This window comes from Podarcis melisellensis, assembly GCF_964234715.1.
Source record: "Podarcis melisellensis genome assembly, chromosome: 13".
Taxonomy (NCBI): Eukaryota; Metazoa; Chordata; class Lepidosauria; order Squamata; family Lacertidae; genus Podarcis; species Podarcis melisellensis.
Window position 1 is genome coordinate 21,196,385 of NC_138545.1, and position 65,648 is coordinate 21,262,032.

The 65,648-nt window shown below is 45.3% G+C and overlaps 2 protein-coding genes across 8 annotated transcripts in view; both read left to right on the forward strand.

Annotated features, from left to right (window-relative positions):
* Window positions 1–19,174: 19,174 nt before the first annotated feature.
* Window positions 19,175–51,601, forward strand: ATP2A1 (ATPase sarcoplasmic/endoplasmic reticulum Ca2+ transporting 1). 2 transcript variants are annotated; one of them, XM_081886188.1, is made up of 23 exons: window positions 19,175–19,505; window positions 20,925–20,942; window positions 22,088–22,170; window positions 24,999–25,103; window positions 25,572–25,710; window positions 32,537–32,617; window positions 33,605–33,690; window positions 34,929–35,226; window positions 36,567–36,733; window positions 36,832–36,920; window positions 37,733–37,835; window positions 38,693–38,824; window positions 39,697–39,822; window positions 41,394–41,612; window positions 42,326–42,661; window positions 43,736–43,956; window positions 44,182–44,384; window positions 45,519–45,604; window positions 45,723–45,856; window positions 46,162–46,279; window positions 47,196–47,313; window positions 48,245–48,288; window positions 50,972–51,601. In XM_081886188.1, exons 1-22 carry the CDS (start codon window positions 19,388–19,390, stop codon window positions 48,247–48,249), a joined length of 2,985 nt encoding a protein of 994 aa, XP_081742314.1. In that variant the 5' UTR covers window positions 19,175–19,387; the 3' UTR covers window positions 48,250–48,288; window positions 50,972–51,601. The 2 variants fall into 2 exon arrangements, with proteins under 2 accessions (XP_081742314.1, XP_081742313.1); XM_081886187.1 differs by lacking the exon at window positions 48,245–48,288.
* Window positions 51,602–55,031: 3,430 nt separating this feature from the next.
* The window catches only part of CD19 (CD19 molecule), a 25,145-nt gene continuing 14,528 nt past the window's right edge, over window positions 55,032–65,648 (forward strand). The window contains exons 1-6 of one of the 6 annotated variants that reach the window (XM_081884917.1): window positions 55,032–55,121; window positions 55,475–55,608; window positions 60,073–60,318; window positions 61,371–61,484; window positions 63,503–63,802; window positions 65,071–65,178. In XM_081884917.1, coding sequence (XP_081741043.1) covers window positions 55,599–55,608; window positions 60,073–60,318; window positions 61,371–61,484; window positions 63,503–63,802; window positions 65,071–65,178 — 778 coding nt within the window. In that variant the 5' untranslated portion in view covers window positions 55,032–55,121; window positions 55,475–55,598. Of the gene's footprint in view, window positions 55,122–55,437; window positions 55,609–56,847; window positions 57,080–58,160; window positions 58,786–60,072; window positions 60,319–61,370; window positions 61,485–63,502; window positions 63,803–65,070; window positions 65,179–65,648 lie in introns of those variants that run through there. The other 5 variants (XM_081884918.1, XM_081884919.1, XM_081884916.1 and 2 more) reach the window with 5 other exon arrangements.

Consider the following 65,648-nt stretch of genomic DNA (forward strand, 5'->3'; position numbering starts at 1 on the left):
TGGAGTTACAAATTCTCTGCACAGCTTGTTCTAAAGCAAGAGTGGGGAATGTTTTTTGGGGGAAACCAGGGCCAAAATGTTGCATTCTGGGAAAATTTCCAGGAGCCTGATGGCAGAGGTGGGTAAGGCCAGAGGCTAAAGTGGACAGAACAACACAATGGGAGTTTTACCTTTGTATGGTAGGTGGGCTTCTTCACATTCACACAAACCTCTCTTTCCTCCATCCATCCAGGCAGGCAAGAAGCACCATCGGAATCCTGTGTGCCTATGGTTGGCCTCTGTGAGAACCAGATGCTGGACTAGATGGGGCCATTGGCTTGATCCAGAAAATTCCTCATGTGTTCTTAAGTACGTATCTGCATCTGAGTTACTTCAGAGAAAAGATTCCCAGCAGCCTAATTTGGAAGAAAACACACAGAGAGACAAACTGATGAGGCCAGCCCTATCATTAGGGAAAGCAAGGCAGTCACAATTGATTTGCCATGTCAATAAAAGGCAACAAATAGTGAATTGCTTAATATATTCTAATTGTATTTTTACTGGCGGTTGTGGGAGAGGCATCTCCAAGATTTCTGTGCCTCAGAGGCCAAAGTCACTTGTCCTCTTGACTGACGGGAGGGTATAAGACCCATTTACTGTGGTTTCCAGTGCTGGGTTTTTAATCCACGTTCACACAAAGTAATCCAAAACACATATGTATCCTTTAGGTAAAGGGACCCCTGACCATTAGGTCCAGTCGTGACCGACTCTGGGGTTGCGGTGCTCATCTCGCTTTATTGGCCAAGGGAGCCGGCATACAGCTTCTGGGTCATGTGGCCAGCATAACTAAGCCGCTTCTGGCAAACCAGAGCAGCGCACGGAAATGCCATTTACCTTCCCGCCAGAGCGGTACCTATTTATCTACTTGCACTTTGACGTGCATTCGAACTGCTAGGTGGGCAGGAGCAGGGATCGAGCAACGAGAGCTCACCCCGTCGCGGGGATTCGAACCACCGACCTTCTGATCAGCAAGTCCTAGGCTCTGTGGTTTAACCCACAGCGCCACCCGCATCCCTTGACGGGAGGGTATACCCTACAATAAATTCTGATCCCAATCTACCTTCTGCCCATCCTGATCTGCAAGATATGGAAGTGAGGAAGTCACCCCAAGATGTAACAGAGCGCATGTTTTTAACAGTGTTGGGACCTCACCTAGGATTTCACAGTGAAGGGTGGGATACGTACACTTAATGAAGTATATAATAATACTTTTTTAAAAAATGTCCTAGAGGGGTATGCCAGGCTGCCAGGGACAGTGAGATCTCAGTCCCATCTCTCACAGGCCTTTCTCAGTTGGTTCCACCGTCGCCTAAGGGATTGGCAACTTGGCCTGAGTTAACCCCATCCCTCTCTAGTGAGGCCCTGGGGAAGGTGATAAGTCGAGGATGGGGTGGGGTAACTGACCTCACCAGCTGCAGCTCCTGGCACAGCAAGGTGAAGCAAGGACATGGTGGGGAACCCCAGGCCATGCCCCACACACTCAGAGCCCCATATGCTTGTAGGTGTGTAGCCGTGCACCTGAGGAATGGTCCATTCTGAAGACATATAAAAGTCATTGCACAACCCACTGTGACAGAACTAAGGCCGTTGTAACTTTAAAGTACATTTGGCACACATGTTCCCCCCACCCCCAAATAATTCTAGGCCTCCGTAGTTTGCCCCTCACAAAGTTACAATTCCCAGCAACCCTTAACAAACTGCAGTGCCCAGAATTCTTTGAGGGTGGGGGAATGTGCTTTTGGGGTATAATGTACAGTATATGTGGCCGGATTTGTTATGTTTCCTGGGTGTTTTGTTCAAGTGGCTAGAATGCACTCTCTTCTGCTTCCTAGCCTTGTGCTTGCAACATTCATACAGGAACTTGAGTGACAGAAGTATAAATGTCCTTTTAGTGTCTTGTGTGGAAACATCCAAGAGGGTTTAGCTTTGTGCAGGAGGCCCTGGGTGCTAGAATTTCAGGGTTCTCAAGGAGAAGGGGCATAGATTCTGGAAGCCAGAACTGAGAAAATCTTGCCTCTTCATTTAATCTATTTCCCTCATTTTCTTACTTTCCAGATCTCACCAGCCACCTATTGCTGCCATTGTAGACTGTCATTATTTACCACTCTATATCCCCCTCTCAGTTCTTGGGAATGTCAGCCTGAAGACCACCCCCATGTCAGGGCCCTTCTTTCTTCACCCCTCCCTCCCTCCTCTCCTCCCTCACCCCTTTCCTTTCTCTCTCATGGCCGCTGACTTTGCCAATCCTGAAAGGTTGCAGCAGTAATCGGACCCAGGCGGGATGCAGCTGCTGGGCTCGTTATTGGGCCCAGGGAACTCAACACCCTCTCCTTGCAGCACATAAAATTCACGGGTTTCCCAGGCTGGCTCATTGCATAACTTGACCCTGAGCCCTCTGCACATGGTCTCCCTGCTCGTTCTTGCTCTGAGTGACCCGGCCTCAGAGGCCCCGCCGTGGAGATTAGGCAACACAATGGCCTGCCTCACTTCTGGGAGGGTGGCGGGGTGGGGTTCAGCCCTTGGGGACTGGAGGAAGGAATTCTGGACCACAAGATTAAGTGTGTTGCACCTGAGGCCCCGGAAGTGCTTCAGCCACTAAAGTCCCTCTCTTGTAGCAGGAGCAGAAACCATCAATTTATCTTCCTGCCAACACCTGTAATGGATGAGCCTCCCAAGTGTGCATATTACCAGCTCTCCTGCAATTTCCTTAGGTTTCCTTTCCACCTTCCAAACACAATTCAAAAGCATGTTTTAATCCAGGCTTCCTCAATCTCGGCCCTCCAGATGTTTTGAGACTACAATTCCCATCATTCCTGACCACTGGTCCTGCTAGCTAGGGATCATGGGAGTTGTAGGCCAAAAACATCTGGAGGGCCGAGGTTGAGGAAGCCTGTTTTAATCTGCCAGCCTGAAATTTAGAAGGGCCTTACATTGATAGGCAGTGCCATCTCCTATATGTTCCCCAAGAGCTGGTGCTCAAAGTGCAAATCCCTGATTCAGAACCTACTTTGGCCACATGAACTCATCAAATGTCTTTAACCTAAGGTTCCCCTCCCACCTCTGCAAAATAGACTTACCTTACAAGGTTGTCGTAAGGATAATTAAGATAATATATATGAAGTACTACTGATACTTTTTTTAAAAAAAAGTATGAATTGAAGAATCTGCAATGAGAGCCCCTACCCTCATGTTCCTTCCCTTAGGAACTAGCAGTGCCTTTGTGTCATTAGGGGGTCATTGCTCCAATCCCAATTGTCATCTCATACCTATTTGCATGCCCAGTGACCAACACACTTCATAGTAAAGAAAGTTTAATTTGGGTAGTGTAGAACCCAAGTGCAGCTATTCCATATGCCTTCCCACTATCTAATGAGCATTTTGCTCAATGTAACTTTGTTTTCATTGTGACTTTCAAGATTAGCAGAGAGTGTTCTTGTACCTGTATTATCTGTGTACCCAGTTTACACCACAAGGTCATGAAAGGCATTTTTATGGCCACTCTTCAATGGTGGGACTCCATAGTCTGAGTCTCAGCATTTTGTAGAAGTGAACATAGGAAGGTGCTTTATAATGAGTCAGACTGTTGGTCCATCTACTGTTTGAAGCAAGGTCTGTAGGAGTTTTGGGATACTGTAGATCTACAAATAAGATACTAGATTTCTTTTAGGTCATGCTTACAAATCCAGTTCTGGAAAGGAAATTTAGTTTATCAGAAGCCACCCAATCCAATGCAAGATTTCCATAAGCATGTGAGAACAAAAATGTTATCTCAGTTTCAGCTCTTTAGAAGAGCCCTTGTGGCATAAAAAGAGAGAGGAAACTCTGAGGTAGCTGCTCTACTATGAAGGAGATACTGAGAGAAATCTATACAAGCTCAGAGTGCTCAGCAGAAAGACGGCAACAGAGTAAAGCTGATCCACATGATAGATTAATGATGTTTTGAACAATAGGATTGTTCCAGAGTTCCCAATGCCTGTATTTCTCTCCTCAGCAGAAATTGTTCACCAGTTACACAAAAGTTGCTTTCTTCAAGTTTGGATGCCCAACTTTTCTATTACTAAAGCCTGATTCATACCCACAGCAGAATAAGGTTATACAATGCTGAGGTCATTAGGTAATTTGTAACACCTTGGACCACCAGTGTGCATGTGACAGAGTGTGCCATTTTTAAAATTCCTCTCCCAGTATCAAGTTTCCTGCAAATTAAAACAACAACAACAACCTAGCACATTAGGTTTTATTGTCCCTCAGTCCACACCCTCCTGTGATACTTTTCCAATTCCAGACTGTTTTTACATTGAAAAGCTGCAATCTGGAATGTGTCACATCCAAAAAATCCTGTGAACTGTAGTTTCACGCTCATGGAGCTATAGTTCCCAGCACCCTTAGTAAACTACAGTTTGCGGGGTATTGGGGGGTTGGGGAGTCGTGTGCTTTAAATGTGTGGTGTGGATGTGACCACGGTCCCTTTTGGTACCTCAGAAATCTTCCATGACTTTACCGCCTAATTCTGCTGTATGGCCTCATTTGGTATAACTAGTACCTGAGGAAGGGCACAGTTGTTCAAAATGCACCATGAATTCTGGGATAAACACCTGTTTTTCAATAAATTGCTTTCTAATATTGATTAGCTCCAATCGTTCATTGTTAGCTTTCGGTAACCTAGAGACTTCCCCCTTATTTTGGTTGTTGCCATTTTACAAAGAAGTGGAGCAATGATGAGATTGGTACTAGCCATATTGGCAAGATATATAGCCAGTGTGGCCTTCCAGATGTTGTTGAACTAGAAACTCCCATCAGACCCAGCAAACATGGCCAACAGCCAGGGATGATGGGAATTGCAGTTCAGCAACATATGGAGGTCCAAAGTTTCCCCACACCTGATATGATAGGTTGGAACACAGGTCAAGAAAGGAACACATGAACAAATACATGGGATAGATATTTGAATGAATTCCTCATCTGGGTATGATGGCATTCACCCAAGGGATCCCCAGAGGAGACAGCAGGGCAAATCTCAGCTGGGCAAATATACTTAACTGTTATATTTGAGATCTCATGGAGGACTGGCAAGGTACCAGCAGCAAAAAATAAGTGAGTATTAGGGTTGGGAGAATATGTCAGTTTTTGGTTTCTCTCATAGAATCATGGAATGGTAAGTTGGAATGGACCAAAAGAGTCATCTAGTCCAATGTAGGATTCCAATGTAGGAATCTTTTAGCCCAACGTGGAGCTCAAACTCACATCCCTGAAATTAAGAGGCCAATGCTCTACCGACTGAGCTATCAAGTCATTTCAGTTTCTAATTTTTCCAATAGTCAGCTTTCCACATTTCTGTATGAATTTGAGATTTTTTTTTAAAGTCCTCATGAAGATTTGACAGCATTTTAGTGCCAATTTCTCCTAATATACACATATGTGAAAAGCAATTTTCTGTAATAGAATACATTTTTGTATGTTATTTTCACTAATTAATAATAATAAGAAGAAGAGTTTGGATTTGATACCCCGTCTTTCACTCCCTTTAAGGAGTCTCAAAGCGGCTAACATTCTCCTTTGCCTTCCAATGCTGTAAAGAAAAATATTGCATAGGAACCTGGAATGTAAGAACCATGAACCAGGGTAAGTTGGATGTGGTAAAAAATGAGATGGCAAGAATAAATATTGACATCCTGGGCATCAGTGAACTAAAATGGACGGGAATGGGCGAATTCAGTTCAGATGACTATCAAATCTACCACTGTGGGCAAGAAACCCGTAAAAGAAGAGTTTGGATTTGATATCCCGCCTTTCACTCCCCTTCAGGAGTCTCAAAGCGGCTAACATTCTCCTTTTCCCTTTCTCCCCCACAACAAACACTCTGTGAGGTGAGTGGGGCTGAGAGACTTCAAAGAAGTGTGACTGGCCCAAAGTCACCCAGCAGCTGCATGTGGAGGAGCGGAGATGCGAACCCGGTTCCCCAGATTACGAGACTACCGCTCTTAACCACTACACCACACTGGCTATAACATTTATATCAACACTTTATACTGGTATATGTATTTTAATACATCAGAGGAGGTGCAGATTTCAACAGATGACTGTGCTTCAGTTCACATCTTGTTCCAGAAAGTGCAAATTAGATAAATCTGACTTTAAATGTGTGCTGACTCTCATTTTTCCTTCATCCCTAATATGTGTCTGTGTGTATCTTCCTATATATAATAGATGGAAGAAGGAAGAATAACTATAGAAGGATGGAACAAGAAAAGTTATTATAAATCATACCAAAGGAATGGTTGTGTTAGTCCACTGCAGAAAAATCAACTAAGAGATTGGTGGCACCTTAAAGACTAACAAATTTATCACAAAAGTAATTTTTGCATCGTACTTGTGAATCCATGTGATTCGGTTCCACTTGAATCAAAGCATAAGCTGTTGTGTGAGAGAGAACCCATCTCACATTACTATATTTTTGTTTTATCTTATGCCACAATACATTTGTTGACATTGAAACTGCTACCACCAGATTCTTGCTGGTTGTCTTTATGGTAGATCACAAAACATTTAATTTGTAGGCACTCTGAAAGGAAAATGAGATTTTGATGTAGAGGTCAAGATGGATTTGTTTAAATCAAACCCTTGACTGAAAAAGCAAGTATAGTTTAAGTTAAGACAAAATGGACATTGCCTTGATTACTAAACAGTCCGTGCTCCTAATGCTTTTTAGACTAATCTGCAGCCTAAACCCTGATTTCAACACCATGCATTACAGGTTGTCTGGAAGTCTTGCTTCTCTGTTCATGGCATCTGTGAGTGACATGTGTCAGAAACAGGCGAACAAATCAGCAGCTGGGATGGTCTGTGGGTGAAAACACAGCAAGGCCATGGAACAGGTGTGGGACGATGATAGATGGGCTCTGGACAATGTAGTGACCCTGGATTATGTGCAAAGGCTGGAGGGAATGGAGGAGAGAAGGGTGGAATGGAGGACCAAACTAGTTTTGCCTTTGTCTCTCCTGACCACCCGTCGCCCACTACTCAACCCCACCCCTCCTGAGCCGCCTGCCCCTACATGAACTCTGAAGGATACTTTCCTGTGGATATTTATTTCTAGCCTTGAGCTCCTGGGAAAGCCCCGGAGGATGCTACTGCTGTCTTGTCAGGGACTTTACACCTGCTAGTGCTGCTACAAATGGGGTTGAAATGCATTACATTTGTCTTAATTCGAGGACAAAGTAGATGTGATGATGGAAATCCCACAATCAAGTCTCCCCCTCCTTCCTTTTTAATAGGAAAAATGCAGCCACTATGGGAGCCAGCCATTTCAGATTAAGGCTGCAATGCTGGAGAGGTTTTTGTTTTTAACCTATTTACCTCCTGTAGCATTTTCCTTCATTTAAATTCCCTCTCTTTCTTGCTATTAATTGTCCCATGAGGCCAATACAAGCTTGGGAGTGATAATTTCAACCAGGAAGAGGATGTAGGAATAGGGTTACTGGCCACTGCTCCCAGGACTGTGGTCCAGATCTGAATTCAGCCCTTCTGTGCCTGTATGCGCCATTTGAAATAAAATGTATGTGATCCCATCACAGATCTCCCACCATCTCATCAAAGTGCCTCTAGCCTAAACAACCTTAAGCCCAGATTTTCCTCTGAAGTTCAACAGTCTTCTCTAATTCGATCTGGACTTCCCAGCTCTGCCGGCTGGGACTGACTGGCTGCCTAGTTCAGTGTGATGACACAAGCTTTATTAATGGGACAATTTGCTTTTTTATATTGAATTGATATTATATCATTGTTGTTGTAGTCTCTTCAGCTAGTTGATGTTCTATGGGCTCCTGACTTTGTTTTGGTGTATAAGCTCAAGCCTTTGTTTCTTCATCATCTTCTGGAATAAATTTAAGGTGCATTCTGTTGCATCTAAATGAAAAGACCACCTGGTCTTTAAATGTCTGTTGAACATGCTTTAAATGTGGATCTGCCTTTAGCTGAAAATAACCCATTGTTTTTACAGTGGTACCTCAGGTTACATACGCTTCAAGTTACATACGCTTCAGGTTACACACTCCACTAAGCCAGAAATAGTGCTTCAGGTTAAGAACAGTTTCAGGTTAAGTACGGACCTCTGGAACGAATTAAGTACTTAACCCAAGGTACCACTGTATTTTAAAATGTAAGCTACATTGAAGTATTTTTCAATGTGGAAAGGTGAGGTAAAGATAAACATTTCTGAAACAATTCTGCAACAGTTCTGCTAGACACCAAAGATGTCTCAGGTCTCTCTCTCTTTCTGTGCCTCCCCTCTGGAATGAAAGAAATTCAAAAATGCTGTTTCTCATTCTCCCCACCCCACCTACATTCCTTGCAGGTAAATTTCCTATTTGGGACAACATCCATAGCAATTCAGAGTACCTCCAGTCTGTCGCTATTTTGCAGGAGGTAATCTATGTGCATAACAGAACATTTAGCACATTTAAAGTGGATTAAAGTGCTCTGTTGCCTAGTACAGCAATTTTCCTTTTATGGACTGTTTTGGAAAGTAACAGGGAAATGTAATGAAAAGTGTAGGATGGATCAATGACTAATGCGAACACCCTATAAGCAAATCAGGATGAATGAAGGATTAATACTTACAGTTGTATAACTGCCCTGCAAACAAATAAGAATTAAGGTTCGGAAAATAGTACTGTGCAGCATTGTGCAAGCAAGTCAGGATGAATATTCAAGCAACTGGTAGTCTCAGGTGCCCTTAAGAGCCAGTAATGCCCTTTAAAAAAAACAAGCCTGACTCCTGTTAGGCAACACTTCAAGCAAAAACAGCTTGTGTTCATTTGAATCATCAAAATGGTGGCAACCAGGAGAGCCAAACTATGTTCTTCTTCACTAAGATTGATTAAGATAGAGAGGCAGCCTTCAGATTAAATTGGTAGCATAACAGTCTGCCCTGAACCACCATGGCCTTCTCATAGTTCTGCTGACGAGGACCGTCTGGAATCAGTTCTGCGAGGTAACATAAAACTGTCCTTTTGAAGAGGGGCAGCTTAGGGCCAAACTATATGTGTCACCATTCAGAGCATGGCTTAAGCTGGCAGCTTTCATTATGAAAGGAAAGGAGCTAGTTGGGCCCTGTTCTGGTACATGCTCCCAGTGAGGATCAGGACCCCGTGCTAGGTCACATCAGCACCGTACATTTAAAGCACTCTTACACCACTTTAATAGCCAGGGCTCCTCCCCCCCCCAAAAAAAGCTCTGGGAACTGTAGTTTGTTAAGGATACTGAGAGTTGTTAGTAGACCTCTATTCCCCAGCACAGAGCTACAATTTCTAGAATGGTATAACAACCAGTCCTTTACCCCAGGGAACTCTGGGAATTGTAGCTCTTGAAGGGACTAGGGGTCTCCTAACAGCAGCCTTGACAAGCTACAGCTCCCAGGATTATTGGGGAGAAGCCATGATACTGCTTTAAATGTATGGTGCAGGTATGACCTAGTTTCCTGCCAAAAATTGCAACTGTTTGCTACATGTTTACCACATATAACACTTTGGGGAACAAATAGCAACCCTGGTGAGTGATATTTTGTGAGAAACTGGACTGGGGCCCAACGGAGCTGCTTTATCAAAAGCATGAGAAATGTCACATGTAGTTTGTCCCCAAATATTAATTGTCACAAGGTCTTCTTGCTCTCAGCTCATGTGTATCATTAATGCATGTAACAGAGAGTAGCATCGCTGTGGCGGACTCCCAGTCACATGCCTTCACTTCAACACCTGAAGTGATGTAGGGATTTGAGGTAAACTGTATGCTTCAGACATTGAAATGTTTGTGTGTGTGGATAGAGGGAGGGGATGGAGGCAAAGACAGCTGGCACAATGCTTCACATACATGAACAATATCCCACTTTTCCCCTGAACTACTTGTGCAGCTATAAGAGAGGGCTGTTTCAGTACTTTATTTATTACATTTATACTCGTTCCTTCTTGTCTCACTAGAGATGAAATTCAATCCAGCTCATATTTAAAGCTACATCTGTCAAAGCTACACTTGCAGTTATCTGAATTTTGTGATGCAGTTCTCCAGCCAATTGTTTGTAAAAGTCATGTATGAGGGGGAAGTGTGCCTTAAAATGGATATGTTTGTGAAAAGAACATATAAAGATGCATTATAACGGGAGAAATGGCCTGAAAAACTGTGCACCATAGTCAAAGCAGCATGCAAAAATGGGTTTATTAGTAGAAATTTCATGTGGATTAAATCTCAAATTGCTGCAGCACTGAATTCCAGACTGGAAGAATGAGAAACTGAGAGAAACAAAATGAACAGAACCTTCCAGCCCTACCCAGGATGCTCCGACAGCATAAAACCTGGTGGAAACATATCAAAAATACATTAATTAAAATTAGAGGGTTTTTAAAAATTTAAATTGCCTATATGTACCTACCCCTTCATAGGTCACTGCCTTGTCGTGGCAAAGGAGCTTGAAAAACTCCAAGAAGCTATGAGCTGTGCCGTGCAGGGCCACCCAAGACGGACAGGTCATAGTTTAGAGTTTAGACTAAATGTGATCCACCTGGAGAAGGAACTGGCAAACCACTCTAGTATTTTGCCAAGAAAACTCCATGGACATAAAAAAAGGAGAAGCTTTGAGAAGAAAGTGAGAGTTTCCAAGGCATGTTCTGGTTCATGGGATCACGGAGAGTCAAACACGACTAAGACGACTAAACAACAAACAAAAATATGTACCTATTGTCTGCCAAAGTCATGGACAAATAAAAATATTCAAATCCTGCCTGAGCATGGCCTGTGAAGGGGACTTTTTTTTCTCTCCCAGGAGGGAGAGATTCCAAGGACAGGGAGCCACCAAGGGGGAAGCCCTTTCTCAGGGGGCTGTACCTTCCTTGCCAAACACAACTGTGAACCTTCAAGAAGGGCCTCTCCCCCTCTGGTCGTAAATTGCACATTGGGGCATATGCAGAAAGGTCTGCCATCAAATCTCCTTCCCATGAAAGTCCTGAAGCTTGTGCTTGCCCTTATAAGGAGGAAGTCGTGTGTGAAATGGAACTACACGCAGATCTGGTTACACGTCTCCTCGGGAAACTCTGCTATTACGAGGCGATGGACAAATGCACATAATAAATACATGGGGATTCCGGCTGGCACAATACTCATGATAATCATATGTAATTGTTCATGTGTGCCTTCTGGTCTCACCCATGTAATGGCAAGAAGACAGGATGGGAAAAACCTGGAATGGGTTACAAATCAGGAATGCGATTAACAATGACGCTAAGTATTTTAGAGAGAAGGCCCCTAGGCAAACGAGGCTCCTTGGCAGTAGTTCAAATATCTGGTGCTTCCCAATGTGGAAAGTGCCCAGCTCACTCCAGGCAAGGGACTTCTTGGAAATTTCCTGCCATTTAGGAACATGGTATCTCTTTTTGCAAGATGGGAAAGTGGTGGCCAAGTTCCTGGCCAGAGGCAGAACTGACAATATTGTAATGGGTGGGTCAGCTGGTCTGGCTGACATCCTAAGGATTCCGCCCACAGGCACTGTGACTCTGGTTGTAAAAAGAAACTGCTAGAGTAGTAGATCTCCTCGCTTCCAGACCACCTGTTTATTGACTATTCAAGCTGATTTGTTTGCAGAAAGTTTGTGGGGAGTTAAGCAACACTAGCCGTGGAGCAAACATTTATGCTGATTTGTTTGCAAGGATGTTATACAACAGTGCTTCAAGCAATTGCTTTCCAGGGCCTTTTCATGTCACTTTCCCTATTGCAAAAAAGTCTGTGGGGTTTTTTTTGGAGGGGGGGGAGTGAAGAGAATATTTGTGTCACAAGAGCTTCAGATCAACAACAACCTGAATTTGCCAGTATGTGACTGAATCACACCTCTGAATGGTAACAGAATCATAGAATTGTAGAGCTGGAAGGGCCACGAGGGTCATCTAGTCCAACCCCCTGCAATGCAGGAATCTTTCACCTAATGTGGGGATTGAACCCAAAAGCCTGAGATTAAGAAAGTCTCGTGCTCTACCAGTCTGGAAATGCCTGGGTGAAACTTGGACAAGTTTAGCCCAGCAGATTCCCTTTCATTGAGCATATTGGCACTAATGTGCCTTTGCATAACTAAAGAAATGGCCACTGATTCCTTCTGGACTGGTAGTGAGCATGTCTGTCTTTCCACAGTTTCCCCCAATTTGTGGTGGATGATGACACCAGGCAGTCTACAAAGATGATGCAGTTTTACTTCAGAGTGGTAGGAAAGAGGACTTTACGTAACCCTCTAGTTACGTAAACTTTGGGGTGTGAAAGCGGCAAACTCGGAAGTATTTTACCGGGTTTTGCTGCTCGCGCATGCGCAGAAGCAGTCCTCGGTTGCGGAAACCTCAGGATCCGACTGGACCTCCAGAGCAGATCCCGTCCGCAACTGGAGGTACCACTGCATTGCTCTCTGCAAGAACCCTATGGTGCTGATGGTTCCCTTAGAAATCCCCTAGAAATGTGTAAATACAATCATCTACCATAAAAACACACAAGTCAGTCTCTATTTACCTCGTCCAAAGGGAACAGGACCTGTGTACATTGTGCACTCCTGAAATTGTCACTGCTTGGAGGATTAGAGAGGGCATAACAATATTGTTCCCCTGAAAAGTGCTAAGAGCTAGCTGAATTCTCAGAATTTATTTATTTATTGAAATGTTTATGTCTGTACCATCAACAAAGGCTCCAGGAAAGGCTAACAAAGATCTATGTAAAACAGTCCCTGCAGACAGCTTACATACAACCTGACATGCACAGCACACAAGGAAAAGAGGTAGGGAGGGAAGAGGGGAAAAAGCAAGCTCAGACCGTAGTCCTTTGTTACAGAGTTCTTGTAACCACCAGCTGGAATGGACAGATTTGGAGAGGAGGAGCCAAATGTTTCTGGCCTTTCAGCAGAACAGATGGAGAGGCTTTGCAGTCCCAGTCCAGCTCTCCCTCTATAGCCTTTGGCTGAAGACAGAAGACAGTTGAGGCAGGGGCCTGTTGAAGCTGGTCTTTCAGCAAAGCCATTGCAGAGGTCCTGTGGTCCCGTCTCCTATAGCCTGATGAAATGGCTGTATCAGCTGTCAAGGGCTTGAATGTCCCAGTCTCCTGCTTCTTGTTATGCATTGCAGATGATTTTAAGAGTTGGCAGGATGGAATGGGCTGAAACCTGGGATTTGGACTGTGACACTTAGGCCTGCCTAGTCCAGCATCCTTTCCCCCACAGGGGCTAACCAGATGCACACAGAGAGCACAAGAGACCTCTCCCACTGTCATTCTGCAACACCTGGAATACTGAGAAATGTAGAGAGGCTCTGTTCCACGTGCTTCCATCACTGGAAGGACAATGGATAGCAATGGAGGGCAGAACCATAGAACGGAAGCTGTGGTACTCAGTCTCTAGGGAAGTTTGCCTTGCTCTGCACACACCATACATTTAAAGCACATGCGAAGCACATGACTTACTCCAAAGAATCATGGGAGCTGTAGTTTACCCACCACAGAGCTGCAAGTCTCAGCACCCTGAACAAATGACTTTTCCCAGCATTCTCTGAGGGAAGCCATGTGCTTTAAATGTGTGGTGTGCACAGCCAGTATCTGGGGTGCTCAGGGGCACAGGGGATCTGGGAGCTGAGCTCTCTGCAGGCAGGGCAAGGATGTGGCGAGGGGGTCAGCATCAGGTTAAAGCAAAGAATGTCACTGCAGCAGCCGTCACGTAACCCTATCTTCCTCTTTACTGCCCGCAAACCATTGCACACGCAAGGATTTGGTGTCCGTGGGCCAGAGGATTTAATGTTCCCATCGGGGAGAGACCTGCGGAATCACATGTCTTTTGGGTGCAGAGGCAGCAGCAACGAGATGGTCAGAGAGTGGAGGATGGGCTAAACCACCTTCAAAAACAGCCGAGTTATGAATATATTCCAAACAAAAGGATGCAGCAAGGACAACCAAAAGTGGCTTGTTCACATTAGTTTTGCAGTTGCCCATCTCCCATGGATGTTACTGCTTCAGACTGTGCCTTGGGGCAGGGCAGTTTTTAGGCTAGAGGGGGCAAATGCTCTCTAATGGGGCACCCTCCTCTGCTGGTGGATGCCTGGTGGGCATTGGTGGTGGCAACACGCTGATCAGCACCAGGTAGATGCAGCTTCAATGCTACACAACGCTGCAAAATGACATTATGTCGGAAGCACTGTAGGGTATTAAAATGGCAGCTGCCCAGCATTGATGGGGACAGTAGTTATTTATTATTTCTTGAGTTTATATACCTGGAGGTCTCAGGGCAGTTCACAGAAAATGAGGCTCCAGGGCAGACCGTAATTGTGAACCCTGCTGTGATGCTGGGGCCCCAGGAGGTGCTCCAAAGCACTGCAATTCTGATGCAGGACCTGGTGGTGGATTTGAATGCTTTCCTGTGCAAATATTCCCTCTAAATAAAAAATGTGCTGTCAGGGAGAAAGGTTCCGCTCCAGTCCACTTTCTGAGCACAGGAAGGTTTTGAACAAGGGAGCATTTAACCATATGATTTCCCCTCTACCTAGTGTATGAAAATATAGTCCATTCTACCACCTCAATGGACTTTGTCACCTACCGTATTTTTTGCTCTATAAGACTCACTTTTTCCCTCCTAAAAAGTATGGGGAAATGTGTGTGCGTCTCATGGAGCGAATGCAGGTGCGCAGATATCCCAGAAGCCAGAACAGCAAGAGGGACTGCTGTTTTAACTGCACAGCGATCCCTCTTGCTGTTCTGGCTTCTGAGATTCAGAATTATTTTTTTCTTGTTTTCCTCCTCCAAAAACTAGGTTCGTCTTGTGGTCTGGTGCGTCTTATAGAGCGAAAAATACGGTAATTACCACCGCCTAACCTCACCTCATACATACAGACCAGGCCTCAGATGATGGAGGTGATAGGACAAGTCCCATTATTTGTTGACACGTCCCATTGCTGCAACTACTAAACTTTCCATAAACTCTTATACATCTGGATTGGCATCTGGATGAGAAAGAGGCGTCATTCCTCAAGGAGCAAAGCTGCCATACGGCAGGCCTCCAGAATTTGTGAACCACATACCCCATCACCTGTGGTCTACTAGCATCTCTCTTTCTCTCACACTGTTTTTAAAATAGTCCCAAGAAGGCTGAAAAGCCAGACAAGTTATCAGGCTTCCATAGTTACAGGGAATAAATGGAGAGAAAGTATACTCTGCTTTGAAATGGCTGAAAGGAGAAAGAAAATCACCCTGAAGAAGAGTTTTCTAGTTTGAAACAGGTCTAGCCTTTTCAGAAACTCTTGTTCATAATAAGAGGCAGCACACTTCATATTCCCTGACTCTCAATAGCCTATGTGGAGGGGCCATGTGGGGGCTCATTGAAAGTGGGGTGATTAATGAGGCATAGGACCCTTGCGTTAAGATGAATCTCCAAATCCATGAGAGCAGAGTGCTCATAATACTATATTGGTGCATACTTCCCCTTGCTTCTGTATTGTGCTTTGTTTTGTACAGGCTTGTAACCACAACAATTATGTGTGATTATATTTGTTGTTTGTAATGTTTAATGAAAATAATGAAAATTATTTTAAAAAGAAAGCAAACAATAAGTTCAGGGCATTGTGGTTGAAGACTCTACAGCTGTGTTCACACTCCCATTTACTGTGCCACCCGCGTCCCTTATATGTATCCTTTAGATTGGTCTAAAAGACAATTTTTTAATGTACTCAAGTCATTCCTAATTTGTCTCTAACCAAGGTGTGAACTTCTTTGCCTAAGGTAAAAAAATGTCACATTGTCTCCTGGTGTGTACAGAAACAGAAACTAAATGGGGAAAGAGCTGTGAAATGCAGCGGGGGTTGGGATGAGGGTAAGGGGAGGACAACTTCATCTGGTCCTGTGAACACACCCTCAATGCAAAGTATCATTTGTTCATTTTGTCAAAGTGTTGATTCCCAGAAGGGGCTTATGGATGTGTGAAAAGCTCTTACAGTCCCTACCCTCAGGCTTGCACTATAAAATACATGGCACAAAAGGAAGAAGGGATGAGGAAGGAGGAGGGGGGGGGGAAACAACAGATTAATTTTAGAGGCCCCTTTGGGTATACTTCCTCTCGCTTTTGGCACTGGCATGGTGCAGTTCTTGTCTCTGGCTGCGTGTGAGATCAGATGGTGCTGTTCGGTCAGCATACTCAGCTTGCCTCTCTTGGCTCCAGGGGTGTCCCTGAGGAAAAGCTCCGTGCTTCAACGTTCACCCAGAACATGAACAGCTGCTGTGAAAAAAATACGCTGCCAGTTTCAGTGGGGAATCCTTTCCCAAAACAACACAGGTTAAAACCCCACCGTGGCCCTGTCTGTGATATGAGGTTTCACCTCCCTTCTTCTCCTGCTTCCTCCTTCCCAGATTAAAAAGTTTTTGGGAGCAAGAGCCCCTCTCTTCCTCCTCCTCCTGCCCGCTCTCCACCAAGTCCTTAGAAATCCAGACATATTCATCACCTCTTTACTTGATGAGTTGATGGAGCTCCTTCTATCTAGCACTCTTCTTGTGTTCAGGTACTTCTTGGAAAGAAGCTGTCACTTCCACACAAATGTCAAATACCAGGGATGGGGGGGGGGGAATGTTTGCAATGCTCAAGGAATCTGGTTCATGTCCCTGACCCCCACTCCTTCCCCAGTTACCCTCCCAGAGATTAAGCCATAGCAGAGGAACTGGCTCTCAACTTCTTACTCAGATTGCTCAAGCACCTGCCCTCCCTGCAACCCCCCGGCCCTAAAAAAACCATGATGATGATGATGATGATGATTATCCCATCCATGGCACAAAGCCTTGGCATTACATCTCACCTCACAACACACTGTGTGATCCTAAGAAGCTGGGTGCCCATGGCCAACAAAACTGTGCCTTGTTCCATTTCTTGAGGACTGGCATCTTGATTAGGCAAAATGGCATGTGATGGATGCACACATATACAAAAATCTTTGGCCTGAGGAGGAGCCTCAAAATTATTATTCAAATGTTAATCATTTATTTTTATTTTTCTGTTGGTTTCCAGCTTTTAATATCTCATTTGAGTTTTCAGTAACCACCAACACCTTAGCTACTATTTTTATCCAGCTTCAGACAGCTTGCTATCAATCCAACAAGAGGTGATAATCTTACCGCATGGAGCCAGCTTTCTTGGGTTGGAGGCTTATGCCCTTAGGACATGAACCAATAAAAACAATTTGTACATAACGTCTGTTGAAACACCACAGCAAGAAAGCTTCAGGCAACCCATGATCACTGATTAATATGGTTGCTCGAATGGATGCGCTGGCTGGGCAGGGAGGCAGATAGGTCAATATAGCCTCACAAGGAAGGAGAAAGTTCCAGAATAAAATAACCTCAACTTGAAATCTGGACAGCTATTGCCAGTCACTGGCTTCATCCAGACTTCCTTTTGTGCTGTTTTTCCATACCCTCCAACATTTCTCCAATGAAAATAGGGACATCCTAAATAATAATAATAATAATAATAATAATAATAATAATAATAATACCTCACGCATCTGACTGAGTTGTCCCAGCCACTCTGGGAGGCTTCCAACATATATAAAAACATAATAAAACATCAAACATCAAACACTGAACTGCCTTCAGATGGCTTGGCGGTCAGATAACTCCATATCCTCCAACATTTATTTGATGAAAATAGGGATGTCCTAAAGAAAAGCAGGACATTCCAGGATCAAATCAGAAACCAGGACAGCTTCTCTAAATCTCGGACTGCCCCTGGGAAATTAGGACACTTGGAAGGTCTCTGTTTCTAGACACAGGTCCACATTGTGTCAGAGTGCTTTTTTCCTTTCTTTTTTTGCCCCAGCACTTTCCCCATGAAAACCTTTTGAGAACAAAAGAAATAAATGCAAGAACCTAGTTTTATTTCATTTCTTATTACGCTGAAGAAAAATGCCGAGGTCACCCAGTACAGCTGGGAACAGGTTTAAGACAGCTATAGGCCTCACAGGCACACTGCATTGAAAGCAGTATCATACTGCTTTCAATGGCTGTGGCTTTCCGCAATGAATCTTGGGATGTGTAGTTCGCTAAGGGTGCTGTGAGGTGTTAGGAGATCTCCCCCCCCATTGCCCTCACAGAGCTACAATTCCCAAAGTTCCCTGGGAAGAGGAATTTACAGTTTAAGAATGCTGGAATGACCACTGTGAGGGGAATAGGGGTCTCCTCACACCTGTCAGCAGTCAGCACTTATAACAAACTACAGCTCCCATGATTCGTTGGGGAAAGCCATGACTGTTTAAAGTAGTAGAAATATTTAAATATTTTGTGCAGATGAGGCCATAGTCTCTCTCCATTACATTAAAAACATAAGAAGTCACTTGCCACAGGGATTATGACAACCTCCACAATAAAGGGCTGTTTGTGTTGTTTTAAACAGTATTATATATTGGTGGAAGACCTGTGGTTACTAGCTACAATGGCCAGAGACACAGCAACCATGCTTAGAGGCCACACACCTCAAGTAACAGATACTGAAGATAAATGACAGAACGTAGAATATCTGATTGGTCATGGTCAGAAACTGCATCCCGAGGTAGACGGGCTATTGCTCTGATACAGAAAATAAAAAGAATGTTTCAAAACACGTATACACGTTTTTATACGTATACAGGCATAAGCATGTTTGAGTAATTATGTAACATTTAATTCTGCGCAAATGAAGAAGACGCGGCAAGCAGATTGATCTAATAGCATATATGGGAGCGAGGGCAACCCAGTCCTCTGTGTGTCTTCATTATAGACGACAAGTGACAGAAATAAACCCTAAATCTGCTAGAGACAGGAGGGGGAGGCTAGGGTGAGATCTCTTGCAAGGAACAGGCGAACATTTGAGTGACACATGGGTCTGTGGACACCCGGCCTCCTCTCCCCTGCTCTCCCCCCCACCCCGCCAAGCCAAGCCAACCACCCTCCTGGCTTCTCCCTCTCAAGTCAGCAAAAAATACCTTCTCTCCGCAGAAGGCCATATGTGAGTTGGTGGCTGAGGTGATGTCAGCACCAGTCACCCAATGGGGGCCCACCGACAATGTCCGGGGATCTGGGCCCCGGTCTGCCTCATAAGGACGTGTGCCAGCCTCCGAGCTCGGTGAAGGCTTCTGTGCGAGGACGGGTCGTGTGGGCTTTCCCTCCATCGTTGGATACCGTGTGCCAAGGACCATGGTCTGTTGAGAAGGAGAAGGAACTCAAAAGGGGGCACGAGTGACCGCACAAGTCAGGGGGGTCGAAGAAGCAGGCCGAGCCGACAGGAAGAGAGGAGCACCTTTTCACACAGCAACGGGGCAGCTGTGGTTGGGCAACGATGGAAAACGCCCACGCCAAAACAGGGGAGGAGTGCTTGGCTTACTTTGGAGTGAATGAGCATTCAGGCCTCTCTCCCGAGCAGGTGAAGAAGCACCTGGAGAAATACGGATACAATGGTGAGTGGCTGCCTGAGTTATAGGACCATGTTGGTACCCACATGTCAAGGTGCCAGGATGCAGAGAAGGGCAGAGGGAGGGAGGGAGGGAGATGCATGGAAGGATGGAAGGATGCAGCTGAAAGGATGGCCACCTAAATACGGATATGAGAACCAAAGGAAAGCCAAGGATGATCGGGCAAGAGATGGAGAGGTGGATGGATGCAGAGCCATGGCTTCTAGACAAAAAGGGCGGATGCACACACACAGAGGAGGTGGAATGGTGGGGTTTCAGTACATGCCAAAGAAGAATTGTTACATAGGCATAGGAAGGGAAGGAAGAGCCTGATTAAGTAGGCAATGGAAGGTGAACAGGGATGGAGGCAAAAGCAAAGGAGAAGAGCAGTGAAGATTATTAGGATGGGGGGAGGTAGCCAGGCTGGGGACAGGGCAGCTGCTGCTTTGCTAAGAATAACCCAGTAATTCCCTTTGGTATGAAACAGATATTAAAATTGCTGATGGGCAACTTGTAGGAGCAGCCGGGAGGTTGCCTTGGGGGGCGGGGGGTTGATATTCCACAGCCGCTAAGGGACAGGCTGGCTGGATGCAGGGTAACTGGGGAGGGGGTGATGTCCTTGGGGAACATGAGTTTAGCAGTTAAGTGAAATGGTAGTGGTTTATTGGGAAGGGTGTCAATATGAAGAGGGGAGGCTTTTTTGTTTGTTTGTTTTTGCAGGGGGTAGTAGTATCCTGCTGAAGATGCAGACAGTTAAGCAACAAGGACAATGTATTCCTCCCTGTTTCCCCATGCATGATATCCTCTAGCATCCAAGTCTTAACTTTTAGGGAAGGGAATTGAGGGGGGGGGGTTTACAGGACACAAGTACATGGCACAGATATGATAAGGTGGGGTTGCTGTGAGTGTGTACCTATTCCACTATGTTGTGTTATGCACATGAGTATGCAACTGGCTGCAACTCCTTGTGGAGTCCTGCTAACAAGGGGCATCTCACACCCAACTTAATTCTGCGGCAGCAGCTCTGGCCCAATGGCTTCTTTCAAAACTATAGCCCATAACCTTAATTTTGGTAGAAGGCCCCTTTGCTGTCTGTAGCTGAGACCCATGTCCACCTCATAATTAACCTGTGTCTGCCTCACAATCAGTTCTATAATCCTAAGCATGACCCCATGGCTTGTTTCTAACTGTTCAGTTCTGATCTGCGATATTAACCTTCAACTCCATGTGAGAAGCCAGCCTCATTAACTTAACCACAGAGCCTTTTTTCTCTTGTCTCCACCTTTGCCTGACAATCCAGTCCACAAAGTCATAATAAAACACAACCCTAACCCGCTTCTCTCTCTCTCTTCTCTCTCTCTCTTCTCTCTCTCTCTCTCTCTCTCTCTCTCTCTCTCTCTCTCTCTCTCTCTCTCAACCCCACAGAACTCCCAGCTGAAGAAGGTGAGTCCCTAATACTGGTGTGGAAAGGTGTTGGGAAGTGTTAGGACATAGGAAGCCCCACTGTACCCTGATCTTACCTGGCTCAAATTCTCTCTGCTGACTTTGTAAAGCAGCAATTACAGCTGCCAGGTCTCTGTTTTGGCTTTAAGTTTTAAACCTTTAGCTATCTTTCCGGTTTTCCAAAGCAAGGACTAAAATGTCAAGATGGGGAACTATAATCAATGGGGCTTTTTTTTTTTTTTTTTTTTTTTGCTTGCCCTGAAAAGTTTTCCCATTCTCTTCAGCTTACCCTTCCCATCAAATTTCAGTCTGAGGCACCAAGCACAAAAAAGTTCATCCCCTAAACAGCTACTAGGCCTCACCCGTAGCCCACCAGGCTCCCTTGACAATCTCCCAGGCTCCATTCACAGGCTTCTTCTTGCCCAAGCCTATGGCACCTGGCTATCCTACCAGACAGACCATACACTTGCCTTAAGAAAAGAGGGTTGGGTATACACCAGCCTTTGAGGTGTTGCTGAGCCAGCAATGGGGGTTGTGGGGCCACTTACAAGAAGAGAGTTGATTTCTTCCTTTCACTTATGGGAAAGGGGGTGAACATTGCTTTGGAGGGAGAAAAATCAACTTGGAGGAGGCAATCTGGAGAGAAACAGCAGAGATGTTAAGCACCAACCATCACTTCTTAGCCCCAAGTTCCCTTCCTGAAGTGGCTTGTTCTCTGTCAGGCATTTGTTAATGCATAGTTAGACACTCAGGGAGTATCCATATTTCCTCTTATCTGCTCAATTGGAACAAATGGCAATTCAGTATTTTCTGCATTGACATTTACTCCGATTTAGCGCTGAAGAGTGGCTTTTCCCTTGGAATGGAGTGGGGCAAGAGGAAAACCGATTGGACCTGTGCTTTCTAAGCATGGCACAAGTGGAAATGTGGATGAGCTCTCAGGAAAAGAGCACCTGGGGGGCTTATAGCTCACCTAGACCTCCCTGACTAGGTTTTGCTCGAAACCTATCATAGAGAATCCATCTTTCATGGCAAACGTACGTCATTTCAGGTGCCCTCCCCAATCCCTTTCTAGCTAACTGCCCTCAGAAACTGGAATTTTTGTGCCCTCTGATCCTTTAACACCTCCCTTTCTTGCTTGTCAGGCAAAACCATTTGGGAGCTGGTGGCGGAACAATTTGAAGACTTGCTTGTCAGAATCCTACTACTCGCAGCTTGCATCTCCTTTGTAAGTGACTGTGGCCTTGTGGGTGAAGAAATTTGGGTTACTCAGAGAAGGGCCTTTGAAATACAGCCAGCATTGGGAAGGAGAGGCGAGTGGTTTGGGGGCACATGGAGGGAAACAGTCGAAAGGAGACACATCCTAGGCAAGAGATGAACCAGTTTCCTTTAGAGTCAATGGCTGATGTGTACCAATGCCTGTAGTTGGTGTGCTGAGAAGCTTTGCTGCCATATTGATACGCTGCATCATCAATCACTGGAAGCGTTCACTGGGACCTAATATGACTCAAGGCTCAGTTTTGGAACATATTCTATAGTATGGCACACGGTATGCGTGAAGTAATGTTAAAGAAACATCTGAACATCTGGAGAGTTTATCTTTCCTCACCACTATTTAAATGTAAAGTGTTTCCAGATGTACACATCCAAGTCAGGGCATTGTAGGGTCCAGTCCCCCCCCCCCAGCTTAAGCCAAACTGCCCTCTCTGACTGCACAATGCTTTAGACAGGTTGCATTGTGCACTGGTTCAAAAGACTGTCTTCCCTTCATGCTTAGGGGTTAGAGATATACTAGTTTCCATTCAATCGGGACTGTGCATGGCTAGCCTCTGCTATGAATCTGTAGAACCAATTTTCCCTGAACTCATCCCAAGAGAGTAGATTGTAGAGAAGGTTGTCTAGGCGAAAATGTAGTGATTGTGCTTTCACAGCAGGTGTATCTCTCAAATTATATACCGTACTTCTGTATCCACCCAAATTAGTAAATAAACTGAACCTGGCAATAGGGCATGGGGATAACTTGGCCTTTAGGCTCCTGTATGTAGAAAATGAGTTCCCTCACATTAATGGGGGAAGCTCGCCAACCAGCTCCAAAACCTCTTTGCCAACTGCCCTGCTTCCACTCCCACCATAACTACAAAATGGAAGTGACAGAAATGGACGCTTCCCTCCCCTCATCTTGCCTCTCCACAACTTGCCTCGCTGCCCGGTTCCTTGACACTTGAGATGCAGCCACCTTGGGCCGTGATACTAATTTCTGGAAGAGCACATGGCCTGGCTCTGCACCAAGAGGTCGCTGTAAAGGTCACCGTTAACGGCCTAGTTCTCAGGTAGCCTGAGCCCCTTCACCTCACTGCTCCTCAAAAAACCTAGGATACCTGGCATCTTCTTGACCAAGGAGAAGAAGGCATTTGTGACCAGGCTTGCTGTGATCCAGCAACTAATAATTCTCTCATTCCCTCTCTCTTGCAAATCACCAATTAGTGTGCTGTATTACAGGGATTCTGGAGAGAGACAACAGTATCTTGTATAGACTCTGGTGAACCTATAGAAACTACAGTCTCCCAAGTGTTGCTGGACTCCAGCTGCCATCAGACCCGGCCAGCCAACATGGCCAAAGAATCTTTGCTATGGTTGTACATGGCAAGCTGGAGAGAGAACAAGTTGTGATATTTTCCTATATCTTAGGCTTATCCACACTTCCTCATCCCTCTGCTTCCCCCCACCCCTGGGGAAAACTGCTCTTTAGCACTCAGTCAATCATAGCAAACGGCAAAATGAACTTGACATTTGATTCTCTGATTTAGCACTAAATAGCAGGTTTTTCCTGGGAAAGGAGCGGAACAAGGGACGAAAACACTTGGACCGCCTGGGTCAAGCAGAAAACTGCCTGGACGTGTGCTTTCTAGGCACAGGACAAGCAGAAGTGTGTATGAGCCCTTACATACTCACCCCTCTTTCAGATGAAGGATCCCAGGTCTAGTCTTTATTTCCTTTTCTGCAGCTTGACTTTAAGTTTTTACCCTCCGGAAACTTAATTAAGTATTAAGCACGCAAGCCAACCTAGGAACATTTGGATTCTTGGCAATTTGCATTTCAGACAACTTGGTTTCCAATACTGTGGTTATTTCAAGAATAAACATAGTAAAAGGTGGGCTCCTTTTGTATTGCAAATATTTGGAACTGGAAACAAACAGAAAAAAGCAACCTGTTGTTTACGGAGCAAGTTTGTTTTCTGCTACTCCAGAGGGCAGGACCCGAACCAATGGATTCAGATGACAAGAAACGAGATTCTGGCTAAACCAAGGGGTTGGATTAGATGACCCTGGGAATCCCTTCCAGCACTACATTTCTGCGATTTCATTTATTCTTTGGTAATCTTAAATATGGAGATTCCAAAACTGGCTGGGAGATTTTAACTCAATTTACAATAGCATGCTGATTGAATATCGCCCCTCTGGCAACTGTTGTCTCCATGGTGTATCCAGGACACAAGAGGAGCAGATGGGTTGCATTCCACACTACCCTTGCAAGTGTGCAAACCCTAATACCCATGTTGTGTTTACGTAACAAACACACACGGAGAGAGAAAGAGTGCAGCTCCCTCCAGCAGGGGGCGGCATAGACCTGGGTCAGACTGGAACATTTCATTTGCACTTGGGAAACGTGTTTTCTTCACATCTTGAAGCTGTGCATACAGTTGCACACTTGCAGCTGCCCACACAATTACACAACATCCATAGGCTTGCACACACACACACACACACACAGACAAGCAGGAGCCCTTTGCACCGGAGTTCTCGGGTTTCATGGGATCAACTTACACGCTTCATCTTGTACACATGCAAAGTGCAGGCAGGGTTCAGCTGTCTCAAGATTCCAAATGTCAAGAGGAATCAAAAGGCAAATGCGATCCCAGAAGGATAAGGGAGGGGAGGCCGAAGGATGAGCCAGGATTCCTAACCGGGGAAATGAGTGAGAGCTACGCCTGCGCAAGATGGAGGCTGAAGGTCCCGCTCCGCCAGTTCTAAGCATGTGCCTCTCTTTTTTTGGCAGGTGCTGGCCTGGTTTGAGGAAGGCGAGGAGACTGTCACAGCTTTCGTGGAACCATTTGTCATCTTGCTGATCCTGATCGCCAACGCCATTGTTGGAGTATGGCAGGTAAACAAACCAACAACCATGCAAAATCAGCATTTGCATAGTGCCTCAAAGGGCTTCGCACACATAATTACCAGTGGCTCGGTCAGTATTGTTTTCACTATACTGAAAGAGTGGGCTGGGGCCACAGCTCCCAGCTTCCCTGGCCTTTCACCAGGCCGACTAGGGCTGATGGGAGACCCAACAACATCTATGGAGAGCCACAGCTTCCCTTGCTGTACTGTAAAGCCTAAGGAGAGAATGGGAAAGCTACAAGCAGGAAGTGGGGCAAAGGACCCACAAGGACTTAGGAAGCAGGATAAAGCAACACAATTTTTAAAAATTATTATTACCCACCAAAGCAGCCCAAACTGCTGTGTTTCTGCTTCTTTTATTGCTTTTTGGGTAGCCCAGTCATTTGGTGTGTGGTTGTGAGTGTCAAAGCATTGCCTCCGGAGAGGATATTAACTATGGCTGTTGTGTCTCTTTCAGGAGAGGAATGCTGAGAACGCCATTGAGGCTCTAAAAGAGTATGAGCCAGAGATGGGCAAGGTGTATCGGTCTGACAGGAAGTCTGTACAGAGAATAAAGGCCAGGGAGATGGTTCCTGGTGACATCGCAGAGGTGGCAGGTAAGTCCCGGACCGAGGCAAGGAATGAAAGTGATTGCTTCAGGGTGAAGCAGACTAGACATAGAGTAAAGAGACTTTGGGACAGCATGGGTATCTTTCACAGCCTTTAAGGTCACACCCATGCCATATATTTGAAGCACATTTCCAAAGAATTCTGGGAAATGTAATTAGCCGCCCCCACAGAGCTATAATCCCCAGTGCTCTTAACAAACTATAGTTCCCAGGATTCTTTGTGGGGAAGACATAAGCTTTAAATGTATGCTGCGAGTGTCACTTAAATCCCTTAGTCACAGTGGTCCATACAGCACAAGCTCTCCAACTTAAAAGATAAACTTCGTTGGGGTGGGATTAAAAATGGCTGCATTCACAAAAAGAGAGGTCAAAGCAGCCTTAGCTGTTCCTGTAAAGGACATCTAGGAGAGCACACCTTGCTTCTCTATGCTTCATATCCTCTTTATGGACTGGAGTATTTTCCCCACGAGTAGGCTCATGGGTAATGAAGTCAGAGGGGGACATCCCAGCTTCCTAGAGTGGATGTAGTCTTCTCTATGGTGGTCAAAGGCACCTTGGGAAGGAGATGACATGAGCTCTTCTCTGTAAGCATCCACATGAGCAAACAGTTCTGGATTAGGGACAGACAATCCCTTGTAAAGAGAAGTCTCAGTGCCCCCAAAACACCACTGCTAGACTTAAAAGTTACAAATGGTTTATTAAACTGAAGCGACGGTTGGTGTGAATGTTGTACGTACACGTTGTACAGTTTGGACTCTCTGTATCAGCCAGAGTAGTGATGGATTTAGAGAGTGACAATTAGATTAAACATTTGGGGTGTGATGTTTAGCCTTGGGCAGAGGGTAACTTTCTTCTAATAGGTGCAGGATCACTTTAGGTAGCATGGCAAGAAATGACTTCCTGCAGCTGAAATAAGTGAAGGTGAAGAGGCTTCAGCCCCAGGAGAGAAAATTAAAGTGAGATGTCTGGATTGGGCATGTGCCTAGGGAAGGTATCAAGGGTCAGACACCCTCTCCCTAGTTTTGGGTTTATAAAATTGGGTAAATGTCAACAAGGCCTGGATTAGGGCAAATCATAAACACAAGTTCTGAGTTTCAAGATGTGAAGTTTATTTTTTCAGTGTCCATATTTGGATTCTTATACAGTAGTTGGAAAATTCTCCTGTGCCATTTTGAGTTCTTCCTGTCATATTCTGTTGCAGCAAACATCAGGTGGTCTTTCATAATGACCACTTGCAAGCACTGATTTCTCCTTCTGTTCCCTTCCTATTTCCATATTTTAGGTGGGGGCTACTTCTATCAATCTCCCACTTAAGTGATCTCTTGTACCAGGCAGAAAATCCCCAACCCAGTGTCTCCTCACCCCAGTTGTGTGGTGCTGGTTTGGAGTGGCCATTACCCAGAATCCAAAGGGGAGTGTTGCCCGTTCCCTGTGGGGTCGGATAATGCCCTCCTCCAACCCCGAGCCCTCAGGGAGCACTGGAGATGCTGCTTCAGCAAAGTCTTTGTGGCTCACCCTCACCCCTCACCCCACCTGCCACTCGCCCCATCATGCCTATCCCTCCATCATGTAGCTTGTTTACTCCTTGGGCTTGGCCTGTCTTGACCCTGGAGTGGAGGCAGAGGGGATGTTTTGGGAACAGACAGTCCCCACGGTGGGTGCAGCCTGGAGGTGGAGCAGTGAAAACAGAGACCTGAGGAATCCCCTTCAGCTGCACTTACTGGGCAACAGCTGTCCCCAAAGCTGGGCCAGCCGCCAAGCTGTCCCCTCCCTTTGGTCCGCATTAATTTAATTCAAAGATCATTTACTCACACAGGGCCAGTTGCACAACTGTCTCCAAAATATAAAGGGCACCCACACACAAACACATACACTTGCTGTAATCCTTCACTGGGTGCTTGGGACAGGCTCCCCCAGAATTTGCCCCCCCCTTGCCTTGCGTTGTATGTGTGATATGCTTCTTGAAGCCCCGTCCCCCCAGGTTTGTGCTGCCTCTTTCTCTCTCTACCCACAGTAGGAGAGGGTGGCCATTAGTCTTTACAGAGGATGATCTTCTGTTTGAAGAAGTCTTCTGTTTGGAGAACCTTGGAAGTTGCCCATCCACAGTTAGTACACCTGGATAGCAGGCTGAGCTGGAACACAGGTCATTTGGTCATAGACTCCCCTGCTATGGAGAGTTGTGTTGTATATCTGTTTAAATTATAGCAGTGTGAAGTGTTTCGTCTAGACACAAATTAGCATATGCAAATATTGTGCAGCAGTGGCCACTTTTGTCCTTTCTTGTGTGTTTGTGTGTGATGCTTTTTTTGGCAGTATGCAAATGGCCACCCTAAATATGAGGCCTCATTCTTCCTTGCTGGGCATTTTTGTGTCTTTTAAAAGGGACGGCTTTGTAAATTTGGGTCCTCTTTGAGGCAATGCGAAGGAGGATAAAGCCCCTCTTAGATATAGATAAAATTATAAGGGTTACATAGATATAAAATAAAACAACAAATATTATTTATATAAACACACACCTAACAAAGCATTTTCCATTGAAACCAGAAGTCATTCAAAATAAATTCTGAAAAGTTCTGACAAATGCTTCCTTCTGTTTGGGAAATAGGGGCAGCAGTCTGTCTCTAATACTTCTTAATTTGTCGCCGCCTGTCCTCAATTTATTACTTATTTTATTAGATTTATTTATTAAATGCTTTCCTTCTTACAATTTATCATCAATGCTAAATTGAGAAATACAGCATTAATATGACCACCTTCCCTGTCGTTTATCTATAGCATAGGATTTCTCAGGTAAACTACTTCTGAACATGGAGGCTCTCTTCTTAGCTATGACTATTTTATCCTCCATGGTTTTACCCCCCCCCCTTTTTAAAAGCCACATGATTTGGGCCACGACAAGATGCAAAGGAAGAGGACGAGGCTCTTGCGTCTTCTTAAGAGTTCCATAGAAGTGGGAACTCCAGCCAGTGCAACTTCTCTCATTCCTTTCACGATACGTTCCCACCTGGCCTAAGTCCCATTCAAGCCCTGCCTTCCTTTGCACCTGGCCACGTCACAATATTTCAGCGGGAAGGAATTCCACAGAGTTAATATTATACTTTGCAAAAGAGAAGCCAGGGGCTGCCTTGTGCTCCAGAGGGATTTAAGGAAGAGATAATTCCGAGAAGGGATCTCTGCACTGCTTTGTGCCAACCTTCGCAAGCTCGCCTGATTTATTTATATGTATATTTTAAACACTGCTGGCTGAGCAGTTTTAGCATCACCTTTGGGGATGCAGAAATCCGTGGTCTCCTGCCACCACCTCTCTCCCCCAGCCTGGCCTGGCCTGAAGTCCTCCTCCTCCTCCTCCCTGTCAGGGCACCCGTGACCTCTCCATCTCCTTGAAGGAGAGAAGGCAACGGGGCAGTGGATGGTGCCCAGCAACCGGCTTCACCTTGTATGGACAGTGGCAGGCAGCTGGTGATGCCTGGGGAATGTGATGAGGCAGGCAAGGAGGGAGCGAGAGAGACACTTAATGCGCTTGTGGAAAAGCGAGCTGGGGTGCATGGGGACATCTAGGGTTACCGTGCCTTGTCAGGTGGAGGAAGGGGGCAGGCGGAGGGGAAAGCCTCTGCGGGTGCTGCCTCTGGGGTATTGCTAGGGCAAAAAGCTCGTCCCCATCTGCACTCTTTGGTCTTGAGGGCACCTACAATATATCCTCATCGCCACCATCAAACAATTCCCTAGGGTGGCTTTGGGTCTTGTTTTTCAGAGGTCAGTCTTCCATTTTAAGCCTGTCAAGTCTGATTTCAGTATAAAGAACCATCAGAACAGGAGAGGCCTGGGCAATCTAGACAGCAAAGAAGCTGAGCACGCAGGCACCCGGGTCATTGGGAGGCAGTCTTCCCCACTTTGTATGCATCTCTATTTAAATGATATTAATGCATCTATACATATAAAGTAGCACACACACATTTTAACTCAATCCGTGTTCTCTTCTGCTCTTTTGCCCTATTTTTGGGAGGCAGTGGCCACCCTCAAGTCTCGCCAAACCAGGCATTTATGAGGGTACCCCCTTCCTACAATATTCCCCTGTTTAGGCTGTGATAAACCCATTTTACCAGGGCATACTCCCAAGCAAACATGGTTTGGATTGCTCTGTTAGGCTCCTTGGCTGTGTATGCATCATACATTTAAAGTGCATTCCCCCCCCCACTCCAAAAATAATCCTGGGAAATGTAGTTTGTTAAGGGGTAAACTTTAGTCCCCAAGATTCTTTGCAAGGAGGGTGTGCTTTAAGTGTGCTTTGAATGTGCAGTATGTATGCAGCCCATATGCAGTATAACCGAGTGCCAGGTAACTTGACAGAAGATCATATAAACCACTTTAGAATGGCATATGGTTATATGTTACCTCATAAATAACTTGGTCATGGGAGAACTTGGAGGGGGCCGGGGAGAAGGGGAGGGAGAGAGATGTTTGGGATAGGGACGCAGCCTTGTCCATGTGGTAGAGGTGGCAAGTGATTTGTTTTAATCTGAGGCACAGAGAAGAGGCAAATGCTCAGTGGGTGTGATGAACATAGGGAGAACTCTTCATTGTGGCTCATCTAGATTACAGGATCAGAATACAGCACAGCCAAATAACAATGTATTTCAGTGTACTGGTTTTGAGTAGACATATTATTATTATTATTATTATTTCTTCTTCTTCTTCTTCTTCTTCTTCTTCTTCTTCTTCTTCTTCTTCTTCTTCTTCTCAGTAATGGATACCGTAAATGGGCTCTGATTCTAACCAGTTCACTGGAATCGACTGCATTTGCTTTTGCCACTTGCGTTGTTGTTCAAAGACAGGTTTCCTAGAGAACTTCACAAGTCAGGGTTGGCCAGAGCAGCCTTCTCTGACCTAGTGCCTTCCAGATGTCTTGAACCCAAACTCCTTTCAGCCCCAGCCAGCCGTGATGCCTGGCACTGATGGGAGTTATAGCCCAAAATGTCTAGATTGAAGACATCAGTTTGGCGAAGGCTGAGTTAGCGTGCTAGGCAAGGACTCAGCCATGGAGCTCCCTGGGTGTCCTTGCACTGGTCAACATCTCTCTGTCCAAGCAACTTCACAGGGTTGCTATGGGGTAAAGTGATTGAGGGGAGAACCAATTATGCTTCTCTGCGCTTCTTGGGGAAATGGCAGGGTAAATATGTAATGATAAACTGCATGTAATACTAAATTAGTTAATGCAGGGAAAGCGTGGGTGGTTCCCCAGCCAGCATAACCAATGGTCAGGGATGATGGGAAATGTAGTCCAACAATAACTGGAGGGCACCATGTTGGCTACCCTCTGAGTTAATGGGTGGAACAATCCGAAATCAATATGAAGACATGCCGGTGTGTGTGTGTGTAAAATAAAATGTCATACAAAAATGAACCCTGTTGCCTTAACCTAAATAAATGCAAACTGCACCAGATTTTGTTTATGTAAACTGTGGACTTTGAAATGTGGAAGTTTACACTCGAATTTGCGCAAACATTTCCAAAAATATTTTGTAGATTAAAAAATTGTAGCTTGGAAGGGTTTGTAGCACTTCGAAAGTTGCTTATGTCCTGCCATCTCCTCTGGTTTTTGTGTGAACTAGGCCTGACTTTAACTGCAGACGGACTATGGTTTTTAAGAGAGGCGGAACTAGCAGAGGATTCACTTTCCAAGGGTTTACACAAGGGGAAATATTGGGTTGTTTTTGTTTATATTATATGTTTTCTGTTTTTTATATTGTGATTTTATGCTGTGAACTGCCCTGGGATCTACGTATAAATGGTGTTATACAAATAAAATAAATAATGATAATACACAGATATTTGCCTATCTGTGTTAAATCTATTGAAAACAGCTGTTACAGGTTTTTCAAACAATAGAAAACCCATTTACTGGAGTTAAAACTGGGAGGAGTACAATGAACAGGAATCAATTTATTTCGGTCCTTGACCAGAGTGCAAACATATACAACAACAGAGAGCATACAGATATAAATAGACTAAAATTAAGCTGATACACAATAAATAATTCAGATATAAAACAGCTAAAATATATAAGTTAAAACCGTAACTGCTAATTTAAAACATATTAAGACATTGGCCGTTAGATTCATTCAGAGCTTGTCGCAGGAGTACAGTACCTCCTGAGCAGTGATCCTTCATTGAAACCATTTTCTTTTTTGGGGGGGGGGACACCCTCTCTGTCTAATCCAAGTCAGTATTGGTCTGTTTTCTTTTTGCCCATTTTGGTGACCCTGACTGGCCGTGCCTTCAGTGTCTACTATCCTCTACTGCCCTCCAGTGGCTAGCCACCCCCCCCCGGTTTTCTGACGTACCCTCATTTTCCTCTCTGCACTCTCTTCACAGGGCTCTTGAGGCCCACCTCTTCTTACCCTTCTCTGGCCCTTCTTACTGCAGGCATATTTGGCTAGAGATTCATGCAGAGACAGAATGAGCAGCCTCCTCTGTGGGATGCATCATTTGGCCTCCCATTGTTCACTTTATTTCTTGAGGCACTCTAGCAGTTTCCTTATGGCACAATATAGTAGTGTGTTCTACCCTCACAGTCTAGGATTTATTTTTTATTTCTTTATGTTAAATTTTTACCCTTGCTTTTTTCCCTTCAGTGAAGATGTTCAGAGCAGCTAACAGTTAAAAAGAAATAAATGAACAATTATCCATCGGTGACTAGAACTCATAAATCTCTTTCTTTCTTTCTTTCTTTCTTTCTTTCTTTCTTTCTTTCTTTCTTTCTTTCTTTCTTTCTTTCTTTCTTTCTTTCTTTCTTTCTTTCTCTTTCCCTCTCCAGTCGGTGACAAAGTCCCGGCTGATATTCGCATCATTTCCATCAAATCCACCACTCTGCGTGTGGACCAGTCCATTCTGACAGGTATGGTAGATGCTGCTGTCAATGTTCATAATCGTATTATTATTACTGATATTACCGTTTCTTTAGCTTTCTCCCTCCCTGCTTTCCTTTTCCTCATGGGCCTGTTTATTTTAATTGTTTACCTTCTGGGCAGAATTTTCTCATGGCTAATTTTACGTCTCACTTGTGTGAAAAGCAACTAATATAATATAAATATAATATACAGTGGTGCCCCGCAAGACGAAATTAATTCGTTCCGCAATTTTTGTCGTCTAGCGAATTTTTCGTCTTGCGAAGCACGAAATCCCATAGGAATGCATTGAAAATCAATTAATGCGTTCCTATGGTCAAAAAAAGTCTAAACAAAGCCAAATTTGGTACAACAACAGTTTATTAACTGCTCTTTAAAGTCACACATACTGTAAAGAGCAGTTCAAAAACTGAAGGGAAAATAAATTAACTTTATAAACAAAACATGTCTTTGTTTTTAGACGTCGCGAGACGTTTTCGTCTTGCGAAGCAAGCCCATAGGGGAAATTCGTCTTGCGAGGCAAATCGAAAACGGAAAAACCTTTCGTCTAGCGAGTTTTTTGTCTTGCGAGGCATTCGTCTTGCGAGGTACCACTGTAATAACATATTGTAAAATGCCTTGTTAGGCACTTAAGAAGTAGCGAGAATGTAGTTTACAATCTCAACAAGCAAGAGAAGACCTGGGAAAATAGACATGTCTTGAGGCTCCTCTCAGTGAGTGGGTCGGTGGGACTACAGAGAAATATTTGCAGGGGGTAGTGAGCTCCATGGAAAGAAAGCAGTGGGTAAGATAAAATTCAGTGGAAAAGGAGTTGAGGAAGGGTTAAGCTCTCCTTCCTGTCTGGCGTTTACCCACTGAAAAGTGCATGTGTGTGTCTTCCCCATGGGACATGTGTTTATGCAATGCGTCTTGCCTGTACCCACTTAGTCCACCATGGTCCCTCCTTGACAATTTAACTGTTTCTTGACCCCAACCAGGCGAGTCTGTTTCCGTGATCAAACACACTGACCCTGTCCCAGATCCCCGTGCTGTGAACCAGGACAAGAAGAACATGCTGTTCTCTGTGAGTGTGACTGACAGGGCTGATGACCTAACCTTGCCCACACACAGGTCCAATGTCAATGTTTTGGGGGGGCTCATGGGCACCACTGAAATGCATCTCCCCGATAATGTGTCGTGAGGAGTGGGGTGTGGGTGTGATGTGACATCACTGTATTTGCATTTCCCGCCCTCTCAAGCAGCAGTCAATGAAACAGAACTGGTAAGGCTAATGCAGTGAGATTACATCACACCCTTTTCATCTATAGGTCGCTGGAGAAAATCAGAGAGAAGGCAAGAGTAGATGCCTGTGGCTTTCATGTGTCTCCCTAGTACTGGCAGGGTCATAATATCATATCCCCCACTGCCTCAAGCAGCAGCCAGTAAGAAAAAGTGGAAATGTTAATATGATTGCATGCCATGCTCACCCCACCCCCAGTTCCACATTACAGAGGAGACGAGGCACAACCAAAGTAACCTGCAATCTTGCAAGCAGAGTAATTATGCATATTAAGTACCTTTGCATATACTTGCCTAATTTAAATAAATTTATTTTGCTTCTGTTACTCACTGGGAGCAGAAAAAAGGAGTTACACAGTGCACGGGAGATACTTCTGTCTTGGGAGTTACTGTTACGAGACAGGCAAGGAGGTGGCTCTCAAGATGTCTAACAGAAATCCCTGCATTTCACCAAAGTGCAGTTCTTGGGAAAAAGCCATGACACCAAATGTGGGATTGAAATGGAATAGGTTTCCAGAATAGACATGCACTTTACAGTCTTAAAGGACTAGACATCTTATTTAGCCTAGGCCATGGGTAGGCAAACTAAGGCCTGGGGGCCGGATCCAGCCCAGTCACCTTCTAAATCCAGCCCGCGGATGGTCCGGGAATCAGTGTGTTTTTACATGAGTAGAATGTGTGCTTTTATTTAAAATGCATCTCTGGGTTATTTGTGGGGCATAGGAATTTGTTCATTCCCCCCCCAAAAAAAATTTAGTCTGGCCCTCCACAAGGTCTGAGGGACAGTGGACCGGCCCCCCCTGCTGCAAAAGTTTGCTGACCCCTGGCCTAGGCTCTCAGGATGTGGATTCTGCACAGGCAGAATTGCAAAACTGCGCAGGTCCCACAGCCTCCTTTAGCACCATTTCCCTCCACTATATCTTTTCTTCCAGCATGTTTGTAGAGTGTCCCTCTCCTTCTTTCCCACTGATCTTTGCTCCCTCCCCACCCCTCACCCCCGCTTCATCCTCTACCTCCCTGCAGGGTACCAACATCGGTGCAGGCAAGGCTGTTGGCATCGTCATCGCCACAGGTGTGAGCACCGAGATTGGCAAGATCCGTGATGAGATGGCGGCCACCGAACAAGAGAAGACTCCCCTGCAGCAGAAGTTGGACGAGTTTGGCGAGCAGCTGTCCAAGGTCATCTCCCTCATCTGCGTGGCTGTCTGGCTCATCAACATCGGGCACTTCAACGACCCCGTCCATGGCGGCTCCTGGATCCGCGGCGCCATCTACTACTTCAAGATCGCTGTGGCCCTCGCTGTGGCTGCCATCCCAGAAGGTCAGCTGAGGCCATTCCAGTTTCCCACATCCACCTGTTGTGGGGCTAAAGAGGGCCAGTCGGTTCCTTCCTTTAAAAATAGCTCTTGCCGTCATCATATTTTGGGGTTTTTATTTTTCTATCTGCAGTTGCTGTTGGTTGGGTGCATTTTGCTTTGCTAACTGTTTTGTATGCTGAACTGTGGACATGTTATCCAGAAGTTTTACAAAAAAGAGCCAAAGTTAGAGATAAAAGCAAAGGAGTAATATTACACGCATCGTTTTTTAATTAACCACCTGCACGCTGAACAATATGGTGTGAAAAAGCCATTCTAAAAAAGTTATTTGAAGACACTGCTGATGTACTAGCAGGATGGACAACAAAAAATGGCTACAGCCACCCATCATTCCTTCCCTGCGTAGGCTAAACAGTTTTCAGCTTACCTGCGCCAAAGGATTGTGTGGCATTTCTTCAACAAAACGGAAGTTGAATGAACTTCTGCACTGTATCTTGATGTAATTTGCAGTCAGACATTTAACATGCATTTCCTCATTTGCAAAAGGATATAGGAGCTGCCTTGTGCTGCTAGTTTATGAATGGCTAGTCCGTGGCTAGGAGCTGGAGAAAAATTCAATTCAGTTTGTGTTTAATGGTGAACCTACCTAGTTCGCACTTCCCAAAGCAAACACACACACAGACATTCTTCCAAATTCCCACTTCTCTGCAATTTGCAGTGCAGTTCTCCAGTCAAGCAGTATATCACAAAATGAATATACTAGGGTGAAGTGTGCATTACCATGCATGCATTATTAAAAATAACAGGAAAATGCATTATATATCGGCAGCCACAGTGGAAGTGGAGGGGCAGGATGATCGGGCCCTATCCAGATTCAGTTTTATCGCCTGACAGGTTTGAGACTCACCCAGATTTAGTGGGTCCAGAGTCAGCTCAGTCCCACCCCTGCTCCACCTTGAGAATGACCCATTTCAGGGCATACATATGCTTCAGCAGCTGACAGGAGACCAGCTGAACCGGCAGAGCTGGGTAAAGGGCTTCCACCACAAATTCTCTCCCCACACCATCTGATGTATAGGGGGTTTGGATTAAAGCCCATGCTTTAATGCTGATTTGTACTGTTGTATGCTGCTTTTTTTTTTTTTAAAAAAGGTGGTTTACCCAAAATATTATTAAATGAATAAATCTGCACAAGAGGTAGTGTGGTGGGCAGTCGGAGCTGAAGGGGGTGGAGGCAGCCGAGAGTATCTGAAACCAAAGCCAGCAAATGGATGGCAGCTGCTTGAATGCTTCGCCCATTCCTATGGCTAACCTTTCCCTTTCGCCTCCTCTTCCTCCTCCTCAGGCCTTCCTGCCGTCATCACCACCTGCTTAGCCCTGGGCACTCGCCGTATGGCCAAGAAGAATGCCATCGTCAGAAGCCTGCCCTCCGTGGAGACCTTGGGCTGCACATCGGTCATCTGCTCTGATAAGACTGGCACCCTCACCACCAACCAAATGTCTGTTTGCAAGGTGAGGGGGCAGCTTGAGGCCGGCACTTTTGTCACGAAGCGCCTCCTGCCCACGTCAGTCGCCTTGACCCTGCCTCTTCTTTCTCCTTCTCTTTGCAGATGTTTGTCATTGACAAAGTTGATGGAGATATATGCTCTCTAAACGAATTCTCTATTACTGGTTCCACCTATGCCCCCGAAGGAGAAGTGTGAGTGACTCCTAAAGAAACCCCAACCCTAAACAGTTTTCTTAATCCAACACCCTGAAAAAGGGGGGGGGGTGTGAGACACATTTAAAACCCTAGTGCAGAGGTCAGCAAACTTTTTCAGCAGGGGGCCGGTCCACTGTCCCTCAGACTTTGTTGGGGGGCGGGCTATATTTTGAAGAAGAAAAATGAACAAATTCCTATGCCCCACAAATAACCCAGAGATGCATTTTAAATAAAAGGACACATTCTACTCATGTAAAAAACACGCTGAATCCCGGACCGTTTGCGGGGCGGATTTAGAAGGCGATTGTGCCGGATTTGGCCCTCGGGCCTTAGTTTCCCTATCCATGCCCTAGTACGTCACTTTGGATAATTGGGTAACTCTTCCGAGAGCTTGACTCCCGATCCTTTCTCTTGCTTCTCCCATATGTGGCACAGTCTAAAGATGCCTCCATCCCATTTCTGCTTCATTTCTGAAGCTAAGGCAGATCTGTGGGGCAGCCCACGAAACCACCTTGGAAGCAGATAGTGCTATGAGTTGTTTGAAGGAATGGCAAATTACAAACCAAGCACACACATACGATCTAATCGTAAAACTGTCTGAATCTTATTTCTAACTCTTAACCTCACACCGAAAGAAATACAGTACCTCAATTTTTGCTCATTGGCCTCCTAGCATTATGATCACCCTATAGCCCAGGGCTGGGGAAGCTGTGACACCTGTAACCCACAGTTCACCTCTCTGCTGTTTGTTTTTGTGCTGTCACTTACTTTTTTCTGTCCTTCAATTACTTTCTCTCTCGCACATGCAGTATGAAGAATGATAAGCCAGTCAAGGCTGGGCAGTATGATGGGCTCGTTGAACTGGCTACTATCTGTGCCCTTTGCAATGACTCCTCTCTGGATTTCAATGAGGTGAATGCTTCTCTCTTGGTTCACATCCAACCTTCCAACAATTGCCTTCAGTTTTGGATGCTTCATTGTTTATTAACAGTGATGGCTTCCCCAAAGAATTATGGGAATTGTAGTTCGGTGAGGGCAATGAGAAGTTTCTGATAGATATTGATTAATAAAATTAAATAGGCACTCTTCGACCTGAAAGCTTCGAGAAGAACTTACACAATGTAAAACAGTAATAAAATAATGTTTTTTTTAAAAAAATAAAAAACTACTATTAATCATCATTACAATAATAAAACCAGCACCAACAGAGTAAGCGTAAAAACAAAATTACCAACTAAATTCAGGTTGATTACAGCAAACAGACTGCATAGGTTTAAAAGATGATTAATTAAAGTGGGTAAATAAAGTGATTTTCATTTGACATCGAAAAGATGCCAAATTCAACACCAAGCATTCCTCTGGCAGGAGCAAAGGACTCTTAAACCAGTTTAAGTGTAAGAGTGCCCACAGTGATGAGGCTGCTACTTTTTGTACTTGGGGAAATGTGGGCTACTTTTTAGGCTGGTGGGCACAAATTTTACTGCCCTCTCCCTTCCCCACCCACATCTCGCCACCCACATACTGACTTTTTAAAAATTAATCCATGTATTTATATACCACCACCTGGAGGGAAAAAATCATGGTGGTATACAACTACGTTTTTATTATGTTTTTATCATTGATGTTCTGCAATGTGTTTTAATATTGTAAACCGCCCTGGGATATTTTCATTCAGGTTCATTATTTTTGTCAGAATCTCTGCAGCTCTTGGCTGTGCCCAAGTGTCTAACTCTCATCTTATTCTGTTCATTTTCTCCCTCCCACCCCAGTCCAAAGGTGTATATGAGAAGGTGGGTGAAGCCACCGAAACTGCCCTTACCTGCTTGGTTGAGAAGATGAACGTCTTCAACACAGATGTGCGCAGCCTCTCCAAAGTGGAGCGTGCCAACGCTTGCAACGCTGTAAGTATTGTCTGCTGAGGGTGGCCTCTCTTCAGGGCCCCCCGTTGCTTCTCTTTTGGTTTCTCGCTCATTCTTCCAGTCTTAAATTCCATGCCTCCACAGTTTGTGGTTTTTCTTAAAGTCCTCATGAAAATTCCTCAGCATTTTAGTTTGAATTTCTCCTAATATACACATCTTTGGAGGCATTTTTGCCCAATATGCACATTTTTATGATGCAATTTTCATTTTTGTTTCACATGTGTTTGTTTCAATGCACACTTTACCCTAGTATGATTTATACACATTACTTGGCTGAAGAACAGCATTGAAGAAGTGTAAATTTCAAAGGATGGCTGTGTTTCAGATTGTGTATTGTTTTTGAAAGTGCAAATTAGGTAGGTTATCATTTTAATGTAAATTTCTTTCTCTCTCTCTGTCTTTCTCTTCCTTCCTTCCTTCCTTCCTTCCTTCCTTCCTTCCTTCCTTCCTTCCTTCCTTCCTTCCCTCCTTCCCTCCCTCCTTCCTTCCTTCCTTCCTTCCTTCCTTCCTTCCTTCCTTCCTTCCTTCCTTCCTTCCTTCCTTCCCTCCCTCCCTCCCTCCCTCCCTCCCTCCCTCCCTCCTTCCTTCCTTCCTTCCTTCCTTCCTTCCTTCCTTCCTTCCTTCCTTCCTTTACAAGATTCTTTCTGATACCTTAGTAAGAAGTGAATTTACTCCCAGCTCCTGTAGTTTGTAGTTGTCGATTGCCTTCTCTTCCACGAATTTGTCTGTTCTTCTTTTGAAGCTACTCTTGTGAGAGCAAATTCCAAAGCTTCACTTTGTGCTGTGTGTCCTGGCAATGTCGAGCAGGTTTTAACCCATTCCCTCCCGCTTCCCTTTCTCCTCCATTTCCCCAGGTGATCAAACAACTCATGAAGAAAGAATTCACCCTGGAGTTTTCCCGAGACAGAAAGTCCATGTCTGTTTACTGCTCCCCAGCAAAAGCTTCCCGAGCTGCTGTCGGAAACAAGATGTTTGTCAAGGTCAGCAGCACCCCGTTTGACTGTGTCCCATCTCCATAGCAACCAAGGAACTAAGGCATTCCCACCTTTGGCCCCGGGTCAGATGTTTGTCTACTACATTTAATCCTGCCTTTTCTTTGAGGAGCTCAGGGTGGCAAGGTTCACCCCAACCCCACCTCCCATTTATTCCTCACAGCAACTCTGTGAAGTTGCTTTGCCAGAGTTGTAACAATTGGCCCATGACTGTTCAACAAGCTTCATGGCTGCGTTGGGATTCGTACCCGAATCTCTCCCTATTCTGAATCTAAAAATTTAGTCACTGGGCTGAACTACATTGGACTTCAGGTTCCTCCATACACAAAAATAATGCATAAATAAAATCCTCCCTATAGAAAACTAGTGTGTCAACTCCCTAACTCCTAGTTTTCTATGCACAGAGTAGATTTTTGTATGGACGGGCATTCAGTCATGTGAGTCATCTGCTGCAGACACACGTGAGACTGTTGAAGGAGATTTGCAACCAAGGATCTCAAAATTGCCCCTTTCACTTATTTTACCCATGAAAACAGTTTCCAGGAGAGTGGCTTGCAGCTTCCCTGCCCCATGCACTACTTGGAAATTGCTGAGGGTCTTGGCAGACCCCCTTAATGATTTGTCAGTGTGTTGTGCCAATAATAATAATAATAATAATAATAATAATAATAATAATAATAATTTATTTATACCCTGCCCATCTGGGCGGCTTCTAACACACATAATAATCATAATAAAACATTGAATAACAATATTAACAAGCATATCCTATATTAAAAGTCAAAATAACTTTAAAACAAACAACTTATATCAAATAAAGCAATCTTCAGTAATCCATTGGAATCCCAATTAAACACCAGCAAATAATAATTAAACACTTAGCCATTACAATAAAGAATCACTAATCTATAATCAGTAAAAATAACAGCAAATCACACTGCATAAAATACCACAAAACATAAAAAAATGTAAAAGGGTCAGATTGAGAAACAAGGACCCACAATGTATAAATTCATTTTAAAAAACTATCCCTGGACTCCTCTCTTCCCAGTTGCTCTGCTGTTCTCAAAGTCATGGTCTGGGAAAGGCTCCCGGGGCTGGAGGGTGGGGCAAGGCAGGTGGAAAAGCTGTTGCCTGCAGAAAGTCTCTCTGCCCTCAGTTCTTCCTCTGGAGCAGATGCTGTGTTCTGCTAGGTGCTGTATTATTTTAAATTGCATTTTATTGCTTCTTTCTATATTGCATTTTATTGTAGCATGATTTGAATTATGCAGAAGAAATAAAAGAGGCAATAAAAATCCAATTAAAAATTGATACAAATATTTCACGTGGCGGCTGTGCCGTCTCCTGTTTCAAACCACAAATCCATATAGACATGGGATGGACACCTGACTGAAACTCAAGGACCATTGATGGACCACAGTTTGGGAACTTCTTTTTCAGAACTTCCATATAAAAGCTCTAGTACCTGGTCCCAATGGCGATTCAGAAATACTGTTTGCCACCCAGCTCGCTTTCCCCTCAAGTCACAATATCTGTTTTTACTTCATTCTCATGTACAGGGCGCCCCTGAGGGTGTGATAGACCGTTGCAACTATGTCCGTGTGGGCACCACCCGCGTTCCCCTCACCCCCGTCGTCAAGGAGCACATCATGGGAGTCATCAAGGAGTGGGGCACAGGAAGGGACACCCTCCGCTGCTTGGCCCTGGCCACCCGTGACACCCCCCCAAAGAGGGAAGACATGGTCCTTGAGGACTCCACCAAATTCGCTGACTATGAGGTAACCCTGAGGGCAAATCGCGTGGCGAGTGACAGGGAGGATGGAGTGCAGAGTTAAGGTGAAGAGCTGAAAGGAATTCAGGGAATGGATTCCCTCAAGCCAATTCTTCTTCTTTCCAAAAAAAATGTGAACATATATCCTCCTGTTTCAGGCTGCATTGTTGTGGTTGTCTGCACAACATTCCCAATTATGGATTCTGTTGGATTTTAGGGGAAATGTGTGCAGTACTGAATTTGGTACGTTAATATTTAGTGTCTTAAAATGCCTTGGCAGGACTTAGACCTCAGTACCACTTCTAATACTGTACAAGTTTTAAGAGAATAACCATTTTCTTAAGGTGAATAAAGAGCACCTCTAGGCACTCAGGCAGATAATTATTGTATTTTTTAAAAATTGCCCCAACCTTTCTTCAATTTGCTCATGGTGGTGCACATGACCCCACACATGACTTCACCCCTTGTGAAGTGGGTCAGGCTGAGGGAGGGCGACCGGCCCATGGTCACCCAGTAAGCTTTGTAGTTGTGGCTTCTCCCCAAAGTCCAACCCGGCAGCCATTCAGCGACAGTTGATCTCAACACTGGGAGAGTTTAAACTTTTCTTTTTCATTTACTGGCTGTTGAAGTGCCGCAGATTAGTCCTTATAGCGATCAGACGGGCTGTGAGCTTTTGTCCACTGCTTTCGGAGCCTATTCTGAGACATCTCCCTTCCACAGATGGACCTGACCTTTGTGGGCTGCGTAGGCATGTTGGACCCACCCCGCAAGGAGGTGATGGGCTCCATCCAGCTGTGCCGTGAAGCCGGCATCCGCGTCATCATGATCACAGGCGACAACAAAGGCACAGCCATTGCCATCTGCCGCCGCATTGGTATCTTCAAAGAGGATGAGAACGTGTCTGGCAGGGCCTACACCGGCCGTGAGTTTGACGACTTGCCCTTAAGTGAGCAGCGGGAAGCCTGCAAGAGAGCCTGCTGTTTCGCTCGTGTTGAGCCGACGCACAAGTCCAAGATTGTGGAGTTCTTGCAGGGTTTTGATGAAATCACAGCCATGGTGAATAGACGGACGGCAACGGCAGGGTGGGAGGATGGTTGGAAAGGCAACAGAGGGCTTGTAGCCAGCAACACCTGTCTTGAGGGTACAGAGGGAAATAATGTATACCTGTGCATATCATCATGCGTGAATATTGCCCACGGAAGTGTCTGTTTTACAGAATGCATATGATGGGAATTCGCTGCCAAGAAACAGACATGTAGGCAACCATTACATATGATGGTGTACATGGGTGTCTATTTCCTCCTCTACTGCAGTGTACACACATGTGGATAAAAGACCTCTGTGACCCTCAGTTGCACTCCACATGGCCTTTCTGCATTAGAACAAAGATCCCGTCCCATATACAGTGGCCAGCCAGATGCAGCACCAGCAGAGCCTGGATGCAGCCATCTTCCCCTGACTGTTGCTTCCCAGCTTCCTCAGTGATGAGGAGGTTCCATTTATTATCCACCATCCAGCCCCTTATTGACCTGTTTTCCATGCACATGACTGGCTTGAAAACCATTATCCAAAGCTGCCATATCCTAAGCCAGTCCATTCCTCCACTTGGCTCAGTGCTGTAGGCACTGAAAGGCAGATGCTCACCAGGGTTTCGGACAGGAGTCCTTCACAGCCTTACCTGGATATGCCAGGGATAGAACCCGGAGAGTTTTGTAAACAAGACTGAGCTACGGCCTTTCTTCATGCAAGCTAGTGGCCATCACTGCATCTTGCAAGAAATGCATTCCATGTCCTGAAACTCTTCCCCTTTCATTGCTTGACCCCGGGTTCTAGTGGAGAGAGAAAATCTCTCTCTTCGTTGTCTCTAAACCATTCACAATTTTATAAACTAGTATGAAGCCCTCCTCCCCAGCCAGAGAGACCCAAATGCTTTGTGCTTTCCTATTAGAAAAGATCCCTGTTCACTTTTGCTTGCCCCTTCCCCAGCTCTATGGTATCCTTCGTGATATCCTTTGTGCAAAAGTGCAAGGTTCTTTTGGCCTTGGAAATGAAATCTCCCTAGCTAGACTGCTGCATTTGATCCCCTCTGCCTCGGTTGACTCCCTGTCTCTTTCCGCTTCCTCCTGGTAGACCGGTGACGGTGTAAATGATGCCCCAGCTCTGAAGAAGGCTGAGATTGGTATTGCCATGGGCTCTGGCACCGCTGTAGCCAAGACCGCCTCAGAAATGGTGCTGGCAGATGACAACTTCTCCACCATTGTGTCCGCCGTTGAGGAGGGCCGGGCCATCTACAACAACATGAAACAATTTATCCGCTACCTCATCTCCTCCAACGTGGGTGAGGTCGTCTGGTAAGGGATCCCCCTCCCTCATGCCCTTGAAATCCCCTTCACGAAGCCTTCATTAGGCAAGTCCTGCCGCCATGCTGACTAGGCTCAGCAGAAGGGCTGAGAGGGTCCGAGAGCACGATAATTGTGGCCAGGCCGGCCTGCCCCCTGGCAGCTGCACATGTCACCACTGCTTCACAAGGGCTTCCTCTCTCCTCACTTTTTGTTTCTCTCTTCTTCCCCTTGCAGTATCTTCCTCACCGCTGCTCTGGGTCTCCCTGAAGCCTTGATCCCCGTGCAGCTGCTGTGGGTGAACTTGGTAACTGACGGGCTCCCAGCCACTGCCTTGGGCTTTAACCCCCCCGATCTGGACATCATGAACAGGCCCCCTCGCAGCCCCAAGGAGCCCCTGATCAGTGGCTGGCTCTTCTTCCGCTACTTGGCCATTGGAGGTAACAATTTTTCTCTCTCTGGGGCCCTGCTCTCTTAATCCAGAATGCAGACATCCTGCATCCCTAGTTTTCGCTCCTGTATACAAATCCTGTACTCTCTCACCCGAGTCCTACCTACGTGCAGTGCTGAATTTACGTATAAGCTAAACAAGCTATAGCTTAGGGGCCCACTCTGTTGGGGTCCCCCAAAAAATTCACAGGAAAAAAAATCCTGGATGTACATTTCCAAATATAAGATAAACACCAAATAAAATAAAACCTACATACAGCAAGAGTGTTTTGTGCTGTGTAGGCCCCTATGATGTAAGTAATGGGCCCCACCTGCTAGCCTGCTCCCTAAAATATCACTGGTTTGCTCATTTCTATATATAGGGTGCCTACATTCTGCATGGACCGGTTGCATGGCAACATGTAGCATGCAGACTGCAGTGCAGCACGGTTGAATGTAGGTCAAGCTGTTGCAAATGTAAAGGGACTCCTGACCATTATCTAATATTAAAGAGTGCTTGTAGACTGGTGATCAGGCAGCATAGACTAAGGGTATGGGTCTTATGCCTACTGACTGATTTCATGTAATACATTATTTATTTATTTTGATCCCATTATAAAAAATTATTTTAGAAAAACATTCATCTTTATTATTTAGTAGGCCTATATACTAGTACAGTTCCCTATTACCCCCACTTGCTACTATAATACTATATATAAATATTACAATTAAATTAAATATTTCACTTACTTATAAAGCGCCCCATTACCTTCAGAACTTAGGGCCTCATCAGACCTAAATTTAGCCCTGCCTACATGGAATAACTATAACCTTAACTAAGAAATCTGTACCGTTCTCGGTGCCCGAGGTGGGAGCCCTAACAGATCTCCCAATGCTCTACTGCTTGGTCAAGCAGGAACAGTGTAAACCGGGCTGCCCCTTTACATGCGGCTGAGTCAGTTTCTGAAACCTGAACCTGTAATCCAAAGGAGCACAGCTTCTTTTGCAATCCGCATTCGGCCACAACCCTCTCCATTTCAGTTCCCCTGCAGGCTGCTCTTGGAGGGCAGTTGTTTTTTTGGGGGGGGGAAGGTTTGCCCTCTTCTTCGTTTATGCTAACGTTTCCTTTTGACACCTTCCTGCAGGGTATGTCGGAGCTGCCACTGTTGGTGCTGCCGCATGGTGGTTCATGTACGCTGAAGACGGACCTGCCGTGACCTACTACCAGTTGGTGAGCTTGAACTTCTGGCTGCTCCACTGGAAGTGAACTGCAGGATGGCAAGATTGGTGGTATTCTACAACATGCCCTGTTTTAATCCTCTTCCCCACTTTCTCCTTCTGTCCCCCAGTCTCATTTCATGCAGTGCACAGAACACAACCCTGACTTTGAAGGTTTGGAATGTGAGATCTTTGAGTCCTCTGTCCCAATGACCATGGCTTTGTCCGTCCTGGTCACCATTGAGATGTGCAATGCGCTCAACAGGTAAGGGTGCCCGTGAGAGTCAATCTTCAGCATTACTCACATAGCGCTGCCTTGGAGGTTCTTCAGAGGCACCCTCCCCAGTCTCATCCCCCAGATACCCTGCTTCCTGGCCAGGGCTGTGGTTCCAGGTCTGTGATTCCCATTCATCTCGAAAAAAATGACATCTTGCATACAGAAGAGCCAGCAATTGGCTGATCTTTAAAGAACCAGTGTCTATTGATTTATTTTGACTGATGACTTAAGTGTTGGGTTTTCCCTGTCTCCCGCCCCATGGTAACTTCACCCTGCTTCTCTGTCCTACACAGCCTGTCAGAGAACCAGTCCTTGGTTCGGATGCCCCCCTGGGTGAATATCTGGCTTCTGGGATCCATCTGCCTCTCCATGTCTCTGCACTTTGTCATCCTCTACGTTGACCCTCTGCCAGTAAGTGTTGTTCAAGCACAGCTTGAGTTCCTTGCCAACTTCAGGATCAGTTCACTTCCTCTATGCCTTCTCATCACCACCCGATTGCTCATTCTTTGATCGCTGACAGATAATTGTGTGAAAGGTTACGTTGAAAAGCACTGGCATTGTGCTGTGTTTGGTGATATAGAACTGTTTGCCCTTCATGCTTAAAATTGGGAGAGCAACCCCCGCTTAAATCTATGACACTTACTTTTGAGCAGACTGGTATAGGATTCCACTGTTTATTAGTTGCACTTAGTTTCCATAGAAAACAGCACTTGAGTTAAGGCATCATGAGTAACTTCTCCCACGGATTTCGATGGTGGCAAAGGCTGCAGTTCTAACTCTTCTTACCTGAGAGTAAGTCCCATTGTATTCAGTAGGGCTTCCTTCTGAGTAGACAAGGTTAGGATTGCACTGTTAGTCTGGACCCAGCCCATGATAGCTAATTTTTAGGGGTTTGGATTGTTGTTCTTTACATTTTCACACCCATTTATGATTTTTTAAAATCCTCATGAAAATTCATCATTTTAAGGTGAATTTCTCCAAATATACACATTTTTTGTGTTCAATTTTGCCTTATACATGTTTGTACAAAGCATATTTTCCTAACATTTACATTTTCCTTAATAGAATGCATTTCGGCGTGTTGTTTTCACTAACACATGCATTTCTATGGACACTCCACATTAGTCTATGTGTTTTAGTAAAAGTTACCGTACTTGCCTGGAGAAGTGCATTGCAAAATTCAGCGAAATAATGGTTGTGTTTCAGTTCACCTGTTGTTTCAGGAAGTGCAGGTTAGGTAGATTTGCTTTTAAGTGTGAACTGAATTGCATTTCTCCCTGCAACCCTAGCAAACACTGACCTCTCCCTTTGCTCTTGCTCTTCCCAGATGATCTTCAAACTCACCCACTTGGATATGCACCATTGGATGGTGGTGCTGAAGATATCCTTGCCTGTCATCTTACTGGATGAGCTGCTCAAATTCATTGCCCGGAACTACCTGGAGCGTAAGCCATCCTCCCCTCCCTTCTCCTGGGTTGGTCTCAATCCTTGCCCCCACCCCACCCCTTTCAAAGCCTTCTCTTCCTCCAGCCTATTTAAGGGAGTCAGGAGCACCAGATGGAAAGCACCGGGGGGGGGGGGGGATCACTGTGGTGAGAAGAGAAGAAACTGAATGTCCTTCCCTGCCGACCTTTTCTATCCCAATTCCTTCCTGTCTTCTTCCTCTCACCCTCCACCATCTCCATGTGCATCCAGGGCAACTCACGTTAGATGTTAGATCCAAGGCTGGGGAAATTTTAGGTGTTCATTCAGGGTTCTCCTCCCAGATGATCACTTTCAACGCTGCCTTCTAAGAACTGAAATAGCCTCTCAGTGCTGTTTGTAACCAGGCGCTTGAAAATGTGACATTTCTGGTAGAGGCAACAGCAGATGCATGCTCTATAGGGGATACAGGTGCCTAGAAGTGCCTGGATATTGAGGTTGTCTTGTGACTTCTGAGAATGGAGCACACTCCACTGGGTTGGAATCGGTGGAGGACGGTGAGATGGGAAAAGCCCAGGATTATTGGGTGTTCCCCAAGAATTTGTAAGTTAATGTGAATGACAGAGGAGAACCAGGACTCCTCTTCCATATCCAGTGCTCCTAAATCAGCTTTCCATGACCTAGTGCCCTTCAGATGTTTTGGACCATAATTCCCACCAGCCTCAGCCAACACTGCCAGTGGCCAGGGATGATGGGAGTTGTAGTCCAGCAGCATCTGAAGGGCACAAGATTGGAGAAGGCTGCCTTAAGTAGTCCTTTATGGGTTACCATCATTCCATTCCATTCCATTCCATTCCATTTCACACATCCAGACTAATCATCTTATCTTCTCCTTGCCCACCTTCTCCCTAACGTCTATTAACTCTGATTTCTTTTATCCTTTCCCTCTTGTAGCATAGACTCCTTCCCCCTCTATTCTCCTGTATCCTGCCTCCCAGGTATCTTACCACCCTTGACAGCATGCCTTGCTTGTCCTCTCGGCTGCTCCATCCTATCTGTCTGTTCATCCATGTGGGAGGATTTGCAATATCTGTGGGGAGCTGGCGGGAAAGTGTCTCTTCTTTGCTTGAACAGTCTCTTTGCTGCATCTGGAATTGTCCAGGGAACTGGGACCCAGCTGCTTGGCTGGTGGGTCAGGAGAAAATCCTGCCCCAAAAAGAGGACCGCTTGTTAACTTTTGACTGCTCCAGGAAACATTCTCTTTTCACTGAAATAAATGAATTTTAATTATATTCACTATTCAGTTAAGAGGAGACAATAATTAGCATTCAGTCAGTATTTAAAATTATGAAATATAATTAACAATAATTTGTGGACATGAATTTGGTCAGCGTGGGCCTAAACCCTCATGCAAGTCAAGGTTGCTACTTAGCTAGTTTCTAGCTGGCAATTTGGCTGAGATGTAGGTGTTTTAAATACTCGGGCTCTATTTATTTTAACAAACTATCCAAGTGGTTTTCAAGCTAAATACCTTGAGGAAATCTGCATTAACTCACCTGCCAAGGAACCCTGTGCATTGCAGAGGATTGTGGGACATGTTCTAGAACTGACTGTGTTTCTCCATAGCTCAGTCTACGGAGCACGAGACTCTTAATCTCAGGGTTGTGGTTTTGAGCCCTACGTTGGGTGAAATATCTCTGCATGGCAAGGAGTTGGACTAGATGATCCTCATGGTCCCTTCCAACTCTACTGTTCTATAATTCTATGATAAGTTTTTGACTCATAGGTCAGAGCCTGACATAAGCTAAGTTGCACCAGTGGTTCCACAATATATCAATTGTAATTTGGTGTGGATACTACACCAGTTTTCTACGCATATCATCCATGAATCCCCCTGAAAATAGCAACAGTCTAGAGGTGCCCTGAGAAGCCTTCCTGGAACATGGTTTGAAAACCACTAAACTATTTTGTAGGGCTGTTTTTTAAAAAGTGGCAACCTTTCATGCCAATAGTAACATGTTAAAGCTGTTTAATCCCTTTGGGTTTTTTGAGCCCTGCATTCTAAATTCCAAATTCTAAATTGGAATGCATTTGCTGAAAACTTGAACACTGAACAATACAATTGCAGGCATGATTGTTAGCACCGGATCCTCTTTGGGCCCCATCCGTTCCCAGGAGCTGCCTTTTTCCACCTTCTGCACGCACCCAAATAAGCCCATTTGGCCTCAACACTTGAGAGATAGTCATGGCTTTAACTTGGGTGCATACAGAACGAGGAAGGCCTTTCAGCCTCATCTGCTCATCGTCAGCTCTCCATGGCTGTGCCTCAGCTGCCTTCACTGCCCACTGCTAGTTGCCCCATGTCGTGCCTGGCCAGTCTCTCATGGACAATCGCTTGGCCCCATCTTTCCTGGAAGGGATGGGGTGGCCTGAGCTCAGGGCTGTCCCCTTCACTGGACCTGCTGCTCTTGCTCTTGCTGGTTTCTACACAAAGGTGGGATGAGGTTGGCTAGGCAAGGAACGTAAAGCGGAGGTGCTTTTGGTGGGGTGAGTGAGCTTTCCTCTGCTGGGGGTTCCTCACAGTGTGGCTGGCATGCGTGGATCCAGGTGAGTGAATATCCCACAAGGTCTTGCTCAGTCCTGTTAACCCCCTGCCATTCTCTCTAAGGCGCTAAAGCCCTATGAGTACTTTCCAGAAACCAAGTCCCACGGAATCTGTAGGGTTTACTTCTCCTGAGTGGACACAGACTGTAATCAGGCCAAACTAGACATGACCAAAGTTCCCCATCCTATTGCACTCATACTGCTAATGCCAGGGCTTAGGGTGCTGGCCGTTAACACATTTGCAGGACAATTTGAGGGGTTGAGTAGGAGAATTTGTAGGGGTGGTGTGGTTAAGCCTTCCTGACCTATTTATTTTCTCTTGCAACTCCCAAGAAGTTTTAATTCCCCCTCTCACCCCTTAGCTGGGCTCTAGGGGTATGTGGGCCTAGTTTGGAGAGGAAACTGGCCTTGCGGGGTTGGGAGTGGCTCAGTAGCAGATAAACACAGCTCCCTTCTCCCTGTCCTACCCTGTTAGTGTCCCCTTGGCCCTGCATTTATGGGCTGGGAGGATCACACCTTTGTTGGGAGGTGACATCTAATTTGTTTAGTTCAGAGAAATTAACATGGGGCTCAAACGCTCTGTGCTATCATGTCCACGTGAAATGTTACTCAGTCCTCTCAAATCGGGTGGAGCAATGGCTTCTGGTAAGGAGGAGGACATCTGCCATCCAACTTTATATCTGACAAGACCCTTGAGTCTGTCTGCCAGGCAGAAATTCAACAGGTGGGCCTTTCCCAAAGAATGATGCAGAAATCTGCAGCCGATTAATTTCTGCCTATTGTTATCTGTTCAAGGCAGAGGAGGGATAGAGGCATTAGGTCTACTCATATGTCCAGCTGCTTGCTTGCTCAAGACCTTTCCGTCGCTTATCTTAGAGCGTCTGACTAGAATGATAAGTGAGGCAAGCCACTGTGGCTGGGTATATTCCCCATATTGTGAAGCTCTAGCCGCGTAGCCTGATTTTGGCAAGGGCCTGCTGTTCGAGGTTGTCCATGTTACTGCTGTGGGGAATCTAGAACTCGTCTCTGCCCCTCACTCTCTCTTCTCTCCTCCCCACCCCCCCACCCCTTTTACAGAGAATTTAGACGAAAGGATGAAGAAGTGAACCGCTGAGTCACTGCGGAAATAACCTCTTCAACAAAATCGTGAAGATATACCCACTCCCCTCACTCCTCAGCCATGTCTGCTGCTCCCACTCCTGCTTCTTCTCTGCCCTCCCCTTATTTAATAGCCAATTTCTTCCCCACAAACCCTCCGTACCTCCTTTTCATTGGGGACTTACCAGTGTGGGCCACAAAACTGGCACCTGCCATGCCGTGTTCCCTGCCAGCTTCCCCACCCCCCAAAAACACCACTAGCTACTTGGCTTCTGTACATTTTGAGCCACCTGCCCACCCCTTGCCCTGCTCTCTCTCTCTCTCTCTCTCTCTTTCTTTCTCTCTCTCTCTGTCTCTCACACACACACTGTACCCCCCCCCCCGCTTTCTGCATTAGTGCCCACACGAACTACGTTCGTTCCCCCCTCTTCACACGACAAGAACCCACCTCAAGCCAGGGGTTGGATTTTTTAATGCACACATAAAACAGAAGGAAACATTTTGTTAGGGAAAACAAACAAAACAAGTGAGACTCCTCAACTTGGAGGAAATGAAGAGATTCTTCTAGCTGCTTATTTATTGATATTAAAGAATAAACTCTTAACTGTTTCGAATGCTTCTGGCTTTTCTTTCATTGCTTTGGTCAAATGGTGTGTGGGGGGGGGAGAGAGGCACTGAAGCTGTTTTTTACAGAAAGTCGCTTAGTTCCTTGGAGCTTGGTTGCAGCTCTCTGGCCTCATCCCCATTTACATTTTGTCCCATGTTTTCTAGGCACAGGCCTGTGCTTGAAAACACTGTTTCTGAGCACTCCCCCCCCCCCAGCGTTTCCCCTGCAAAAACCCACTCTTTAATGCTGAATTGGAACAAATGCAATTCGGGTTTTCTATCGTTTGCCCTCTGATTCAGTGGTAAAGACGTGGGAAGTCACTGATCAAGCATTTTCGTCCGTACAAACATTGCTAAGCAAGCATTGTATCTAATACTTCAGCATAAGTAAGCAAAGCGTCCTGTCAGATCCTTGGCAAAAGCGATGACTCTTCATCCTGGAAACAAACAGGGGGAATTACTTCCTCAACCGTTGTGCTTTACAGAAAACGCACGTGTTCTAGCTGGAAGTGACAGGTTTCAGTCTGTCTGGAACAAGGGCAAGGAGTTACCAAACTTGTTGCTTTTGCATGGGTTATTTTAAGTTCCATTTTCTATTCCTAAGAATTTGCATGCTTTGAGTCAGGCAAATAATAGTTAGCAGAAAGAAGAGCTGAGCAAATTGGATTCTCAGTCCCTTTGGGGCTAATGCTGATGCGTACATATGTACACGTATACGTACATTTACATGTATATTTCATCTATAGTTCCAGACCGGAAATTCTGGATGTGTGGCAACCCTATATAAACAGGAATATAAAATGACGTAAATAATGGTTTAGAACTGATATTAAAGTGCATAAGAAGAGAATGCAACATATATATAAAAAAGAAACAGCAACATGACATTAAAAATGCAACTGCATCTAGTAGCCTTAACGAGGCTACCCACACCACCCACTGAGCCTTTACAAATAACCATGTCTTTCTGCCAAAAGTGGTTGAGCCAGGCAGTCCACTTCCAGGAAGGCAACCTAAGAGATGCTGTCTTGGGGGGGGGGGCACTCAGCTGAGCCCCTGGTAGGTGTGTGACAAGGCACTGCAATCCCCTCTGAGAGAAAAACTAAAAGGAGAGGAGAGGCTTCAGGGAGAAGCGCACAGCTGACGGAAGGCTTCAGCGTCTGCCTCCTGCCTGCCCTCTGCTGTGTTGAACGGCCTCCTGTTTCATGATCTCGGTTGCTCGGGGTGCCACATCATGTCTGGTTTCAGCCTCAGTTCCTGACTGTTAGAGCTGTGCCCACACGTTCGTCCGCTCCAGCTGCAGAGAAAGCTCGTGAACTGCAGGCCCCTGAGGACAGAGGGTTAACTTATTTATACCGCAAGGATGCATGCCTGTAAGAATGCAAGGGCTTTGCTGGGTTGCCCCTGCAGTTGTGCCCCTTCTCTCCTATTTCCACTGGTTCCACTAGTTCAAATAGAAGTAGGGCTGTCAGAGTTGTGTTAGTCACGTGACCTGCTTTGCCTGCAACTCCTGTTACTCTCAGGTGCGGCGGTGGACATTTGTTGTTGTTGCTATCATTATTATTATTATTACTATTATTATTACCCACCCTTCACACTAAGGACTCCAGGCACATTACATCAATTAAAGAACAGTTTAAAACCACTTACAAGCACAGAAATAAGGTGGGTCTTTATACAAGTCATGTGTCAAAAGCTAGGGTAAAGAGGTACGTCAACTGCCACCAGAATAGGGAGGGGCAAACCTATCAGTTTCAATTTCTCTCAGTTTCTCATTTTTCCAATCTTAATTTAATTTTTTAAAAAATTTTTATTTGTGATTTTCAGTTATATACATTTCAATAGTTTTACAGTCGTTTTAACATTTCAAAACTTGACTTCCTTCCTCCTCTGTCTGCAGTTCCTTAAATTTATCGTTTCCTGCATATTCTAAATTAACTTAACTTATTCTTTTATTCATCTAATTTAATTATGTACTTTTATGAAACTGCAGGTTACTACAATAATCCTGTCAGTGTCCCTATCTGGTTACAATTTATTTGTACATATTCAATAAACCATTCTTTTATAAAGCTGCCCCTCACAGCAATCGGGCCACTCAGGACAAGTGGTCTCCATCGTCCGCCATTGCCTGCAGCTGGCAGGCAATATAACAGGAAGACCCAGCCCAATGGCCTTTATGGTCTTTATATTGGACCTGGAGACTCCAATAGAGAGCATCCATGTCAAGAAGGAAGGCAAGTGGGCACCCTATCAAATGACAAGGCAGGAGCTACACGGAGCAGGGCCTTTTCACGGGTGGTGCCCATTGTATGGCTCGCTCTTTCCAAATCTGCTCTCTTTTGGCCTGTATTTTGGAGCTTTATAATCTAGGAAGATTTTGGAATAACAGGTTGACAAGTCTTACCAGTTGCTGACGTATGAACGGATTTTATTTGCTGTTATTCTGGGTTCCTGGTGCACCAGGGTTTACACCAGTGTAATAGAATTGGGCAGGACAAAAGAAGGGATACCATTTATGAGCTTTCTCCATCATCTGCACAGTAGGGGGTGTTCAGTCAACAGTGCAAAGGCTGAGCTGAAGCATTTCCTGCTGATTACCTGCTTTCAGCTATAGGGGTCGCTGTTTGGTAGTACCCAATTGGTTAGCTGTCAGATCCTAGAGCTCCCTATTGGTGGCTCTTAGGTAATTCCAAAAATACAGAGTCCATTAATAAAACACAGTGTTCATTCATAAAGCAGTAACATAAATCTCCATTGCTACATATTGGGTGTGTATTTCAGCGGTTGAACGTACACCTTTATGGCCATTCTGTAGTGTAGTGCTTATGCGACTGTGAATAAAAGGTGGCTGGGCTCATCGTCCTGGGGTTTGGCAGGGGAGAGGTGACAAAACTGATTTCCAGTAAGTGACCCCCTTTATTTCCATTACAAGTCCTTGAATCTGTACTCTGAATAGTGACATCAGGGACCTAGAAGGTGCAGGGCTTGTCAGTCCAACCCCTGCACAGGCTCATCAGGGCTGATCTTAAGGAAATTGGAACAATTGGGCCAAATTGGGTCCTAAGAGAGCCCCCACACCAGGGCAATCTAGATGGATTTTATTTATATCTATGAGATTTTGCAGACTTTGGCTGTGAACCTACCAAAAAAAACTAAAGTTGGGCCCCACTTCTTCAAATTGGGCCCCCACTGGCTAGCCCTGAGTCTCATAGTTGCTGAGCCTGAATGTCCCTGCCCTTCAATGAAGTCTTGGGTTTCGAATTTTGGGAGAGGGGGACTGCGGCAGTGGGGAGATGGCAGGCTGGTGAGGCCCCCTAGATTAGAGGCCCAAGTTGCCCTGCCCTCGCATGAAGTATTGGTTTGCAATTTTGGGAGAGGCGAGGTTGCCTGCTGGGGAGCGGGCAAGCTGGTGAGGCCCCCTAGATTTATAGACCCTAGGATTCAGCCTACTTAGCCTATACATAAATCTGGCACTGGCTATATAAATAGCTCCTCCTTCGCGGCCTGGGCAGGCCATCAGGTTTGTTTGTTTTTACAAAAGTTATTTTAAACATTTTTTTCAATTGACTAGAGAAACGCATTGGCAAATTCAGAAATGTGTGAATTTCGAAGAATGGTTATGTTTCGGTTCTCGTATTGTTTCAGAAAGTATGAATGAGGCAGGCTTGCCATTAAGTGTGAACTGAACACAATTTCTCCCCCATCCCTACACCAGAATGGAAGTACACTGCAATGGGGAGTCTGATAGTGACTGCCCCCAGCCCAAGGGCCAATTACCACCAACAGCCCTGTAGGAAGGAGTCTTATGACTTGCTTTATGTTGATTGTGTTTTGCATGTTCTTAGTTGTTTGCTGGTTTGCTTTGTTTTGCAGTGGCACCGATGTTACCGCTCAGGAATGCCGTGCCCTATTTTGGCACGAGGTGAAACAGGAAGTGCAACCCACTTGCCACCTCCATCGTGCGTTTTTATCTTGTGAACCACCCTGAGACCTTTGGATGAAGAGCGGTATATAAATCTAATTTTTAAAATCTTACACATTGTTATAGGAACTCAAATACCGTATTTTTGCTCTATAAGACTCACTTTTTCCCTCCTAAAAAGTAAGGGGAAATGTGTGTGCGTCTTATGGAGTGAATGCAGGCTGCACAGCTATCCCAGAAGCCAGAACAGCAAGAGGGATTGCTGCTTTCACTGCACAGAGATCCCTCTTGTTGTTCTGGCTTCTGAGATTCAGAATATTTTTTTTCTTGTTTTCCTCCTCCAAAAACTAGGTGCGTCTTGTGGTCTGGTGCGTCTTATACAGCGGAAAATACGGTAATAATAATAATAAGAAATTTTTATTTGAATCCCGCCCTCCCTGGCCAAAGCCGGGTTCAGAGCGGCTAACAATAGCACACTGTACATAAAATCACACAGTCAATTAATTAAAATACATTCTAGAATCAATTCATAATCAAATTAATGGCAGCCACCGGGTTAGAGTTCTATGAATGTTACAGCAGGAGAGAGCGTCAGACTGTGCCTTGGCCAAAGGCCTGGCGGAACAGCAGCTTCTTGCAGGCCCTGCGGAAAGATGTCAAGTCCCACAGTGCCCTAGTTTCTTGTGACAGAGCATTCCACCAGATCAGGGCCACGGCCGAAAAAAAAGCTCTGCTTCTGGTTGAGGCCAGTCTAACCTCCCTGTGGCCTGGGATCTCCAAGATGTTTTTATTTGAAGACCGTAAGGTCCTCTGTGGGACATACCAGGAGAGGCAGTCCCGTAGGTACGAGGGTTCTAGCCGTATAGGGCTTTAAAGGTTAAAACCAGCACCTTAAACTTGATCCTGTATATTTGCTTCTCAATATTCTCTGGCTGGCCTCTGTTATTTTCTCCTACTGATAGAGAACCTACATAAGGACTGTATACGGGCTATTGGATACCCCATAAGGGGAAAAGGAGCAGTAAGGAGCAGTTTTTTCTTACAACACATATCATTCAGCAAAATGTCTTAGGAAGTCCCTGGTATGCTATGTAAGCAGCAACATTATCTTTATCTAGTGTTTATCTAGCTCCAACTCCTGGCGTTAGGGTGGAGGCCCTGCTGCTCTTTCTGATGCCTCTTTTTTTCATCTTGCCACATCCTTCACAAACGTTTTCTTTTGCTTTTTAAAACAAAAGCAATTCTACAGTGCAGGGCCTTCTGTTGCACCTCTTGAGGGAGAAGGTGACTCTTCGCCTCTCCCCTCCCTCCTCCTCCTCCTCACCGTGCTGGTGTTGCCCATTCTTGGCTTCCCCGCCCCAATTATTTGTTTCGTTTTAACTGTTGCTTTTGCGGCAGCAGAAATAGACTCTCCTCTCCCCCTCCTTCCTGCCTCGCTTGTGAGAAAGGGACAAGGAGGACATCCTTCCGTGGAGTGAGGCCTTCTGGGCAAGGTGGAGGAGAAAGGGGCCTGTGACACTGCGGCTTGAAGCTCCCATTTGTTATAAGAGTTTAAGGTCTCAAATATATAAATTAAATGTTCATAAAATTACAAGACAAAGACATACATAATTATATAAACCACATGTCTGAAATAGTACAGGAGAGCAATCCTGAAGCCATTTTGACTCTCCCAAATTGACCTCAAATGTTTCTCCTCTGCAAGGAGGAAGGAAATAGGAAAGCCTCTCTCTTTAGGGCGTCTTTGTGTATGAATAGGGAGAGCCTGTGGCTGGATTCAAGGAATTAAAGTATTTACCATCACAAAAGAATGGCAGGGCTGCCCAAGTAAAGCAATCAGAGACCATTGTCAGGTATCCTGGCAGACAGGATTTCTGTTGTAGAATGCCTCCTTCTGTGATGTATGTATGATGTTTTTTGGAGTAGTCTTGAGCTATAGGGTGGGCAATTTCAAAACTCTATATAAGGGCTTGCGCACCATTGTTCTGGGACCCTCCTGCCTCCTGCATGTGGTTGTGAGCACCCTGTTGCAACAGTTTAATATGGATCAGGCTTACTAGCTGCTTTGCTTCTCAATATTATCTGGTTAGCCTCTGTTATTTTCTCCTACTTTTAGGGAACCCACAAGAACTCTATATGGGCTCTTGGATACCCCATAAGGGAAAAGGAGCAGGTTTTTTCTACATCAGCTTGAAATACGTTACAAATCTAAAGTCTCTGGAAATTTAAACTGTTAGCTTATTTTCAGCAAGACTTTTAGCTGGTTCAGCTGGCAGGCAGGTGGCCCAGCAGCGAGGCAAGTAAAGAGGGCGTCAGTTTTGTTTTGTTTGGGTTTTTTTTTTAACAATTTGCACCCCCTGCTCTTATTCCCTGAGACAATGGTCTAATTCTATCTCATGACTTGCCCTGCGACAGTGTGCAGAACCCACAAATACCCAACATTTCGGAGGTGAAAATAGCGAGGAGCTTGTAGCATCTCAGTTGTCATGGAAAAGACCAGACCAGGGAGCTCCTGCCAAAAGTTCCCAAAGAGATCTCCAACTGCCTGAAGGAACATTATTATTATTATTATTATTATTATTATTATTATTATTGCTGGGTGATGTTCAACTAAGTTTTACTCAGTGTACGTCTGGTACTTAGTCACGCTCACTAATTTCAGTGGGTCCTCTGAGTGGAACTCGTTTGAACATCACCCGCCGTGATTATTTCTTTCATCGCCACCACCAGTAATAGTAACAAGTCACCTTTTGTCACCTTCATTTTTGTTTGGTTTCAGCAAGTTACATTGCGAACTGCCTCAGATATCTAGGGGTAGATAAAGTGTAATTATAAATTGTGGGGAAAAAAGAAAGAAAGAAAGAAAGAAAGAAAGAAAGAAAGAAAGAAAGAAAGAAAGAAGGAAGGAAGCCTGGAACAAGCGGTCTAATGCTGAAGCTTCTCTTCTTAGTTGCTTCTGTGCTTTACATAGTCTCCCCGCCCTTCCTTTCCTCAGCCCTCAGGGGAGCATGGTGGGAACTTCATGCTCCAGGGACCCCCTTTTCTGCCAAAGCAGCTAGTCATCAAACTACCGCCCCTTTGGGGCTGCCTGTTGGGCCTCACTCTGCCTGGCTGCCCAGTGGGATGGATCGGTGTGCAAGTGGGGCTGCCTGCAGGGAGGCTATGGTACCCGCTCTGCGTTACCTGTTTTTGCTGTGGCTCGGTTGGTTGGGAGCAGCCACTGGAGTGCCAGGAGAGTTAACCGATGTTGTCCAGGCCACAGGTGGGTCCCGCAGATGGGAGAGGATGGTGGAAGGCAAGAGACAGAGGTTTTTGGGGATGGATTTCAGATATAGTGGTGGGCGGGCAGGCGAGGACCACCAAGGTAGCAGTAACAAAGAGTACCTCTGAGGATGTGCAGAATGCTGTTTCCTGACCACAGCTGGTAGCATCTGGGAATAGTAAGCAGGCAAGCTTCTAGCTGGTAACTGGAAAGGTCCATGGCACCTGAATTTGCTTGTTTTCATCCTCTTTTCCTTTGCTGTTGCGTCTTCCAAATTGAAAGCCTGTGTCATTTATTTAAATCTTTGTGCTATGAAAAGCCTTGTCACTATTTATCACCGGAAGGCTTCAGATCAGAGATTCAGCTGTTAAAGCAAGTAATCAGTTGTGCGGAGCTGTGATATTGCTCATGAGGCTAGGAAAGGGAAAGTTGACATGGCTTGACGTTTGCCGGCATGGGCAACAGAGGCAAGAGGAGAAGGTATTGTTGGTCCTGGGAATGTGCCTTCATACTTTATGGCTGGGAGATGGGTCCCTGAAGCCCTACCTAGTGCCATGAAAACAGTCTTGGGTACTCAAAGGTCTCTTTCTAGACACCTTGGCTTTCAGAGGTGAGGCAGGAGGCAATCAGGGAGAGGGCCTGTTGCGATGTTGGCATCTTGCTCATGAAACACCCAGCCAAGGAAGTCTACCTGGTACCTTCACTGCTGTTTTAGGTGGGAGGTTAAGGCCTTGCCATTTGCCTGAACTCTGATTCACTTAATGAGCTTGAATGAAAGGTTGGACAATGATGGCACAGGTGGTTTTACAGGGCTGGCCCAAAACATTTCATTGCCTGAGACTAAGCAGTAAATGGTTCCTCTGCCTCCACCACCTCTCTGCCCAAGTCAAGGCCAACCAAGCGTAAAATTCTACAAGCCCCTCTCCCTGCCGGTAAAGATTACAACAAATTAAATAACTAACCATTTGCTGCTTTTTCATGTCACTCAGAACCAGCTGCCTGAGAGAGCCGCCTCACTCTCTGTACTTGGCCCTAAAAGCTGTTTCTTTTCCTGTTTAAATGACTGTTTTGCTTGCTTTTATTGCTGCTTTAAGATTTTTAAGAATTAATTTTCACTGTCTTAAAAGCTTGCTGCTGCTATGAGTGTTTTAGCTGGCTGTATATTAAAGATGGTGGTTGTTTGCTCAAACTGTACGCTTATCACTTTGGAAACGTTTTAAGTTGAAAAGTGTGTAAGAAAGGAATAACAAAAAATGAAATGCTTGATGTTTTCCTCCCAAATCCCAGAGACCCAGGCGGTTCTTCTGCCCTGCACTTTTAACCACACACTGGCTTCTGACGATTTGAATCTGACTTGGCTTGGTCCGTCTGGGAAGGAACTCTCGTATGTGCATGTCAAGTATAACCACTCAGAGGCAAATCTGGGTGAAAAGTGGCGTCTGTTCCTTTACAGCATCTCCAGGCGAGATGGCATATGGTTTACCTGCAGCTGGAATGGCATCTCAGGAAAGAACCACACACTCACATGGACAGGTGAGTAGGTATGGTGAGGGGAAATTAAACTGAGTTTGCATATTGTCTTTTTGGTGCCTACTGAAGACCTTCCTCTACCAATAAGCCTTTTAAACAGAGATCTTTCCCAGTCTATATCTGAATTGGAATGGTTTTTAGATACAGTGGTATTTTAAGTGTTTTATCATGGTGCATTTGCTGCCCTGGGGTGCTTTGGGAGGAAGTTGTGGGATATTAAATCAATCAATTAATAATCAATACTGCTACTAATAATAATAATGGCGAACCAACTAACTTGCACTTTCTGAAACAATTCATGAACTGAAACACAACCTTCCTTTGAAATTTACACTTCTCAGAATATCACAATACTTTTCTCCAGCCAAGTATTGAGAAGTGTGCATTAAAATGCGTGCATTAGTGAAAACAGCATTAAAATTTGCATTATGTTTGGGAATATTGCTTTGCAAAAATGTGCGTGTTAAGAGAAATTTGCTGGTGAGGATTTTTTTTTAATGTATTTTTTGTGTGATGTGGAAATATGGAGAACTTAAGACTGGCAGAATGAGAAACTGAGAGAAACCGAAACTGGCAGATTCACTCGTCTCTACCGGTGAGCAGTTAAGATGGCGGTAAAAAGCAGAAACCAAACTCTACAGATACTATTCTTATTACCATCGCTGCCACCACTGTTATTTGGAGGATGCATTCATGTACGGTATATGTTGCTCTAAGAACTGCCAGGCCCCCATGGCTGACAAACAGCACAAAAGTCTGTACCTGCTACAGTTGCTCATTTACTTGGCACAGAACCCCTGAATGCTATGCTGGAGAAACTGGTACAATTGGAGGTTCTGTGACACACAATCACACTACACGGAGGGAGGGGAGCTGCAGCCCTCTAGACAAAGTGGTGTTGGGACCTGTAACTGGAAGCAAGATGGGCTTGTTCAGCCGGAATGAGCACAGCATAATGTAGGGGGTGGGGGTGGGGTAGACAAGAGTGGGCAGGGCAGATTGTCTGGGCTGAGAAACAATGGGCTGGGTTGCTCATCTGGGTCTGTTTACTACAGGTGATGATGATGATGATGGTGATAAAGACCCAGAGGACATTGAAGAGGAAGTGAAAGACAGCATGAGAGATGCTGGTTCGGGTAGTAACAGCAGCTTTTATCCACCACAAGCCTGTGAGATCACATCCAAGTTGTATTTCTACATTTCACTAGGAAATTGGGCGAGGGGTGGATTACTCCTTCCCCCACCTCATAAAGGCCTGGTGGGCTGTGGCTAAAGTACACCTACATTTGTGGGGAAGGACTTCCGGGACTGTACGTTTTTAGGCTTTTTTCTGTTTGGTTCCTGGTAGTTTTACTGAGGATTTGGGGTGTGTTTGTGAATGTGCTTTTTAATGACAAAATTCTGGGTCCAAGGTCAGTGGGTGTAGGGATGGGAGAGCCAATTGGTGGGGTAGAATCCAAGGGCTTGGATAGGGCTGCTCCGTGGGGAAGGTGGGGGAGAACTGGGGGAACTGACCCATACCCCCTGGGCTTTGGAGGGACCCTGCAACTGGCACTGGTGGCCATGGCTAGCAGCCTCACTCCCTGGCTGGCCCTTCTGCCTCCTTCGCACCTGACTAATCTCTCAACCACCTTCCCTTTTGGAGCAAGGGAGGGAGGAGAGAGACAGAGGAATGGCAGAGGTGGGAGAGGAGTGGTGAATACAACACCAATACAGCAGGTTGTATCCACCTAAGTTCTACTCCTCTGAAAATCAATACCACTGAAATCAATAGATCTAAGGTAGTTATTAGATATACCTCACCCAACTGACTGGTTTGCCCCAGCTACTCTGGGTGCCTTCCAACCAAGACAGGAAAACATAAAAAGCTTCCCAATGCGGAGCTGCTTTCAGATGTCTTGGGAAAGTCCTATAGTTGCTTATCTCCTTGACATCTGATGGGAGGGGGTTCCACAGGGCAGGCACCACTACTGAGGTGGTCCTCTGCCTGGTCCCCTGTCACTTCACTCCTTGTAGTGAGGGAACTGCCAGAAGGCCCTCGGAGCTGGACCTCAGTATACAAATAGCAGACCGGTCTTACAGAGCCTGCTCCATTAAAAGTCCACGAGTACTTGGTAACTGTCAGGGAACTGCTATCGGCTCAAAGGCAAGAGATAGAGAGGTAGGTGTGCTACAGGGAGCCTCCGAAAATCTTGTGAAGCAGTTACTCTTCCGGTGAGGAGGGAAGCCCCGCCTCCAGTGGGGAAGAGGTTCAAGGACCAGAGGATGCTAGCAAGAGCCTTAACACCGCGCCTGAGCAAGCCGGAGAGGAGGGAGGCACACTCTTGCCGTCACCCATCATGCGCCGTAGTTTGAGGCGCAGGGAGGGGTGGAAAAGACTGGGGGTGACGAAACTTTTATGTTGGGGGAGGTACAAAAACAGACCACTCCCAGATTCTGCTAGCGATTGAGCCAGACATGAACTTGTGACGCTCTTCACTGGAAATAGTTTGCACCAAAATAAAGCCTGTAAAAGACAGGTTGGAATCCTGCCTGGTTACTCTCAAGCAACCGCAACAGCATTTGACAGTAACCCTTCAAATTAAGGGCCAAAAGCTGGTGGGTGGGGTGTGACAGGGAGGAAAGCTTTTGCCTGGCACCTTTCAATGGGTCAATGTTAACTTCAGTGAGAGTGGATAGGAAGCAGTTAGTGTGTAGCTTGCTCTGTCAGTTCCTTCTCAGCTCTGGACTGAGGAAGGCCCCATGGCTCACCATGTAGCTCCACATCCCGTTGGAATTTGGGAGTCCCCACCCCCACCCTGCTCAAAGACTCAGATGGTTTTCTTCTTCTCTGACAGCAGTGGCACCCAGGGCCTTGCATTCCTTCGATCGGTCCTTACAAGCCTAATAGCAGACGTGCCGCTGTGTGGTTCTCTTTCACAAGCTGGGGTTGGGTAATGCTGGATGCTTTTCAGCTGAGGGATTTTGCAAAACCCAAGATGATGGCGTCTGGGCAGACATATTCAGTTGACATATTGCTTCCTTTAAAATGTATCGCTAAGTCTTACCCCTCTGCATCATCATTATTTTTTTAGCAAGAATTTTAAAATCATTTTGGAAATTTTGGAAAACATCAGCTGTTAAAAAAATATTTAAAAATTGCAGAAAACTGTGTTTCAGCTCAACTTCTCACTACCCTCTTTCATAGGGCGCCAGGCTGACTCCCCACATCCTACAAATGGTATGGAATCTTTCCCCTGTGATGCCCCAATACCTAGGAACTGGACCAATGGGACTCTCCTCTGGATTCAGCACGATTCAATGGGCAAAAAGACTGTGCTGGTGACCGTGTCGCTATGGCGCTCCATCACTAACCATTTGCTGTTGATGAGGACCAATGACATAATTCTGATGCTGCCATCGGTGACATCCACAGATGTTGGGAACTACACCTGTCAGTGGAAGGATCAGGCCCACCATTTTCAGCTGGAGGTGGCAGCAAAGCCAGGTGGGCGAAGGCGAACAGGGGGACAAGTTTGTATGCATTTGAAATGTGGGTCGTCTTTGCAAAGTCCAAATCTCCAGTTTCAGATCAGAAATGTTTCCAAATTTAAATTTTTTCCAGTGCAATGTTGATGAAGTTTTTAAAAATAAACACCACTATGGAATATTTACTTTGAAATATGGGGGGGGGGGGCGGCGGGAACTATATACATACACACACACATACATAAACAAATAGGAAGCCTCGAAGGGCTCACCCACACTTCCCTTTTGTCCCATGAGTTCTTCAGTTTGTTCCTTGATGTCCAGGCCTGGGTCTGAGACCTTTTTTCTTTTGTCCTGCCACTTCCCCCAGGAAAACTCTGTTTACTGCTGAATGTCAAACAAATGTTAATCTGCAGAAAACCCAATTGATGTTTGTTCTGATTCAACAGTAAACAGTGAGTTTTCCTGGGGGAAGTGGCAGGACAAAAGAAAAACATTTCGGACCCATGCCTGGAAATCACGGGACAAACCCAAGTGTGGATGAGCCCCAAGTTCTGCAGTGGGAAAAGTTCTGCAACCAAAATAAATAATAATTCCATATTACAAACCCTTCTTCACTCTGGTGTGCACAGCAATGTGCTGTTGCGACTTGAAACACAGTAGTGGTACAGGGGGAATGGCATTGCTGCGTTTTAGTCATTGATGCTTCCTGGAACATGTTCTGTACTGAAGTTCTCACCCTGGGCCAGCAGGGGGATACTGTAGATAGTTCAGGTCCATATATGCAAATAAGGGATTGAAAGTGACGTTCAGTGATTGGATAGTTATGGAAAATGGTTACTGTTGCGTTCTATTGGAGCTCTATATAAGCAGGCTGGCTGAACCCTTCAGCTCAGTTCTGTTCTGGCCTGTGAATAAACAAGAGCTGTTTGAAGAATCGCTGTGTTGTCTGATATGTTCACCCACAACTTAACAGAACACATGTATGTATTACCTAAGAACAGAGTAAGCCTGCTTCATGCTTTAGAAATACCATATTTCCTTGAATGTAATGCGCACCTTTTTTGGACAGATTATGTCACGAAAATTAGGGTGCACATTAGATTTGATGGTGCATTAAATTCACGTAAATACGGTATTGGTTCTATCCATCTACAGATTTAAACTGACAGTTGAATCAATTGAAACTCTTAGGATGAATAGCTAAAATTGAGTTGCAGCCATAATAAAGACATGCATATAAACAGAGATTCCAGTTAATTGTTTTCTTTCTTCCTCCCCCACAAGCTGCTTGGCTACAATTAGGAGCCCAACACTGGATAATCTGGACTGCGGCCTTGGTACATATGATTGCCTGCCTTGGTTGCCTTTTCTGTTTCCTGTGGCTCCGGCGAGGTAAGTACAGGAACAAAGGCAAGATCAAGCACAGAAGTGGGTGGCCAAATTCTTCCGGCAACTCATCTTCCTGGTCTTGTAGCTTAGCAGTAATTCTTCCAATGTAAATACATATTCTGTCCTTTTAAGCAGCATGTTAACCCAACAATAACTTCATGCTGAGAGGGTTTGCCCTGGAAAGGGGCTGAGGAACTAAATGTGGAATGGTTGCTGTGACAGGTGTCATTACAATGAGCGACTTGTAAAAGGATTGTGTGGTGGCGGATTGTGATATACAGCTCTTGTGTGATTGTTAATATTCTGTTAATCTGAAATGAAATTTGAATTGTCTTTTTTTAAAAACAACAGCATAATAGAGCAAGAATGGGGAGCCTGCCCCCATGTCTCTAAACCTCCCTTGTCTGTCCAGCCTTTTCCTAACAACAACACGCATCCCCTCCTTTCTCTAGGCCCTATTGAGTTTCTTCTAG

Bases quoted from the DNA above. Each gene is read 5' to 3' on its own strand.
- ATP2A1 (XM_081886187.1), top strand. From the start codon at position 19,388: ATGGAAAACGCCCACGCCAAAACAGGGGAGGAGTGCTTGGCTTACTTT. The intron at 37,836-38,692 runs GTGAATGCTTCT...CTCCCACCCCAG, and splicing joins CCTCTCTGGATTTCAATGAG to TCCAAAGGTGTATATGAGAA. The intron at 39,823-41,393 runs GTCAGCAGCACC...TCTCATGTACAG, and splicing joins GAAACAAGATGTTTGTCAAG to GGCGCCCCTGAGGGTGTGAT.